General features: G+C 33.7%; 4 protein-coding genes and 1 long non-coding RNA gene across 9 annotated transcripts in view; 3 read left to right on the top strand and 2 right to left on the bottom strand.

The window, feature by feature from the left end:
* The window catches only part of LOC126692560 (uncharacterized), a 3,963-nt gene extending 1,039 nt beyond the window's left edge, over positions 1 to 2,924 (top strand). The window contains exons 2-5 of the long non-coding RNA XR_007645038.1: positions 267 to 544; positions 1,762 to 1,804; positions 1,923 to 2,004; positions 2,607 to 2,924. This is a non-coding gene — a long non-coding RNA (uncharacterized LOC126692560). The remainder of the gene's footprint in view (positions 1 to 266; positions 545 to 1,761; positions 1,805 to 1,922; positions 2,005 to 2,606) is intronic.
* A 24,122-nt stretch (positions 2,925 to 27,046) lies between these two features.
* LOC126692558 (vacuolar-sorting receptor 1-like) lies at positions 27,047 to 33,754 on the top strand. 3 transcript variants are annotated; one of them, XM_050388194.1, is made up of 12 exons: positions 27,047 to 27,779; positions 28,250 to 28,345; positions 29,789 to 29,877; positions 29,989 to 30,058; positions 30,149 to 30,232; positions 30,440 to 30,516; positions 30,635 to 30,716; positions 31,393 to 31,475; positions 31,573 to 31,636; positions 32,113 to 32,241; positions 32,634 to 32,740; positions 33,311 to 33,754. In XM_050388194.1, exons 1-12 carry the CDS (start codon positions 27,485 to 27,487, stop codon positions 33,407 to 33,409), a joined length of 1,275 nt encoding a protein of 424 aa, XP_050244151.1. In that variant the 5' UTR covers positions 27,047 to 27,484; the 3' UTR covers positions 33,410 to 33,754. The 3 variants fall into 3 exon arrangements, with proteins under 3 accessions (XP_050244151.1, XP_050244150.1, XP_050244152.1); XM_050388193.1 differs by lacking the exon at positions 28,250 to 28,345 and adding an exon at positions 28,381 to 29,073 and having other exon boundaries at positions 27,049 to 27,779; XM_050388195.1 differs by lacking the exon at positions 28,250 to 28,345 and having other exon boundaries at positions 27,049 to 27,779.
* Positions 33,755 to 35,170: 1,416 nt separating this feature from the next.
* On the bottom strand, positions 35,171 to 40,950 carry LOC126692559 (protein FATTY ACID EXPORT 3, chloroplastic). Of its 3 annotated transcripts, none has more exons than XM_050388198.1 (7): positions 40,552 to 40,950; positions 39,064 to 39,457; positions 38,589 to 38,756; positions 37,073 to 37,119; positions 36,951 to 36,988; positions 35,802 to 35,906; positions 35,171 to 35,644 (listed from the first exon to the last, which is right to left on the bottom strand). In XM_050388198.1, exons 1-6 carry the CDS (start codon positions 40,810 to 40,812, stop codon positions 35,816 to 35,818), a joined length of 999 nt encoding a protein of 332 aa, XP_050244155.1. In that variant the 5' UTR covers positions 40,813 to 40,950; the 3' UTR covers positions 35,171 to 35,644; positions 35,802 to 35,815. The 3 variants fall into 3 exon arrangements, with proteins under 3 accessions (XP_050244155.1, XP_050244154.1, XP_050244153.1); XM_050388197.1 differs by having other exon boundaries at positions 35,171 to 35,641; XM_050388196.1 differs by having other exon boundaries at positions 35,171 to 35,526; positions 40,552 to 40,948.
* An 8,840-nt stretch (positions 40,951 to 49,790) lies between these two features.
* Positions 49,791 to 54,577, top strand: LOC126692557 (leucine-rich repeat receptor-like protein kinase PXC2). The gene is made up of 2 exons (XM_050388192.1): positions 49,791 to 52,040; positions 52,880 to 54,577. Exons 1-2 carry the CDS (start codon positions 50,584 to 50,586, stop codon positions 54,321 to 54,323), a joined length of 2,901 nt encoding a protein of 966 aa, XP_050244149.1. The 5' UTR covers positions 49,791 to 50,583; the 3' UTR covers positions 54,324 to 54,577.
* Positions 54,578 to 58,408: 3,831 nt separating this feature from the next.
* LOC126692556 (uncharacterized) lies at positions 58,409 to 69,621 on the bottom strand. Its single transcript, XM_050388191.1, has 4 exons — positions 69,109 to 69,621; positions 68,714 to 69,005; positions 59,873 to 60,036; positions 58,409 to 59,336 (listed from the first exon to the last, which is right to left on the bottom strand). Exons 1-4 carry the CDS (start codon positions 69,235 to 69,237, stop codon positions 58,845 to 58,847), a joined length of 1,077 nt encoding a protein of 358 aa, XP_050244148.1. The 5' UTR covers positions 69,238 to 69,621; the 3' UTR covers positions 58,409 to 58,844.
* Positions 69,622 to 72,089: the final 2,468 nt, after the last annotated feature.

The following is a 72,089-nucleotide window of genomic DNA, read 5'->3' as shown; positions in this document are numbered from 1 at the left end:
TTATTTGTCTTATCTGATCTTTCAAGTTTTTGTCCATGATTGAAAAACCATGATTTTGGATATGTCTGCTTGAAGCAATGCCACAGAATGTCATCTAAGTTATTTAATTCTATAGGGTACTTGGAAACAGAATTGCTTTGTAATTCAGTCATTGGTTTTTGATTATATCATTTACTAGGTATTACCAGATGAGGGCAACCTTTCTTGTAGGCCTAAGGATTTTAAACTAATGTTTTTATGTACTTGTGATGTACTTTAACAGGTAGTGATCTCAAGAAAATAGAAAATTGTGTTGGAGACCTTAATACGGATATTGACAACCCAGTTCTTAAAGCCGAAGGGAATGCACAAATATATACTCCCAGAAGTCTAAACTGTTCATAGTGCTCTTATAGCCTCACCTGTCTCTTCAATTTCTAACTGATTCTGTACTAATGTTTTGCTCATCTTGCTCTTTTACAACTCTAATTTCAGCTTGACAGGGGCACCGGTGGAGATATTACTATATTGCCAACTCTTGTTATAGACGACAGACCGTATGAAGGTATGAGGAAGCTCTTACAGATCTTATTATCTATTTTAGTGCATGAATCTTCTTTAATCTTTGTTTGATTATGTTGGGAAACTTAGACTTGATATCAATTAACCAATTTTAAGCCAAGTTGATTAACTTAACCAATCATGCTTGCAGCAAGATCAGTTTGTGGTTAATCAAAACACACACCAATATCTCTAAATTAAACAAGTGCAGAAAATAAATAACTAAATAACTCAGGGATATGGTTACAAAGAAAATAAATAACTTAGTAATACAATATGGTTATGAAGAGAAAATCCTAGATGGGAAAAATTCTCATTGTTATTTACCACTAACCATCAATGAAGTAAATCTACTATATCGAATTGAAGTTTTATAGTATAATTAACCCTAATTCTACAGCTAAGCCAAGTATTATTTACTAATGTAACTACACCCAACTCCAAATATCCTCGGACTCTTCTATAGCGGATTATGTTCAACGCAAACACCAGTTTCGTGACTTCATGAACTTTCTTGAAGATTCTCATAGCAACAACTCTCTATGATTTGTGTGCAACAACTTCACCTTGATTACTGATCTTGAAATCTTCTTCCATTGATGATGAGTAAGAACTCAACTATAGAAATCCTAAGTGCACAATAAACAACTCTCAAAAACTCAGTATGGTCATCCTTATATACTTTAGCAATTAGATCACGAAATTCTAGATATTGGACAACTTAATGGGCCTTAATTGAATTCCGGATAAGCAATTCTCAATCAATCAACAAGTGTCTACATATGTATCAAACTTCTCTCAATTGATTGACATGTATCGAGATTCTAGAAACATGTTTCTTCTTGAATTGTTCTACGCATTAGTCTTGAACTTCAAAACATGCCTCAAAACACATTCTAGACTAAACTTTTATTCATAGTTTGCCAAGCTATAACTATGGGCCTAACTGATTATATGAATGGTTTCAAGTAAGTTGGACAAAGCATTAGTTCTCAAGGCCATCTGTGTAGGATTCCAAGAGACCATGAAGCCAGCCTTCTTGTGTTTTTTGTGTGTGTGTTACCCAATAACGAAAGAACAATTTGTTCTGGCATCACTTTACCCTAAGCAGGACATGTGAATTGTAAAGGGACTCTAGTCCATATGATCTTTATTTTATGATCTCAATTACACTTGTTTATCTGATTTGTATATTGTCCTCCTATGGATTATTCCTTGCAGATATAAAAACAAATGAGTGTTTGCACAACAATGGTAGCTGCTGGTATGTTCTTTGTCTTAACGTTTTGTGGGTGTGTTTTGTGAGAAATTTTTGAAAAACTTTTTATTTTATTTGTTTCAATTTTTCCTTGCTTCTTATGAGGCTTTCTGCTTTTTCATAGGATACTTTTCGGGGAAGAGTATGTAAATGCCCTGTTGTGCAAGGTGAAAAGTATGTTGGTGACGGTTATACTCATTGTGAAGGTAAATTTTTTCCCTTCTTAAGAGTGTTAGTTTAGTTTTGAGATAAAGCTGATTAAACAAAATCGCTTAATCTACATTGAAAGCTATTTGGTATAGTTAATTAATGTTTTTGAAAAAGATAATATTAATTGTTTATGCTTTATATTTAAATTTAACATTATTTCTCTTATTCATAACTTTTTGATCCTTTGTCTCCTTGGCTGTGTATTATATGAATTTGGATGGTTTATGATTGAGTAAAATTCCTCAAGTATAAAAAGATACAATTCTTTGGATGTTACAACTTAAGTTCTCCAATAAAATGCTTATACACATGGCTATTTTAAATTTAATTGTGTTTTAGGAAAGATAACATTGTTTATGTGAGAAACCTAAGATACATGCCTAAATTTTGATTTTGTCCATTCCTAAAAAGGCCAAAGAAGTTATTTGATGTTGTACGGAACTTAAAACCGCAATTTGTTTGTTATTGAGGATTTAGTTTTTGATGAATCTCTAAAAAGTACTCAGTATTTACATGTAGTTTAAAGCAAAAATATCTTCCAAATCAAAAGACTCTAAATTAACGTTATCAATGTATTTCCTGTGATGTACTTGGGAAGGTGTTCAACTCAAGAAGATAGAAAAATGTGTGGGAGACACTACTTCAGATTTTGACAACCCAAACATTCTTGAAGATGAACTCGTTGTACTGGATCAGGATGCACAGGTGCTACTACCAATTTTCCATGGAACTATTTTGGGCTTGTCTCTTAAATTTCTCATTGCCTCTGCACTGTATATATGTTTTTACTCATCTTGCTTAGACTTTCTGGTTTTAGATAGGCAACGACTCTTTTGGAATTATTTATGACTATATTACAAACTCTTGTAAGTTGTAATTTGTAGTAAATAACAAACAGTACACTGGTTTGGGAAGCTCTTTTACAACTATTTTTGCAAATAAAACCTTCTATCTTATTCTAAATGTTTCACTTTATTTTTTACTGATTGCAACATGTCACATGAATTTTTTTTCTTTAGTAAAGATTATCCAAGCTTAAAATAGCAATAATATGATACATTCCCAAACTTTTTAAAATCCCTCTCCCCATATTGGTATAATAGTTTTACACTTTTACATGTATGCCTTAACAAAAAATACTACTTGGCCCCCTTAATTATTATTTTTTTTTCAACTTTAAACTCTAGTGTAAGTTATCATTCGATCTCCCAAATATAAACAGTTTATAAAATTAGCATAAGTGTTGTTTTTGTTTGTATAAAATGTAATAATATCCCTCTAACTATGATCAATTTCTTAATAAGCCATTTAGTTTTTAATTGTTTTTTGACCATGTGTCTACAAGTTGTAGTAGATCTACTCACAATTTTGGTCCAATATATATTGTAAGCAAATTGTCATATAATATTCATGTGGTTTATAAATCACAAAGTGCAAAATCATGTGATTTGAGAATATATATGTGTGTATTATAATACATCTAAAAACTTTGTAATAAAAACATAAAATTGTAAAAATAAGTCTTCAAATTATTCTAATGATGTAAGTTTTTTTTCTTAAGATTGTAGTTATATATTTTTTAGAGTAGGAGTAATTACATACAATTTATAAGGGATACACACAAACACTTACCTATAAGATTAAGGTTAGTAACTTAGGGTGGCCACCAAAGAAATTTTTTTAGCTTTGCCACTGTTTACTATAATTAAAGAAGCATAAAGTGAAACATTAAAAAGTAAGAGAAATTGTACTCTTTGCTAACTATCTATTTGCGTGATTTATGGGTATAAAAAAACTTTCTCATATCAATGCACTTGCGTGTACATGTATGTGTTTTAATGGTTCAGGGTGACTTGGATTAAGAAGCAGTTCTTAAGGCCATTTGCACAGGTTTCCAAGGAACCAAAAAGAATCTGCTATTTGTTCAAGTCTTCAACTGAAGTTCTTAATTTCACTGCCTAGCTATTGTCTTCTCCTTCCAAAATATATGAGCGATTTCTGACATCATTACACCTACAAAACATATGAATTACTTTAGACATCAAAATCTGAAAACTCTCTTGGTTTAACTGATGTTTGCTATAATTATCCAAAATCTAAAGCAACTTAAAGTGGCATTTATGTGACTAGGAGAAAAAAAAAAAATAGCTAGCTAGATTTGTGGGCATTTTGGGTTCTTTGTAGATCTTCAACTTAATTAATATAAGATCTCAATTCTCCACAAATCCATTCAAAAAAGATGATCTTATCTCTATGGTATTTATCTAAGTTTTCTTTTGTTCTTTTGTAGATACATGAACAACAACTATCTATGCCCACGTATTCCTAAGGAGGATAATACTTATCTGTCCCATGTATATAATGCAAATAAAAGACCAGTAACTTTGGTTGTTTATCCAATTCTGTAAATTTTCAGAATAAAAGATCTTCTATAAGAGTAAAATCTATGTTGAAACTATAATAATAAAAATGAGAATTCTTTATCACATGACGTGTTTGCTTATTGAACACCTCACTGGACCACATTACTTCATTAAGAGGCCAACTCAATACAATTTGAGTCTTAAGGTGTGTTAGTTTTAGGTTGACAAATTCCATGATACTGTAATAAATATTGAGTTTGAAATGCATTTTCAAATATCCAAGTTCAAAAGGTCCAAAATGTAGCTCAAAGCGACCTTTATTCAAGATTTCAATTGTCATTCGATTGATAGAACATAATTAAGGTTTCAACAGCCTTTTGATCGATCAATTGAAATCATGAAAGTTCAATCTAACATGTTTTCTTACAATCGGCTAATGTTGTGCTTATAAGGTGCCTTTTATAGGTTTGAATGTAGGGCATGAAAATCTAGGCAGCAACCGATTGTAATTAAACATGTTATTCCAATATAAGGAAATTTTTTCTTCAATAATAACTACAAGCTATACATTAACGATCACCTACCTCTATCTTTATATTCCAAAATATATAATGAAAAAAAAAATCACATATTTTATCCTACCTATTCCAATTAATGTTGGTGACATCATTGGTATGTGTAAATTGTAATGTAGTCGTTCCAATCTCTAAGTTGTCAATGTTTTCTTTACACTCTCGGATATACTCGGCTTTGCCTCTATTTGTTTTGGCTTCCCTTTTCTAATTGGAATTACTAAACTTTACCGCCTTTCCCTCCTTAATAATTATAAAGTTGTGATTTCCAACTAACTTGTGTTGGCTCCAATTCCATGCCAAATTTTATTATAATTTCTTCACACTACAAAAAAGATTTCTATTTGTGACGAAACTTTTTCAATGATTACAAAAAGTCGTCGTAAAAACTAGCTTTTTCGACGGCAAGTCTCTTCTGTTGACAATGACTCGTCAAATATCAACACATTTGTGACGGCAAAATGAGTCTGTCAAAAATTTCTATTATTTTTGTTGAAAATGTGATTTTTTTTGGAAGGAAATGTTCCCGCCTTACTTTTTACGACGGCATAAAAATGTTTGTCGCTAGTAAAGTATTATTTATGACAATTGAAGAAAAACCGTCGGAACTATTAACACTTGTGATGGCTTTGGTACATCGAAAATACAAAATCTATATTTTTTATGGTGTTAGTATTTGCGACAAACAATCTTCCATCGTAAATATAAAAGAGGGTATTATTTATGACGACAAAAGAAACACTGTCGGCACTATTAACACTTGTGACGGCCTTTGTACATCAAAAATACAAAATCTATTTTTTTTTATGGTGTTATTATTTGTGACAAACATGATTCCATCATTTAAAAAAAAAATGGAGGGAAAATTCCCCCCTTACTTTTCACATTTGTGACAACATTTATCCATCACAATTTTTTTTTTTTTTTCTAATTGAGTTTGTATTTATGATGAACATGCTAACTATCGTAAATAGTTAATTTGCTTTAAAAGAAAGAATGTATACTTTAAAATTTGGCAGCTCAATTTTTTTTTTCTTTACCGCCACCCCCTCCCTCCTACCCCTATCCCTCTCAAAATTTAGAATTTGGCAGCAAAAAATTTAAAATTCAGATCATCCAAAAAAAAATTAATTTATACTTTAAAATTTTATAATTGACCCTTACAATTTGTCGAAAAAAATTCAAAAAATAAAATAAAATTGGTATAACAATGTGAACAAACCCATCTTCTCGAAAAAAAAAAAAAAAAAAAAAAAAAAAAAAAAAGGTTTAAAAACCCAAAAATATACGAAATTCCTTTCAGGTAAACATATCCCTAATTACATAACAAAACAAAAAAAAAAAGCCCAAATCTGTCTTCCTCAACAAATCCCTAATTCCCAGTATAAAAACAGAAAAATAAAAAACGCAACGCTATCTTACAGTTTCTTTCTTGCGTCGTCAGTATCTTTGCTTATCTCTACACCATCGTTCTCCTTATTTGCCAGAATCCAATTACCTTGTAGAGCCACTGGAATCACTTGCTCTCTCTCACTCTCTTTGTCTACACTTTATTTTTTGGTACAGTTTTAAGTTATACCACATGTTCTGGTTAAATGAATCCACTGAATAGAGATAAACTGATAGTGGATGGTTGGGTACTGTGCCAAAAGATAATGAATGAATGGCTAAATTTTTTTTTTTGATTAAAAAAATATATTTGAATGAATAGTTGGTGTTTGTGTATTTGTGTTGTGGATATATAATAATATAATATTGATTAGTGTACCGTTTGAATAAGTTTTTGTCTATGAAACTACAAGGAGAGACTAGAATAGTACTATTGACCACTTTTCAATAATATAAGTATTTGTTGAAGCTGTAATAATAGTATAATAATAGTATTTGTATTGTGGATATATAATAATATATGTGTATCAGTAAAAGTAATTTTAACAATTTTTCATTTTTGTGCTAAACTTTAGCAATTTGTTGAACCTAGGGGTGTGCATGGGTCGAGTTGGGTTGGGTTGAGGGGATATTTTTACCCAACCCATCATGGTGGGTCAAAAAAAATTCAAACCAACCCAACCCAACCCACATGGGTCGAGTTGGGTCGGGTTGAACCCATGGGTTGAACAATTTTTTTTTTTTATTACTATTATTATTAAATTGAGCAGAAAAAAATATATCACACTTGCCACCTGAGTTGATAAACAAAATATACATTAATATATAAACTAATATTCCAACTCAATTGTAAACAAAATATGTCTAAGTATCTAACTGAGTTGATAAACAAAATATAAATGTACTAGTATCCTAATTCAATCATAAACAAAATATACATGAGTTCCTAACTCAGTTTTAAACAAAATATATCTAACTGAGTTGATAAACAAAATATATATGAACTATTGAATTAGTGTCTTAAGTTCTTGACTCAATTATAAACAAAATATATGTAACTGAGTCGGTAAACAAAATATACAAAACTAGTATCCTAAATTTCTAACTCAGTTATAAACAAAATATATCAAACTGAGTTTATAAACAAAATATACAAAACTAGTTCTATGAGGGGATTTCAAAAGAGTTCTACACTAGTCTCACTATGAACCAAAATATCCAAGCTATCCAGCATTCCAATTTCCAACTAATCTTCCTTTTCCACTGTTATGGTGCTTTGAGATGCAAACTCTAAGACAAATCAAAATAAATAAATAAATAAATAAATAAATTATACAGTGGAATTTCAAAACCCAAAAGGCTTATATAACAATTAAAAAATTATTTTGTTGAAAAATTACCTGACTCAAGACCCTCATAGGATTCAATTTCTTCCATTGATTCTTGAAGATCAATTATATCAATAGCTCTTAACCAATTCTAAGCACAAATTAGTATTTCAACTATGTTAGGCAACAAAGAGCTTCGAAATGGATCCAACACACGACCCCCAGTACTAAATGCAGACTCAAAGGCAACTGTAGAGAGAGGAATGGTTAACACATCACGCGCTACTTTTGAGAGAAGCCAATATTTTTAGGAATTCACCTTCCACCAATTCAAAATACAAAAATTTGGAGAATCTTCTTCCACACAATCAACGAAATATCTTTCCACCTCTAATTTGCTTTCCAAACTATCCGCTGCCAAATGCATCTTATAAATAGATTTCACCAATGCATGGGGATCTTACACAGTCTAGTCTCAACAATGTTTGAAGAAGAGCCATCTTGACCTTGCCCATTTGAATACCCATCACAGTCACAATAGTGCTCATACATACGAACAAGAGCCTTTTTAACCTTTTTTGTCATGTTCTCTACCACTGCTCCTGGATGCCATTTGGTAAACCAAAAATTTACAAACCTCAACTTGTACCTCGGGTCTAGTACAATAGCAACAAACATCATCAAATTAAGCTTCTCAATGTCCCCCCAATACTTATCAAATTTCTCATGCATATCCCTTGCCATCATACTCAAAAGAGGATCTTCACTTTCACACAAGTTTATCAATTCAGTCTTCATCACACAAAGTTCATGAAAAAATACATTAGATGTGACATATGGAGAACTAGAAAATCGTAATGTAACTTCATAAAACAACTTCAAAAATTTCACAAACGCCTTCACATTATCCCAATCCTCAAAATCAGGTGGTCCTAATATTTTTTTCCCACTTCCATCATCCAAGAAGTAACAAATATATTGTGCATCATAAACACATAATCTTTCAAATGCCCTTTGAAATTTTTCTGCATTCTCTAACATCATGTAGGTCAAGTTCCATCTAGTTGGAACATCAAGACATACACAACCCTTGCTAGCAATCTTTACTTTTCCCACACATGCTTTAAACTTATCATACCTAGATGAAGAGGACCTCATATACCTTACTGCATTACGGACTTTGACAATTGACTCATGAAGGCTTTTCAAGCCTTCCATCACAATAAGGTTCACAATGTGTGCACAACATCTCATGTGCATAAACTCACCACCCAAAATAGAAGCACCCCACTCTTTAGTTATCCTATCCAAGTTGGAACATCAAGACATACACAACCCTTGCTAGCAATCTTTACTTTTTCCACACATGCTTTAAACTTATCATACCTAGATAGAGAGGACCTCACATACCTTACCGCATTACGGACTTTGACAATTGACTCATGATGGCTTTTTAAACCTTCCATCACAATAAGGTTCACAATGTGGGCACAACATCTCATGTGCATAAACTCACCACCCAAGATAGAAGCACCCCACTCTTTAGTTATCTTATCCAAGTAGGTTATGGTCCCACTGTTAGAGGCTGCATTGTTAACTGTAAGGGTGAAAATTTTATCAATGCCACAACTAAGCAACAATGACTCCACCACCTTTCCAATGGTTTCACCTTTATGATTAGGGACTTGACGAAAATTTAAAATCCTTTTGTGATATTGTCAATCATCATTTTGGATTGAAGTCCAAGTGTCAGTGGTGAGGGAAATCCTTTGAGTAGATTTTTCCAAAAATGTTTTCAATCTATCCCTCTCTATTGAATAAATTCTTATGCAATTTCTCGCAACAGTAATGCGAGTTGGGACAATGAACCTAGGCTACAACACATTACTATAGTGCCTAAACCCTTCATGCTCAACAAATTTAAATGGCAATTTATCCACAATAATCATCCTAGCGAGTGCTTCCCTACAGATGCTCTCATTGTAACTTACAGCAATAAGACTATTTCTATTAGTACCCTCCGCATCATAACTCTTTTTAGGTCTGAAGGCTAAAGTCATTTGACTCTTATCCTCCTTCTTATTCTTACCATAAGGATATTTTTTACACTGAACTTCCAAATGAGTTCTTAAGTTAGTAGTGCCATAAGTTTTTGACCCAGCAGCATAAGTTTTGCCACAACACTTACATCCAGTTCTCACACCTTCTAATAAGATGAAGTGACCCCATACATATGATGTTTGGTTAGGTTTTTTTAATACCTTCTGCTTCTATGGGAGGGAGATTTGAGGCAACAACACTGGTGTCCGTTGCCGCCATTTGAGGAGCCTCATTTGTGGGAGTGGGTGCCACAGGAACCTCATCTATGCCGCATTGAGTTTCAGATGCCATCTATAAATATAAATATATTTAAAAAAAAAAAAAAACCCAAAGATTAGTATAATGTAACTCCTTAAAGGCAAACAACACTAATGACTAAACAACAATAGTAAGAACAATAGGGAGAGGGCCAGACAGAGACAAACCTGCAAAGCAAGATAGAAAGAAAGGGACACAACAAGTCGACAAGAGAAAATATTGTAGAGTAAGAAATACACCTGTAGGTTGAGACAAAGCAAAAACATTTAAAAATCAGCCAAAAGAAAACTAAGAAATCAACAAAACAAAATCCAAACATTAATCCACCACAGCAAGAGAGATAAACAGATAGAGTGAGTGAGAGAGAGAAAACATTGAGAAACTTTACCTAACACTGGAAGAGATAGCTACCACTGGAAAGATAGAACCACGACCGAGGCAATGATAATAGCTGATGGATGACAGTGGCTTAGCAGAGGGAGAGAGTGTTAGAGTTCAAATGGGAGTGAAGTGTGACTGTGTGAGAAATTGAGAGGGGAGGGGAAGAGGGAGGCGGCACATTAGGTTTGTCATTTGTGTGATTGTGAACTAATAGGATGTTATATATGATAGGAGGAAACCAAGGAAATGCTGGACAGTTGGTTTTTAAATTTTTTTTTATTAATTATATAATATATTTAAATATATATTAAAAGAACTAATAGCCATATGATTTTATATTATACAATATATATGATAGTATTAGTAGAAGGAACCGAGGAAGTGCAAGTGCTCTCCAGCTGGTTTTTTTAGAAAATTATTAAATATATAATATATATTAAATATGGGTGGGTCGGGTCGGATTTGGTGGGTTTGTAATTTTATGACCCAAACCCAACCCGACCAGTTATAAAAAAAATTTTGTAACCCAACCCAACCCACCAAGCCCTAAAAACTGACCCAACCCAGCAAGTCAAGTCAAGTTTGGCGGGTTGGTGGGTTTTCTACACATCCCAAGTTGAACCTGTGCATGTTATTTATATATAATTATTTAATTAAATTAGTGGACCTCTAAAATTTAATTAAGTTTTTCATGTTAGTTTACAATATATTCAGAGGTGGTGTTGTTAATTTAGTGCTTTTGTTTTTAACTTTTATAATAAGTTTATCTATCACAATTTAGACAAGAATAATTGTTAATATTTATGTCATTTTTTAAGGGTGTAGATATAATGTCGGTTAATAAATCTTGGATCAGTATTTCTAGTGGGTCATGTGAGGAATATATAAATGGAGTAATAGAGTTTGTTGATTATGCATTTCAACATATCAAATATGAAAATAAAATGTCCTTGTAATGATTGTAACAATAGATATAGAAGAACACAAGTTGAGGTTACAAAAGACCTTTTATGGAAAGGGATGAGGCATGATTATACTGGATGGCATCTCCATGGAGAGGGAAATAGTGATAAGGATGAGGAAGGTAGTGATGAGGATAATAGTAGTGATGATGAACAAAATATTGATATCCATAATATGATACAAGATGCTTATCCTCATATGAGAGATGTTGAGGAAACAAGTGGGAGTGAATCGCAAGATCCAAATGAAGAAGCAAAGGAGTTTTATAGATTGGTTAAAGAGGCAGACCAACCACTTTATTTGGGATGTAAAAAGTATTTCAATTTGTCCTTTATTGTCAAATTAATGCACATAAAGTGCAAGAATTCATGGAGCAACAACTCATTCTTAATTTTGCTAGAGCTACTGAAGGATGCATTTCCAATGTGCGCAAAATTGCCCATATCCCACTATAGGGCAAAGAAGATTGTAAATGATCTTGGTCTAAACTATGAAAAGATCGATGCATGCAAAAATGATTGTATGCTATATTACAAGTAGCATTCAGAAGCAGATAAGTACTCAGTTTGTCAGATCTTAAGATGGAAGTTGAATAGCAATAGTGGTAAAAGGGTTGCTAAAAAAGTCCCATGGAAGGTATTGCGATATTTTCCTTTTAAGCCAAGGCTACAAAGATTATTTATGTCATCAAAAACAACTCCAGACATGAGATGGCATCATAAGAATCGTTCTAATGATGAAGTACTAAGGCATCCCACAGACGCTAAGGCTTGGAAATCATTTGATCGAACTCATGAGCACTTTTCCTCAGATCCTCGCAATGTAAGACTTGGGTTAGCTACAGATGGCTTTAATCCTTTTGGAAACATGAGTGTTAGCTATAGTTGTTAGCCTATTGTCGTATTCCCTTACAACATTCTTTTGTGGATGTGTATGAAAAATCGCTTCTGGCTTTAGGCCTTTTACTAGTTAGTCCAGGTAAAGCCCCTATACGTCGTATTTTTTTTCCTGTAACGCGACATAAAGACTCTTTATTTTATTGAAATTTCATAAACTTAAATTAAAACTAAACTAAATGATAAATGAAGCGACATCCCTTTACCTATTCATGTCTCTACTTATTCCAGGCTAAAAGGGTCCTGGCAATGATATCGAAGTATTTTTAAGGCCATTAATTGATGAGTTAAAAGAATTATGGGAAAATGGTGCTGAAACCTATGATGCTTCAATGCAAGAAAACTTTCAAGTGAAAGTTGCATTAATGTGGACTATCAATGACTTTCCTGCGTACGTTTATACCTCGGGTTGTACTACACAAGGGAATCTTGCATGCCCTTGTTGTGGTAGTGAGACTTCTCATTGTAGGTTTAAGCATGGTAGCAAAATGTGTTATATGGGTCATCATCGATTTCTTCCTCCTTACCATATATGGCAATCACATAAAGCACAATTTGATGGTAAGAAAGAGAGAAAAGGGGCACCAAAACGATTATCTAGTGATGATGTGCTGAATCAACTTGGTACTCTGCCACCGGTAACACTAGGCAAGGCTATTAAAAGGAAAAGGTTACCTGGGTGTGAAAAGAGCCACAATTGGAAGAAGCGTAGTATTTTCTTTGATTTGCTGTATTGGAGAACATTGTTGTTGCATCATAATTTAGATGTGATGCACATTGAGAAAAATATATGTGATAGTATAATAGGGACGGTATTAGATATTGATAAGAAAAGTAAAGATTCCTTAAATGCTAGGCTCGATCTAAAAATGATGGGTATACGGAAGGAACTTCATCCTGAAGATGGGAAGACTAATTTTCATTGTGCTTGTTATACACTCTCAAAAGATGAGAAAAAGGCTGTGTTTCAGTAGTTACAAAATGTAAAGGTTCTGAATAGTTACTCCACAAATTTGTCTCGGTGTGTGAATATAGGGGAACATAAGATTTTTGGTATGAAAACTCATGCCTGTCATGTCTTCTAGAAAAGATAATCCCTCTTGTAATGCGTGAATTATCACCTAAAAAGGTATCTAATGCTTTGATCAAGCTTAGCAATTTTTTAAAAGAATTATGCTCTAAAGTTTTACAGTTGAAGGACTTGGAGCATATTGAGCACGCAATTCCTATAATTCTTTGTAAGTTAGAAAGCATTTTTCCACTTGCTTTCTTTGATGTAATGGTACACTTGCCAATTCATCTACCTTGGTAAGCTAAAGTTGCCGATCCAATGCAATATCGATGGATGTATCTAATTGAAAGGTAAAATGAGTTTTTTTTTTTTTTTTTTTTTTTTTAAGTGAAAGGTAAAATGAGATATTATTTATAATATAGTTTTTTTTTTTTAATAACTCATATTAATTTGATGCATCAATAGGTATTTGTGTAAGCTTAAGGGTTATGTTCGTAACAAGGCACACCCAGAAGGGTCGATTGCAAAAGGGTATGTGGCGGATGAATGTCTAACATTTTGCTCACAGTATCTAATTGGGATTGAAACAATATTTAATTGAACTGAATGAAATGATGATCGATGTCCAGCAACATGTGATGATACCCCTCGATTACCCATATTCTCTAGCAACATAATTTTCTTTAGTACTTTTATGTATCTTGGTTCTTATAGCCGTTTCTTGATGCTTATAGTTATCTATTGCTACTTGTCTTAGTTTCTTTAATGCATCATGTGGTATGTTAGACATGCAATTGATTTTAGCATTGCTCTTAATTGCATTGCGTGTCCGGGTGATCATTTATTAGTTAAATGCTCATTATGGTCAATTCCTAATAACTGTTCATGTTTGATCAAGTTATGCTTTATATCTCTTTTGGTATCTTGATCGCATTTTACTTATTCTTTATACATGCCTTATGTTCTACATATCTAGTGCTTAATGAATTCTATTTGTTATGTGCAAGTGTTTCAGGATACAGGTGTATATGGTTCAAGTGCTTCACAGCTTTTAGATTTATGTGTGAGTGAGTTTTGCCTTTGTTCTCAAACTCACGTTTAAGTTTAGAGTCTGTTTAGGGGTTTTGTCAGGGAATAGCCAAAGGGGGAGATTGTAAAGTTGTGATTTCCAACTAGCTTGTGTTGGCTTCAATTCTATGCCAAATTTAATTGTAATTTCTTCAATCATTTTGCCTGTATGTATGTGGGTTTATTCGTAAGGGATGAGGTGAGAGATCGGTGAAGAATCAAGTTTCAAAAGATAAATCAATGCAATTCGAGACTAGCTCACGAGTAACTTGCGAGAAGCAACCCATGAAAAAACCACATGTGAAGTACATGACTAGAAGCTAAAGAGTCATGTCAGGTTGTCAAGTTTGCAAGTGTTTCACGAGAAGGGTCATCTTGTGAAGTACCCGAGAAACATTGTGTTTGATAAAAAGTTAAATTGCTTTACCAAATTCTTTACCCATACTATATATACCATCATTACTCACGAATTGTAAAGAGTTCTTTTCAGAGAGAAATTCGTAACAAATACACTTGAGAGTTAGAGATTGTCATACCCATAATCATCTACACATTTTTTGTGGTTTTCCTCAACTCCTACCTCTCCATCTCTAGATCCTTGAGAGGTTGTTAGCCCGAACACTTATTACATCCATTCTAAGTGTTAAGTGGGATTTTGGTGCTACTAGGAAGTATTGGAAAGAGGCATTTAGTGGCGGATGCAATCGGACTGAATTGCAGGATCCAGAAAGTTAGAGAAGACAAGGCTCCGAGAAGTCCGTTGGTAGCAGGAGTTTGGAGGGCTCAAGTACATAAGATAAACTAGGTTTGAAGGGTCTTTTATTATTCGTATTCTCCAACTTTATTCTCTGGTGAATCAATTTCGACTTGGAGGGTTGCAGAAAGGTTTTTTACCGAGTTCTTCGGTTTCCTCTTCGATAACACGTCTTGGTATTATCATGTATTCACATCTATCTTCCCTACTCTTTAAGCTTTCATTTTATTGTTGATTGTGGATGAATATGGCTTAGAGTAGTGTTATTGGTTCATTGCGCATATTTACTCTTGTTCCGCACTTTGTTTAAGTTAGAGTAAAAATAATCTAACCGTAATTTTTTAATTGAAAGTTTGAACAAACTCTTGTGTTTTAGCACAAATCTAAACTTTCAATAATTAAGTCGGTGCTGTATTAATATATAAGTTGACCCAAGTGTTAAGGATTTGTAAACATCAGACAAACTAAACAGAAAATAGAAAACAGAAACAATTGCAACATGGAGAAGAAACAGTTTTTCAATGGTGGTGGTAGTGGTAGTGGTTTCTCTAATTCTCAGCTGTAGTTTCAGGGAGGCTACGCCTATGCCTATAATCATGGGCTTCAAATCTCAGAAGCTGTCAATTACAGTGATAAACAGATGCCACAACTTGTAGAGATGATTGATTTGGAGGTATGTAGTGATAAACAGATGCCACAACTGGTAGAGATTATTGATTTGGAGGTATGTAATGTATCAACTATTTTAAATATGTCTTTCTAATATAACATAATACTCCTTGCATTCTTGATTTTTGATGTTTGTCATGGGGTTTAAGTATACAACTCATAGCCATAGGGTCTAATATTATTCATTCTTGGTTCTCCTTTTTCAGGTGTGATTGTAAAACATTGCTTCTCTCTCTCTCTCTGTATACTGTTTGATCATGTCATCCCTTTTTGTCTATATTATAGAGTGCTAGATGTCATTGAATGAATTTTAGTTTCATTTGTGTGTGTTATAACTTTTAAGAGTATAGTCAATTCATTGATTTAGCCTTTTGGTGTATTTGTTTGACTATGTACGTGTATGATCTTCTATGGTTTATGATGGTGCATGCATTGGTTTAATGTTGAATTGCTCTTCTATTTTTCATATTTATCTTAGATTTTGACTTTTTCTTTCTTCGTCAATCTCTTCATAATTTCTAGGATGACTCAGATAATAGAATTGTTATCAACGAGGGTCCTTTGGGTTTAAAGCTAACAAGGAGTGACTCTTTCGTAAACTTGATAGACAAGATTTTAAACACTGATGAAGAAAAGACTACATATGTTGATGAGACTAATAATCATTGTTTACATCATGGTCAGTTTCAAGCCAAAGATAGTGAACTTCAATGCCAACAAACTCAAAATTGGCACATGGAAGGTACGCAATACTCATAATTTATATAGACCATAATAAATATTGGAGATGAGAAAAAAAAATTCACAATAAATTTTAAAATGTGTAGGGAATAGCTAAATATTTGGTGGTAAAGTGTTATTTTGCAACCAAAAAGCTAGCATGGGAAATTCGTCAAGAGCAATCAGCTTTGAAGAAAAAGATGGAAATAAAGTGGTCTAGTATTTCAACAATTAAAGCTAGAGCTGGGAAAAATGCAGTTGGAATTCTTGAAATTGAGGTAATTAGTTTCTCAATCTTAATTTCATAATTTTTTTTAACGAAATTAAGAGTTAGTAAACTTTTTTGAGTCTCATTAATTTGAAGTGGTGAAACTTTTTTTCAGCTTAACAATCCACCTTCATTCTTTGAAGAAAGCAGTCCATAACCACAAAAGAAAACTATGTGAAATATCAGTTCAGACTTCACTGATAGTCAAGCACTAAAACATAGGTATTTTTTAAATTTAAAATTCCTCTATTGACATTAGATATCTCATATATTTGGTGCCCTTAACAAAATGTGGTAACTAATTCATTACTGCACTTGTTACTCTTGTCACATTTATTTACACATTATTGTCACAAATATTTTATTATGTTCTATTAATTATAGTGCGAGTAAAGAATCTTATTGCTAATTAAACTAATGAATTTTGTTGTTCATATACTATCTCAAGTTTCATTATCTTGAATTTAATCAAGGAGTCCTTGAAAAAAAAAAAAAACTACAAGAAGCTCCTAGAATCCGACACCTTGTGTGAGTTGAGAAAATTTCCCTAGTCTTAGTTCACAGTACAACTACAATTTCTCAGGTGCCACCACACCATTGGTTGATATTGAACAAGTTCAAGCATATCAACAAGCTAAGCGACCACACCTTGGTGTTAATGATTTGGCTTCACCAATATCAGATTGGCAACAAGTTCAAGCACGTCAACAAGCAAAACGACCATGCCTTGCTGTTGAGGATTCAAGTACTTCACCATCAGTTACCAATTTCTCTGTGCATTCAAATCATATCATCAACAACCAAGGATCTGAATATCCAATGATGGCAATACATAATCAAGAAATTGTCAATTATCCATATGCTCCAATGAGAAATCAAATTCAAGGGCCACATTCTATTCCTAAAACAACAACAACAGAAATGATCAATTATCCATATGCTCCAATGAGAGATCAAATTCAAGGGTCACATTCTATTAATACAATAACCCAAGTAGATCCAGACATGTTTAATCCAAACTATAATGTGTCAGCTCTCGGGAGTCCTCTTTCAGATTATGATCAAAGTTTGAATAACCTTCAGAGACAATTGCCTAGTGATGAAGAAGATCAAATCATTGATCAAAATGAGTATCTTACAAGGATAAAGTCACTCACTAACTTGTTGGATTTGGAAAAGGAACAGAACCCTGGAAACAACACTCAGACACAAGACAATATCACCGTAAACCAATTGTCAAGTGAACCACAACTTGCACATAAGCCTGTTATTGTATTAATTCTTAGACATGACAGCCATATTTTCAATAGAGAAAAGTTGCGTTGTCTCTTACTTATCATAATTCTTGGTTTTTTGACCAGTTATGTTACATTTAAAAGATTATTTAATTACTCACTGCTCTTTGCTTTTATTGAGGCAAGGATGATTGGTAAGATCATGGATCAACGTTCATATATGCTTTTAGAGGTCCGAAAATTACATAGCGTCATATAAATAGCGTTTATGGGAATCTTCTTAATTGTATGAAAAACAAACAACAATAACAACCAAATCTTAGTTCCATTTGTTATTTTTTCATTCTTTAAAAAAAAAAGTTTCAAATTTTTTTAAATCAACTACGGAATATATGTATCCTTAACAAATTAGTAAGAGTTTGTCACATGTATTTTTTTTCTTACTCTTTTACATTGTATAGAATAATATTATTCAATTTGGACATGAAATTATACTTGATCCTCATAAAAATTAGAGTATCATGTTTTCATAACTATTGCCATCAACTAAGAAGTATGGACACTTCAAAACCCCCAATGTTTTTGTGTCAAACATACCAAAAACAATGTACTTCCCCATTTGTGCCTCATTGTGTTTGGTGGGAAAGGTATTAAAAAATATTCTTATTTTTTTAGTTATGTTTGTGCCTCATTGTGTTTGGTGGGAAAGGTATTTAAAAATATTCTTATTTTAGTTATGTTTTTAAAGAATTTTGATTGTTGTTATTTTTTAAAAACCTTAAAATAAACATAAAAATATGTTTATTAATAAATAAAATATATCTAAATATATATATTAATTAATTAATTGTCGCATTCCCACTCCACCATGTCGGACTCTATGCATAGTTACTTTGATTTCAAGCCTATGCATAAATGCAAATCCCCTCTTTGGAGAGAAAATCTATTATATATTGGGGTGGGTTCCACAGATGTAGAGTCCACTGTATGTGAGACGGTGAATACATGTAGGACAAAATTTAGGTATAGTACTTATGTGTTGTTTCTTAGATTCTTTTTTTAAGATTTTGCCATATGGATTTTTCCTCATTAGATAGAAGTGTAGTTTTTAATTAAGTAGCCACATAACTAAATCTTAAAATGAAAACTTAAGGAACAATACCTAAAAAATACTGTATATAAGTTTTGTCCGTGCATGTAATGCCACCTCCTCTGTTGGACTCTGAACCTTTTATTATGCCATTGACTTCAGCTATTATGGGTCCAGGTTATGATTGCAAATATTGGCCCACAATTGGTTTATAAAGATCGCTAGGAGTCCATGAAAGCCCAAGTTCCCACCAGGAGAGACCAAGTAGCGTTTGGATGGTTTGGATGATTCTGTCGTAGAATCATGACCCTTACATCATTGAAAAAGTACGTTCATTTTGTAATTGAATAACACATTTTCTATGAATACTTATGTGGTCCTTTTTTTTTTTTTTTTTTTTTTAATAATAGTTACAATAGAGCTTGAAATCTTTGTCATTGGTTTCATTTAGTAATGATTGCCTTTTATTATCAGCTAAACAGTTTTTTTCAGCTTCCTACCATAAAATTAAGCTGATGACAAAAATGATTTGGAAGTTTAATGGCAACCATTGTGTAATATACATGAGTTCATTAGTGAACATTATTTTCATTAACATCAATCACAATATATTATCTAAGCAGCTGTAAAAAAGATTGTAAAAATTTTGTATTTATCAAATTATTGCAAAAAAAATTGATAGATATTTAGAAGTTTTGTTTGATAATAGAGGAGAAAACATCATTTACATGCAAGTTTCTTTTTTTTTTAGAGAATTTTAATTTATACTATCCGCTCTTAAAAATTATTATTTATTATCAAATCAAAATATTAATTAATTTTTTGAAATAAATAGAAATTGAATTCTAAATTTTTTATCCTGCGACAAAAATTCTACAAATGAAGCATTTGCTTGACAAATCAAGAGTTCTTGGTGGCAATTTCTTTCACCCAAGTTTGATATATGTCACAAGTTCACAACGCAAGGTCATTTATGGGTATGGCATGAATTGCTCTAAATTGCAAGAGGCCACAACCACGAGCTTGAATGTGCCTGTCCTTTTTGTCTCCAGTCGTGACCACAAGTATTGGGCAACGTGCCGCCGTCCACGTGATTCACGTTTTTTTAACCTACACATATAAATTAAAGTTGCCCTTATCAGGGGCTAGCACAAGTACCTTGATGTGATAATCTATTTAATTACATCTTCATCGAATCTAGTTGGTAACACAGTTCAGATTGGATTTATTAATGAGAAATATTAATAAGTGTCCTTAAAGTACTGGTTAAGAATTCAATTAAAAAAAAATTTATGGGAAAAAAAACAATTAATGTTTTGACAATTTTTTTCATTTCCCATAAAAGTGATGTTAAAATTTTCCTAAAATAAATTGTTATCAAGTGCCCTAAAAACACTCGTTAACATGACCTTTATTAATTACATCCTAAGTTTTGTTGGATATCAGATCGTACCACATGATTATAGATTAATTATTACTTACTATATATATTACACACTCTTTTATTTTTAAGGTAAAAGAATCAACTAGCTAGCTAGCTAAATTATCACTCTTTATATTTTTGAAAATAATAATTAGAAACTTAATATTGGATTTACACTTAATTTAAATTTCTCAAATTTGTTGATGGGCAACTGTCCTAGAAATGGTTAATTAATGTTACATGTTAAGAATATGGAAACATTACATAATTTACACTGACCTCGTTTCAAGCCCCATAAAATTTCATTACATATTTTTTATAGAACATAAATTTTCATTACAATACTCCTTGTTTGAAACAGATTTTAATTTTCTTTAAATTGGAAATAAACATCTTTAAAAAAAGAATTATAAAAAATGTTTATCGTACCTTGATTTATATCTTTTGAAATATTTTTGTCATAATACCTAAAATGATATTTTCCCTCACAAAAGAGTGAAATGATTTGGAAAGCTTGAGTTTTATTTTAACAAAAACAAAAACTCAAAACTTATTATATTGAGAGAAAACCGAAAGATTCCATATTGAGAGAGAGACTCCAACTACTTGAAAACAAGCACCTTTAAAATATTTTAACTTCCAAGGCTCCAACTATTTGTAAAATAATGCCCGATGCACGGATTAATAAAAATTTATATGTAAATTAAGAGATTTTTTTAATTATATAATTGAAATTAATTAATAAAAGAAATAGTAAGAATGAAAGAATAAAAACTCTATATGTAAGATTGATTTTTTTTTTTTTTTATCAAATCCAGAATTACAATTTAAGAGATGTTTATAAATATAAATTCAATAGTTAATGCTCTTTTAAAGGCAAAGCTCATATTTTACAATTTTGAATAAATTTCTAATGAATATTTTTAGAATAGTAGAATATTTTCTTAGTATGGATTTAGGATAACTTAACTTATTTGATAACATCACCCTCAAAAAAGAAAAAAGAAAACTTATTTGATAACAAAAACAAGGTAATTATAGAATACTTTTGAAGTACCATAAATGCATACTCTTCCTTCTCACATAATTGTGGGTCCCACTAATTAAATTCATGGTGGAACCTACAATTCATTATTCATGTGAGAGGGGAGAGTATGCATTTATGGTATTTCTGGAATATTCAATAATTTTCCCAAAAATAGACCTTTGGCTCATTTAATGGATATCATTACTTTGAGAGCAACTAGCATGTGTAATACTTATTTTCACAAATATTGCCTTGAGCTTTGTTAGAAATATGTGGTTAAATGATTAAATTTATCATATCTCAATAGTTTAAACTTTTGAGACAATTGGTAATTTAATAAACTTTGTTGTGAAAGTCTTAAACCTACAATTTTAAAAATTAACCCACTGGATAACAAGTTTATGAGGCATCAAAATTTCTTGTGGTATTCTCTATTTAGTTACATTGATGGTAATAGAAACCGTGTGTGCATCACATGATTAAATTCATTAAAATTTAAGTGTAAAATATTAATGTAATGTTTGATTTATTTTTAAATTTGATATTTAAGGGCTATTTGTTCGAACCAAAAGTTTAAAGATCAAATTAACACTGATGTAAGAAATATCACTACAATAGTAAAATTTAAGACAAAAATAATTTCATAAAACCTTAAACAATGTTAGGATAATTTTCTTGGAAGAAAAAAATTTAGGTAGAGTTTCCCGTAGTACCTTATATGAATTCCTTAATTCAATTTTTAGTCATATGCATGATTGCATATTTGCGTTAGCTAATTAGCAATTTAGACAAGATAATTAGTTGGATTTAGTTGTCCTTAGTGGAAGATAACACCTTTTTTAGTGTATAATTGAATTTAATTAGAGTATTTAAGATGAAAAATCTAGAGAATTGTACCTAGACTTTTCATTTCTTGAAATATTCATGGGTGTTGTAGAGTTGTGATCATAAAAGTTGATGATGGAGGGAAAATGCTCATTGTTTGCTTATATGTAGATGATCTAATCTATACTGGAAGTGATATAGCCATGTTTGAAAGCTTTAAGAAATCCATGATGGCTGAATTTGAAATGTCTGATCTTGGCATGATACATTACTTTCTTGGTATAGAAGTGTTGCAGTTCTCTGCTGGCATTCTTATTTCTCAAAAGAAGTATGTGGGAGAAATCTTGGACAAGTTTCAAATGAAGGATTTTAATCCTGTGAATACACCGTCTGAGTTTGGTTTGAAGCTAAACAAGGATAATGGAGGAAAGAAAGTTAATAATACTCTTTACAAGCAGATTGTGGGGAGCTTAATGTATTTGATTGCAACAATGCCTGATATAATGCATTCTATAAGTGTCATTAGTAGATACATGGAGTGTCCAACAGAGATTCATCTTTTGGCTACAAAAAGAATTCTTAGGTACTTGCAAGGTACTAAGGAGTTCGTGCTGTTCTTTAAAAAGGGAGAAAAACCAGATTTGTTTGGCTTTACAGATAGTGATTATGCAGGAGATTCTGATGAACAAAAAAGCACATCTAGGTATGTTTTCCTCTTGAGAACAGGAGCTATTTCTTGGTCATCAAAGAAGTAACCAATCGTCACATTGTCAACCAAGCTGAATTTGTTGCAGCAAGAGCTTGTGCTTGTCAAGCTATTTGGCTGAAGAAGATTTTTGAAGAGCTACAATTCAAAGAAAATGAGCCTACTCTGGTGCACGCAAAACTTTCAATTAATTATTGGTCTGGCTAAGGAGCTTTACATAAACGATTATCATGCATTGCGTGTAATTATCCGACAATTAAGAATATTTCGTCTTTATATTTATGACCAACATTATGCATGAATAAAAGATTACCAAAAAACTTATTCAAATGGCATGGGACATGGGGTTTACATTTATATCACTCTTGAAACTGATTTTACTTTGGTTAATAATTTACTTATAACAACTCAATATATTCCTCTGTTGGTATATATGTATGTGCTTGTTGTCTTTGATTACAGGAGGCTCATGTAGAAACAATGGGAGATTTAGGTCTAACACATATACCGTACGTGAAGCAAACAAATATGCATATCTTTTGGCTAAGAGAGAAAAGGAGACCAAGTAAATCGAATAAAAGAATATACTCAATGTCCCCCCTTTTTTTTTTCAACGAACTAGGAGATCTGTCTCATCAACTTTCTCTCAGTTTACAGCCACTAGCCACTCGTACCATTAGATAGGTTGAGCTGGGGCGGAGATAGAGATTGCTCATCCTTGTGTAATTATCATGGCATGTAATATGACTACGGAGTGTAAGTCTAGCGGTTGAGTGTCTCACCCGCCTTGCCTTAGTGTTTGGATTCGACTCGTGCAAGACGCATTAGTACTGAAATTGACAAAGACATCTTTAGTAAAAGGCAAAAGAATAGTTCGCTCTGTGCTCACCGCACAGCTCCATGAATTGGCAAAGACATCTAGTGCAAGGTTTAACTTGTCACAGTAAAAAATAATTTGTGCAGGAAATTTTGAAGGGTATGAATGGTAAGCTTTACCCAAATTTGTGCAGGAAATATTCATAAAAAATAAATAAATAAAAAATTGTGCGGGAAATTAATGGTCACAGAAAACTTTGTGCAAATAGTTGACCTGGTGGAAACGTGGAACAGATGGATGTAAGAAGCAGAACAAGTTAAAAGCAAGAAAGGACACTTGTTGGGTTGCATGCATGCAATTGCAAGCACATATCGATGTTCTCTCAAACGTGGGCCCCGCCAAATATATTCTCCAATCACATCATCATCGTTTAGTAACACGTATTTTCCGCATTATATAATACATATATGCACTTTTTTTTTTTAATAAATGATAACTTCGTATAAAAATTAAACATCATGGTAATACATGTTTATGAACTACTTTCTCAAAAAAAAAAATGTTTATGAACTATGATGTATATATTTTTTTTAAATAAAAAAAAAATATATATATATATATATTAATGATTTATTGCTTGCACACATAAATTTATTGTGATTGTATATACTTGTTTTTGGATATATATGTGTGTAGGTTTGACTTTATTTTTTGCAAAATGTATAAAAATAGATAATGGTAACCTTGCGTTGGCACATGGCCCAAACTATGGTATAATCCGTGGGCACGCAACCAGGACCATAGCATAACACATGTACAATTATTTAATAAAATAATAAATACATCTTAAATATTGTTGTTAAGGCATTTGTCAACAAAATTCAAAAATTAATATTTCATTTGTAATAAATTTTTTAGTTCTCTAATTTATTTTGGATGTCCCAAAAATTTTCTTTGAAAAGTTAATATATATAAAATTGATAAATATCCTAACTTAATCTTTTACTTTATTCAAAGTCAATACATCTTTTTTATTAGATTTCAAATTAATGAGATTAGTTTTGAATTTTTATATATTTTTTATTTGAAAATAAATGTATTAAATGATATTCCCTAAAAAAAAAAAAAGTTGAATTTTCAAAACACTACCAAAATTTTGGTATGAGGGAGTAATAATTTATCACTTTCATTAGTTTTAAAGTCCACCTACAAACATAACTAATCACATACTCAATTTCACTATTTGCTAACTTGTGCAATTATGAGTAATTGACATTTTTGTCTTTTGTGAGCTATAGTTTTACGTTGGTTACTCAAAATTGCACATATCAACAAGTTATAAAATTGGGTGCATAATTGATTGTTTCTAAAATTACTTTTAATTTTAAAATAATTATACCCATAACATTATTATTAGTTATACCCATAGAATTATTATTGTTATTATTGTGAGGGGTCCGAGGCCCGAGGAGGATGGGATTAGGGATTAGATTGCCTAACCCACACCCGAGGAGATAAACGCGCTCCAAAGATTTCACCCACCCGAGGATGGAAACGTAATCAAAGTAATGGGCATCTTGTGATGTTCTAGGGTAAGGAGAAGGGGTAGTGGTGAAAGCGGGTAAGAAAGGAGGAAGTTTTCAAGAAGGAACAATTTTCTCCTCTGCATTGAATGTCCTGCACCAACCTTATTAGTTGCATTAATGAGGAAATGATCCCTAAACAGTAATTTCATAGCTAGCAACCATTTCCACTACCTTCGGCAAAGTGTTGATGGGACAAGTATCCTTAGAAACACCTAGAGGCATACAGATGGAGAGTTAGGATACAAAGAAGAGGGATATTAAAGGAGGGTAGTCTCCCAGAAAAAGGGGGACGAACATTCTTGTTTTGAAAATAGAAAAAGAAGAGTGAATAGTGCTTTATTTGGTGTAGAACTCAAACCTTATATATAAGAAACTAATTCTCGGACCTGCTCAAGGAGAGCTATTTTTCTTGTTGTCTACTTGTGTTATCCCTTTCTATTATCCTATGCTCTTCGGTCTTTGACTTGAATTGTTTGCCCACTCTCTAAAGAAATTCTATTGTTGGGCTTGAATTTGAAGGACAAGGCATCACTGTTCTAAGTGGGCTTGGGCCTTTATTTTTAGAGTACTTACAATTATTATTATTATTATTATTATTATTATTATTATTTATTGAGATAAAAGGTACGGTTAGTGTAACATCATATATACATATTTTTTTTCAAACACCAATAGAATTGTCAAAAACAAATAAAATAATTTGTGTTACTTTTCACAATTCATTGAACACCATTAATTTTATATTATGCAACATCTACAACGAATGACGACAATAATAATTTAAAAAAAAAAAAAAAAAAAAAACTAGAGTTAGTAATTTTCGTAGTATTAGACTATTAGTATTAACAAAAATAAAAGAGACAAAATTATAAAAGTATCTTAGGGTAGTCACACTAGCCTCTTTTGAGATTTGGCAAAATAACACTTCACCCAAAACTTGAAGGGAAAAAAAATTGTCCCCCTTAATATCTAATTGACCAAAATTTGTTAAATTAATATTAAAAATGTTGTGTATTAACTTACCATTTACTTAAGGGTAGCTTTCCAAAATTATCTTATTTCATAATTAATATTTATTGTTTTGAATTTTAATTAAAGTGTATTTTAAAATATTAAGTGTGAATTTTATTTTTTATTATTTTTTTTAACTAGTTATAAAGAGATTTACCGTTGCAAGTGTTTTGGCATTTTGATTATTTTACATTTTTATTTTAAATTTATTTTTTTACTGATTATAGTTAAATTTTGTAAAGAGATTCTTATAAAAATTTAGAATAATTCATTACAAATATTTTTTTTTTAAAAAAAGATGTTAATTTTTTTCAAATTTTAAAGGAAACAAATATTTTTAACCTTTCAAAAATTTGGAGTGAGATATCATTCTAAGTTTCAAGAAATGTGAATGTAGTTACGAAAAGTAGCTTTAAAAAGCCAACATAAATCCTACCTAACTATCCAATATCTTCTAAAAACAATTAAAATATCTTTAAGAAAGGCGGTCTAATGCACTTTCTGAAGACGGTTCATTTATGACTTCTCTTCCTATAAATCAATACGTGGAATTTGAATTTGATTTTCCGGTAAATTACTTACTTGGGAAGGAATAGAATTACAGTTAAGAGCGTAACTAACACGTCTCTCTTTCCAACTCTTCCAATCTTCTTTTTGATTTATACCTATTTGGATACTTTTCTTTTTCTCTATAGCAAGCACCAAATAAGTTCCAAACAGTCCCTTCTCTTGCTTCGCCTCAGTTTCAGCTTATTAGACCCAGATAACTTTTTACAGTGCAAAACAAAAACAAAAACATTAAAAAGTTTAATTCCGATCTGGGTTCTCAAAAAAATCGAAAATTTACATAAAAATAAGAGCTTTAGTTATCAAAATTGAGGGGTTTTTTTTTAAAAAAAAAAAAAAAAAAAAACTGTATTTATTGCAATCTGAATTATAGATTTGTAGGGTTTTTGAGGAAAAACGCAATAAATAGTTTTTCTTGATCTGGGTTGTTCTTATTTTGAGTTTTTGGATGAGGGAGATGGGGAAAAAGCTTGGGCTTTTGGCGTGGGTTTGGTTTATGCTATGTGGGTTTTGTGTGGGAAGGTTTGTGGTAGAGAAGAACAGCTTGAAAGTGAGTTCACCAAGCTCTCTGAACGGTGTCTATGAATGTGCAATTGGGAATTTTGGGGTTCCTCAGTATGGAGGAACCATGGTTGGCACTGTGGTTTACCCTAAAGCCAATCATAAGGCATGCAACGACTTCGATATCTCCTTCAAGTCCAAGCCTGGAGGCCTACCCACCTTTCTCCTAGCCGATCGAGGAGGTCAGTTTTTTTTATAAAAAAAAAAAAAAAAAATTAAAAAAGTGTCTTTTAATTGATCATGTACTTTAAAGTTTCAATTTTTATTTTCAGTTTAATTCTTGGTTACCCTTTTTTTTTTTATAAGCTCTGAAGAATTTCTGTTTTTAGTGATAGTTTATGGTTGTGATTATGTTATTTATGGCATGATGACAAAGGAGATTGTGTCTATCTATCGTGTATGTATGTATTGAATAATTTTTGTCACTATCACGATTATAATGTAAATATGTTTTAGTTGCCTATCAGGGCTTATTCTTTCTTCATCAATATTTTATTGTCCTTTGACTGGATTCTATTTAAGGAAGTTTCTAATAGATTGTAGGAGTTCTCTTTTATTTGAATTGAAGTACTGGGTACCAAGTTTTGAATTTTTGCTATTGAGTTTTGCTTCATTGTGTATCCATGCAAATAGATACTTATTCCTCCTTCAGTGAATTGTGATGACATGAACTCTCTCCAAGGGCTGTGGCTAAATCGAATGGCAACTTACATAATTTTTGTATTTTGTTTCCTGTCTTCTTTTGAATGTAAGTTTTCATCTATGACTTTGATGTGCTGCCAGATTGTTACTTCACCTTGAAGGCATGGAATGCACAGAAAGCTGGAGCAGCAGCTATTCTTGTTGCGGATGACAAGGTGGAGCCTTTAATTACCATGGACACTCCTGAAGAAGAAAATGCTAAAGCTGAGTATCTACAGAACATTACCATTCCTTCAGCCCTTATAAGCAAATCCTTGGGGGATAGCATTAGAAAAGCTCTATCAAGTGGAGAGATGGTTAACATAAATCTTGATTGGACTGAGGCTCTTCCACATCCCGATGAGCGGGTTGAGTATGAGTTTTGGACAAACAGCAATGATGAATGTGGACCAAAGTGTGAAAGCCAGATTGACTTTGTCAAAAATTTTAAAGGAGCAGCTCAGATACTGGAGAAGAAAGGGTACAGTCAGTTCACCCCACATTATATAACTTGGTATTGCCCAGAAGCTTTTATTTTTAGCAAACAGTGCAAGTCTCAGTGCATCAATCATGGGAGGTACTGTGCTCCAGATCCCGAGCAAGATTTTAATAGAGGATATGATGGGAAGGATGTTGTGGTTCAAAATCTACGCCAAGCGTGCTTTTTTAAGGTGGCCAATGAAAGTGGAAAGCCATGGCTTTGGTGGGATTATGTGACAGATTTTGCAATCCGTTGCCCAATGAAAGAGAAGAAGTATAATGAAGAATGCTCAAATCAAGTTATTAAATCCCTTGGTAGGTTGAAGACTCCATGTGAATGTTTGCATTTTGACATACTATGCATATTTCCTTTGTATTCTTTGCATAAAAGATTGTGACAAAATTTTTCAGATATTTAATGAGATCCTTAGATGTGCCCCTTTGCATTGTATATTGTCACGTCACCTTAAACGCACTTTTTAAAAGTTCTGATTTGTCTCTGGAATTTTTGTAATTTTACCAAAATTTTATTCAGGGTTTATTGCCTCTATGCTTCAATACTAATTGGGCTGGAACGCTTTCCAGTGACATATTTTGAATGGATGATTTATATGATATTCTGTGAATTTGGTGTCATCCACAATGTTGCAATCATTCTAGTGCCAATTCTTACTATTTTATTTCTTTTATTCTATTTAATTTTTAAATCAGTCAATAACTTATTGATATCAACCTGTTGGTCTTTGTTTTAGCTACAACGTTATTTTCTTATACCATCTTTTAAGCTTTTGTACATGACTGGAAACACCATGATTTTGGATATTTCTGCTTGAATGAAATGCCTCAGAATGTCATTTAAGTTATTTAATTCTGTAGGGTGCCTGGAAACACAATTACTTAGTTATTGAGTCATTGGTTTTTTATGCTTTTTCTAATTTACTAGGTAGTAGCAGATGAGAGCAACCTTATCTTATAGACCGAAGGATAGTAAACTGAGGTTCTTTATGTTTCTTGCTATGTACTTTGACAGATGTTGACCTCAAGAAAATAGAAAATTGTGTTGGAGACCCTTCGGCAGATGTGGACAACCCAGTTCTTAAAGCTGAACAGGATGCACAGGTAAACTCCTAGAAGACTAACTGTTCATGGTGCTTATACAGCCTGTCTCTTCAATTTCTCATTGTGTGTTATGTTTTTTCTCATCTTGCTCTTGTAAAATTCTAATTTCAGATTGGCAAAGGCACCCGTGGAGATGTTACTATATTGCCAACTCTTGTAATAAATAACAGACAGTATAGAGGTTTGAGGAAGCTCATTACAGATCTTATTATCTGTTCAAGTGCATGAATCTGCTCTGTAACCTTTATTTTTATTATAATAATGGTTTCAGGTAAGCTGGACAAGGTAGCAGTTCTCAAGGCCATCTGTGCAGGATTTGAGGAGACCACAGAGCCTGCCATTTGTTTGAGCGAAGGTCTTTAACTATCCTTGTTATGTTTGTTTGTGTGCATGTGTGTGTGGCCTTTTAAAGAAAGAGCAATTGCTGTGGCATCACTTTATACTACAAAAATCAAGACAAGTGAATTCTAAGGAACCCTTGCCCATGTGATATTTATTCTATGATCTCAATTACTCTTGTCCATCTGATATTTATTGTCCTCCTATGGTTTGTTCCTTGCAGATATAGAAACAAATGAGTGTTTGCACAACAATGGTGGCTGCTGGCAAGACAAGGCTGCTAACGTAACTGCATGCAAGGTATGTCCATTGGCTTAACATTTTGTTTGTACGTTATTATGAGAAAAAAATGAAAAACCTTTTACTTCATTTGTTTCACTGTTTCCTTGCTTCTTATGTGAGGCTTGCTATTTTGTAGGATACTTTCCGGGGAAGAGTATGTGAATGCCCTGTTGTGCAAGGTGTAAAGTTTGTTGGTGACGGTTATACTCATTGTGAAGGTAAAAATTCTCTTCATAGGGTGCTAGTTTAGTTTCGAGATAAAGCTGATAAAACAAAATTATATAACCCACATTGAAAGCTATTCGGTAGTTAATGAGTAGGTTCCAGTAACTATAATTCTGTCACTATGGAAAGGGACCAACGAACTAGGAGTTTCTCATAGGTGGGCCTACTAACTTGCTTGATACCAGTGTCTTCCTTAAGTGATACTGTGAATGCAAATATGACCCTTTCTATGTGGTACGTGTACTCAAGGATTAAACTCAAAGCACACACATCGGGTACCTTAAGCAAACTTGTCTGTGAACATCTCTAACATGATACTTCTGAAAAACAACTTTTTTGTTGCCATGATCTTGGATGGTTTTAATTTTTAGAGTAACTTTTTTGTTGCATGGCCGATGAAAATGTTTTGGACTGTGCTGATAATAATAGAGCCCTTAACAAGACGCAATTACCTACTTGGAAAATGGGGCATTATGGTATTTCAATCTTTTCATGGCCAGAGTGGGGCCAGGAGGGTTGTAAATCTTATTTAGATTCCTACTACATATAGGAAGTAGAAGTACATAGAGATCAATATGGCAATGTTCATTAATGAAAAAACCTGCTATTTAATATTTTTACTTACCTGTTTCAGTTTTATTTATGCCATGATTCTGCTTTGTTTAACAGCTACAGGGGCTTTACATTGTGAAATCAATAATGGAGGTTGTTGGAAGAAAACTCATGATGGCGTGACTTACTCAGCTTGTGCTGTATGTTGTTGAACTTTAAATCAGTTAGTGATTCATATTTTTTATCTTGCTTTATCTTATTGTTTGTGATCAAACTGGATTTCTGATAATTGAGCAGGATGACTCAAAAGATTGCAAGTGTCCGCAAGGATTCAAGGGTGACGGAATCAACACCTGTGACGGTATTGTTACCCTTGATCTCTTCAATTAATAGAATCAGACATCATATCCATTATAAAGTGGATGAAGTGGGCTTATTAAAATGTCACATTATTTAGAGGCTCCTCCAGCCCGTTATCATAAAATTTCCATCTGAACCTTAAGGGCCAGACCACATCATACATAGTTACAAAACTAAACATTTATTGCAGAATATACTACTTTATAGAGCATATTAATGATAGACCTTACATAGAAAGACAATTTATGTCAATTTTGGTTCTTATCTCCTGATATTTAGTATTTCATCTCCTGATATTTTTGTACTTTATATATGGGTTCTAAGCCCACAGCCAAAGGCCTTTTGTAGGCCAGGAGGAATGGGGTAGTAGCTACAACTAAGTCATAGGCTTACACGTGCTTTCATTTTATTTCATGTACCAACGAGGACTTTATGTTGATTCACCATACATGTTTCTTTGCTGTGTCATTGCTCCAGATGTTGATGAATGCAAAGAGAAAATAGCCTGCCAGTGCCCAGAATGCAAATGCAAGGATACATGGGGCAGTTATGAGTGCAGTTGTAGTGGTGGTTTATTGTACATGCAAGAACATGACACATGTATAAGTAAGTAACCTGAAAGTGCTTGTTTTGGTTATATTTTGATGCGATACACATAGGGGGCAAGTTCTTTATATTTTCACTATCCACTAATGCAAATCTATTTTTTTGCTGTATTACCAAATAACAAAATTTGCATCTAGACACCAATTATGAATTTACAAGTACGAACTTGTAGAAAATGCTAGGTAAACATCCTTTTTAAAATAATCATTTATTTGATTTGGTTGTCATACCTCCATGGCTGTTGGGATTTGAGATTGATTCTGTTATTTCTTTGCCAGTCTGAGTTTGATCATCCTATGTTATAGAACACTTGATTACTAATTTCTATTTAATGCAATTTGCCATTTGTTTTCAATTTTTCATCTGCTAAGTTTTCTGTTGGAAAATTTTAGGTAAAGATGGCAAGACAGAGGTGAGTTGGAGCTTTATTTGGATTATTATTCTCGGCTTGGCTGCTGCTGGGGTTGGGGGATATGCAATTTACAAGTACAGAATCCGGGTATGTTTGCTGTTGCATAAAATTGTAGATACATTATTAAGTTCATTGGAATAGGCCTTGATTCAGAATGGATTAAGATATATATATATATATATATATATAATAAACTCAAATCTATTAGCATATTTTCTCATGTCTGCATGTGAAGAAGAACCTGAAGTTGTATGATCTAATAAGAAAATAGTAAAAAGAGATTACTGTAAGATGCTAGGAGTGATTTGGGCCACTGTTAGGTCAGTCAACGTCCTTGAAACCAACAAGAGTGACCAGAAGGAACATAGCAAAAGAGAAAAAGAAGAAATTAGAAGGGAAATCAAGAGAGAGAGATTTGAAAGGGGAACTTAATGTAGACTCTAGTTTACAATTGTTGTAATTTTGGGCTATACGGATTAGTGAGTTGAAAAATTCAAAGAAAAACTTAGCAAAGTGTAAATATGCAAAACCTTGAAGTGTGTGAATGTAAATTTGTCAGCATCAGTCCTGATAGATCTAATTTGCATCATAAGATTTAACTTATTGATGGACTTGTTTACTAATACAAATTCTGTTTTTGTAAATTACTTTATACAGAGATACATGGATTCTGAGATACGGGCAATCATGGCGCAGTACATGCCATTGGATAATCAAGGAGAGATACCTAATCACGTTTCCCATGGGAATGTATGAAAGGTGGAGAGATGTTGATATGTGCAACTCGGATGATTAGAGGATTACAAATCACCAAATTCTAAGTTGCATTTGCACACCAACCACATTTTATTGATTAGTAGGGGATTGTACTGTTTTTAACCTGTGGCTAGCAACAGCTTTTTTCTTCTATTTTATAAATCTAGCAACAGCTTTGATAGTCAGAATTTCTGTGTTTATTTTGAGAGTTGGAAGTTTGTCCTTTCATTCTGTTCTTATCAATGTAAATCGGTAGCCTAATTGATGCATGTATTTCCTAACTTATCAAGGGTGCAATTTTGCTCAGGATGGAAGCAAGTATAACAGTTTAAAGTATTTGTTGTAGTTCTATTCTCACTGTAGGTTCAAACTTCAATGTACTGGTTCCCACCTGGGTTGATGACTTCCCTTTATTTTTTTGCTTGATATCCGATATCGCAAGAACAGTAACTCGTAAGAGCATCCACAGCAGTGGAACTAAAAATTTAGTTTTTTAGGTCCACCAAAAGTTACTTTATCTATTTTACTTACACACATATTGCAGCAGTGGATTTATTTTAGCTTTCAACACAATAAAATAATATATTCTATTACCCAAAAAACATCTACAACACCAACCACAACCACCTCTATCATCAGCCATAACCACACCCACAACCACAACCACCGGCCACAACCACCACTCTACTTTGGCAACCACAACACAACATAGAAAAAACAAAAAGAAAAACAAAAACAAAATCACAACCACAATCACAACCCCATCACCACTAGTCACCACAAACCACCAGTCATGACAACCACAACCCACTGCCACAACCACAACCATAAACCACAAAACTCATAGCCAACATACACAAAACTCACTGTCAAAGCTAAAATCATCCACCACCACTACTATAGCCAAAATCAACCACCACCACAGCAAAGAGAATAGAGAGATGGGCGGTAGCGGTGGCTTGCGGCTTGGGGAGGACAGTGTTGGTGTGGGTCTGATCGACGGAAGAGAAGTGGGTTTGAGGTGAATGGGTCTGATCGGCGTCGGGTGAGCATTGGGATGAAGGACTGGACGGAGGTGTGGATCGACAGCTTGGGGCTTGGTCGGCGATGTTGAGGCTAGCGGAGGCGTGGGTCAAAGACATTAAGAGAGAGAGAGGTGAGAGTGACTGAGAGAGAGAGGCACGGACTAAGAGTGAATAGGAGAGAATGAGAGAGACCGGGGTGATAAAAGAATGAATAGAAAAAGAAGTCTAGAATAAAATAAAATAAATTACTTTTTTTTTTAGCTCTAAGCTACAGTGCACATCTATCTATAGATAGATGTGCACTATAACAATTCAGCTAAAAAATTTAGCTATTGCTCTACTGTTGCATGGGGTTTTTTTGTGTTTTGGCACATCTAAAATAACTATATAGTTATTTAGCTCCACTGTTGCAAGTACTCTTAGAGAAGTAAACAGAAATCTTGTTGTAGGTGGAGGAGGTCCGGAGATTTATAGGGCCTCCAGTGTCATTTAACTAGATGTTATTCAAATAACGTGGCATTACTTACACTGTTAGATAAAATATTGTATCACCCTGTGTCGAAAAAAAGCATGAATTGGAGATTTTCAAAATGATGAATACGCATCCATGTGGTGCAGGCATTAGGCAATCCTATTAGTCTTATTTTGTTTTCATGGAATAATTGATGATGTAATAAAGTGTAAAGAACTAAGAAGTAGAACTATGCGTTAATTTATAGAAACAAATACACTTAAATGTGTAAATTATCATGGAATAAAAAAAGGGATCAACAATCTGATAAGGACCACCAACAAAGAATTCTGCATGACCATAATGAACATATTTTGCCAAAAAGATAAGGTAAAAGATGAAGAAAATCAAATCACTTTGTAGCATCTCCCAAACTGAACAGAGCACGTACACCACATTATAGTAACATCTATATTATTTCCTAATAAATAGATAAAATACAAAACTAAAACTGAATCCAACGAGAGCCCAGATTCTCTTTTGCCTCAGGCAAGCATTCTTCAACCTCAATGAACAATAACGCCTCAGATCTTAATTGGTGTGTCCTCCTGAAGCTGTCATAGTTCAGTAAAACTTGTATCCTGTAGCATATGGAAATGTTAATTTGCTTTTTACTTCAAACAGGAGCCATATGTCTGGGTAAAAAGGCTTAAAGTCAGAATTTAAACTGTAAATCTTGATCCAGCTTGGAAATTCCTGCTAGTATTAGTGGCAAATAAAAAATTGATTAAAAAAGGTAGTTATTTATTTGAATGAGACCAAACACACAGTTTATGCTCCTCTAGGGCGAAAAAAATCCATCACTCACTAAGCATAGATGAAACAGAAAGACTAAACATTGAACAAATCAACCAACCTTACACAAATGAACTAATTTTCTGTCTGGTTTTCCAAATTTGAGCCTCTCTGCTTTTTACGATCCAGTATGATCCTATAGATAAAGAATGCTACCACTGCACCGCTGCATGAGAAAACGAAGGTTGCGCATAAGTGAAAACCATGCAAGAGTTTCTAAAATTTATCTCGGGATGCATAATTCCTTTAAGCTCTCTCACATAAAAAAGGTGCATCTGCTGGTACAAGTTTTCCTCTTTGTGTGTGTGTATGTGTCTGTGCAAGCCAGAGAGAGAGAGAGACTAAAAGGAAGCAGGAGGCAGAAGAAAGTAGACAATATAAAGCTCCTCTAGTGGGAGCTCAAGTGACCAGATTACAGCCATCAACCAACACACAGCAGCTTGAGGAGGAAGATTAGGAGTTCTCAGAAAGGAACTTGGATTAATTAAATAAGTAAACCAATAGAACGACCAAATGAAGCACTGTATAGTTGAACAAGATCTTTTCTTTTGATAAGTGCACTGTATAGTTGAAACAAGATAGTTGAAGCATAATCTGCAGCTCTACAGAGGGACCTCAACTAGCCCAATAGGAACCATAGGAAACCATACATTGCCAAAAGCATCCACCTCGTATGATTTATCAACTCAATTAAACTAATCAAAAGCTTTTTAGTTTTTACTTGGGGTTAGCCACACAACTCATCTCCACCATTCTCATCTTATCTTGCACCATTATTCCTACTAAAAGACAGAACATCTTGGGCCATACTATAATCCAAGACTCTTCTCTTCAGGCTTGCCTAACCATGAGTTGTAATGCAAAGATTAGTTGGAAATGGTTGGCAAGCAAGCCAAGCTATATATAGTTTTTGGCTGACTGGTGACATGTTTTAGACAGACAAGGATTCCCATTGTGTCATTCAACTACATCACTATTATGCAGAATAACGAGTCAAACAGCGTCAATAAAGTCCAGTTCCAGCACTGAAGAAACTGACAATAAACTATTGGTAAAACAGAATAAGAAACTTCTCTTCTTCTTTTTTTCCCAAGTAATTAAGAAACTGATGAAGATCAAGATATAACACCATCCACCGAAGACCAGGGTGCTTTTTCATCCAAAGAAAGAAGGAAACGAAAAACATAAAAGTCATAAGAATAATAAGAACCTGATGACTGTTGAAACGAAGCTCAGAAATGATGGAGCCTGCAAGCAGAAAAACCAGGAACAATAGTAATCAGAGGCTCAAAAAATTAATTGAAAATAATAGCTAAATGAAGAATCTATTACCTGAGACAGCTGGCTTAACTCCCGCAAAAATATTATACTTGCAATTGCTGCAGGCCCAACATTCCATTTAGAAATAATTTCATAAGAGGCATAGTATATAAAGTTCAAACTAAAACAATAAACAATAAACAATAAATAAGACGAAATTCCAGCTTCAAATGCCAGTTCAAACTTCAAAACAAAACGGACGCATAGAACATCTGAAATCAAACTACAAATAGACTTTAACATCTGAAATCAAAATGAATAACATACTGCATCTATATATAACGGTAACAACAGACCTTTTATCCTTTTTTAGTTCTTTTGGTCATTATAATAATCTAAAGTAAAAAACCCTCTATTGATCTTCAAATTTGGCCAATAAAACACTTATTTATTAGCTATCCAAAAAAAAAAAACTTATTTATTAACAAGAACCAGAACATAACAGACCGAACCAGATCACCAGATTTACACCCAAAAGGCCAAAACCTATATGTAATTAAATCATTAAGGTCAGGGATTATGCATGGGAGATGGGCTTATCTTGACCGTTAAATCAGGCTATGAGTCCATTTTAGAACTCCACCCATTCTACAAATCTATCACAAAAAAGAAATTCACTGTAAAACTTGAAATTTTAAGCAGATTTATCCTTTAGCTCTGCCTTCTCCTTGCAACATAATACCAATCAACTCTTAAGATTGGAATGCAACTCCAACAATATTTATTGATTTTTTGTTGCATATGTTCACTTAGTGACGCAGGACAACCAGAATAAAATTGAAAGAACGGAAAAATAAAAGATATGACCTAGGAGTCAGCACCTAGGCCTTGCTTGGAGTCAGCACCAAGCGGGGAAACCACTAGGAGTCAGCACCTAGGGTAGACCTGGAGTTAGCACCAGACCAAAGAAAGACCAAACGGCCATTGTTTTCATTCATCAAAATATCAACTGTCCCCTCAAGGAGTACAATAAGTTGCTTATAAAGGATTACTAAACCCTAGTTCTAATTGGCTAGGAAACCCTAATTGCCTTATTACAAAAATACCCTTGCTTCTAAATTAAAATACTAATAACCCAATAAACTAATAAGACCTAAAACATAAAAATACAATTGACTAGCAAACATAAATAATACTAAATAATAATTTTCTTGCGTCTCCCGCATCACTTAGTCAAATGGAGGTGGGATGACTTGGGTAATGGCATATACAACTTGTAAAGGTCCAAACTCCCAAGCCCAACAACAGAGAATAAAGCCACCAAGGCAGGTTACCCTAAAAAAAATCATTGCCCCCCAAATTTTCCTGGCCATGCTTTTCACATTGATTAAATGAAAAGAAAGGAAAGCATTATTTATCACATAACATATAACAGGCATATACCAGACATAAACAGTTAAGAGCCAAGTGAACAAGGTATTCCAAAACATGTGGGATATATTCTGATCACTAAAACAAGCAAGATGATCATAAAGCCAATTATGACATAAGAGCAAGCGGTGCAGACGCTAAATTTAAATAAACTAACCTGCCTGTCCTTTCAAGGCTAGAGGAAATGATTCTCCTCTTTTATATGATTTTAAACTTGAAACGCTCAAAGCCAAAAGAGTGCCACCAAGGATAACACCAAATCTAATGGCAGCAATGTTTCCCGTTAGCATGAAGGAAAGAAAGCCACCAACAGAAAGGAGCAGACCTGCAAAGCATTAGCAGCATCATGACAAGATTGAACTGAAGCATAATAAAAGCACTTGATATCATTTGACATCATCGTCTGCTTAATTCTTATACAAGCCTAAAAGTATATTAAAACATAGCATAGTTCCAATAAAGCCATATAGCAACATAAAAATTTGCATCAGAGTATGCACGTTTAGTGCCATTTCTCCTCACACTACTGCATCTATACCCAAACTGACGCAACCGAGTCCCCAAATGAAGTGCAACAATAAAGCATCAAATAGCAAGTTTTTGCAAACAACACTCTCATACATTACACGTACCATAGGGAATTCCAACGCGGAAGTCATGAACTCTAGAAATTTCTTTCAGATCTTCAGTTGGCATATTAAATGTCTCCACTATATCCTTGACTGGTTCTGGGGAGTTCTCAGCAGCTGTGGAGATATACACTTTGCCTTCTTCACTAATTTCGTTTGCTATCTCAATCAAATCATCTCTTGCCTTGTCTGCCTGTATTTTCAACTGTTCAGAAGTTTCTTTTAGGATGACTACTGCTTTCTTAGAGTATAACTCGTATGCTTCTTGTGAAACGCTTTGCATCTTCAAGGCTTGTTCTTTGAAAGATTCTAGAAGCTCTTTCCAAACTTCTTGTGAATCTTCAGCTCCCAAATTATGATCATCTTTTCCCTTCTCCACTTCAATTTCTTGACTCTTCTATAGAAATTATTTTTCAAAGAAAAAAAAATTAAGATACTCTTAAAATAGATCAAGCAAGAAGAAAATTTTGAATATACTCACTAAAGAGCATGCATGTGACAACAAAAAAAATAATAATACATAAGCCCTAATTGATGCCACACCTTACATAAGCCATAAGATATTGCCTTTCTTCACAACATCATACTTTTTTTTTTCCTTTTAATCAAAGATGGATGAGGTTATTAATAATACTATGTTTCGGCAACAAATAAAAATTCCGTTACTATGTAACAATGAAGCTTTCTTACAAGCTCAACAAGCAAAACTGAGATGACACATCCCATTGTCGAATTCGTCACAATCATTTGTATATCACCAATAGCAATAATAGAATCCTTTTTTTTTTCAGGGGCTCGGATGAACCTAAACACCAACACCTCTAATTAAATTACAAACTATAAAACATAGCTTCAACATAAGAACCAACAGGTACATCAGGCCTTAATCAAACATAATTCCTGTAACAAAGCCAAAGAAAAAGCACCCCACTAAGTATTTTCACCAAAGAAGTAACACAAAAAAACAAAAACCAAAAAAAAAAAAACTCTAGCTTTGCCATGTTCAATAATAGGCATCCCCATTTGATTTCTATGAATAAAACAAAAAATTTTAGCATGAACTGAATAACAAAGCTCTTTCAATCAACCATTTCAAAACCCAACACCAAAATCACAAGAAAACAAAACTGAACTAAAACTAACATAATTCCCATAACAAAGCCAAAGAACAAGCCCCCCATTAAGTATTTTCACCTAAGAAGTAACACACCAAAAAAAAAAAAAAAAAAAAAAACTCTAGCTTTGCCATGTTCAATAATAGATAGCATCCCCATTTGATTTCTCTGAATAAAACAAAAAACTTTAGCATGAACTGAATAACAACGCCCGAATTCAATCACCCAATTCAAAACACAACACCAAAATCAAAAGCAAAAAAAAAAAAAAAAAAAAACTAAAATTAACATATTTTCTATACCCAAAAGAAATTTAAACAAAACAAAAAGAAACACACTTAAAAAAAAAAAAAAAAAATGAAAATTTTGGCTCTACCGAATCCTCGTGTGAAGCAGAGGAAGCTACAATGAATCTGCGAGGTGGGTTCCGAGAAAGAAAACGAGAGGAAACCCCATTGGAAGAAACGGAAACAGGTTTGGGCAAAAGAGAGAGCTTGTAATTGTAATTGTAATTGTAGGTGCGAGTGCGATGCCTGAGGAGTGAATCGAAGCGTGAAGACTGTGCCAACGAAGACTTCTTCGACCTGTAGCTAGGGTTAGGGTTTAAGAACGAAATCGACTCCATTGTACCACTCATTTTTCCTTTCTCTTCTCTTCTATTCTCGGACCAATACACAAACACAGAGTTTAGAGAGAGAGAGAGTTTTTGAAAGAGAGGCGAAGCTAACAAGGGGTTTAGTTTAGTTTAGTACCAGAGAGAGTTAGCTGAGGGAAATTTTTTGCTTTTTTTTTCTTTTTTTTCTTCATTTTATATTTGTTTATGAATTTCGATTTCAACTAGAGTAGAAATTTTTTTTTTATAAATTTATCGATTTTAGGTGTTGGTGGGATTGAAATTCTAGATATTTTATTAGATGAAAAAAAAAATTATCATTAAGTTGAAATATATTTTTGTCCCCTTAAGGTTATATAAGGTCATAAATTATTTTTTACTCATGATCTTATACTAAAAAAAATACATTACGTGTTGTTGTTTATTTGTACATTTACATTTTAAATTTTTTATTTTGACTTTTTATATTTGATTACATTTTTATTTTGGTTATGGCATTCATTTTTATTAGTAATCTAATCTGATCTTTAAGTGTTATTTATGGTTAACTATTTCATGAAAATATATCTTTAAAAATATTGAAATTTTTCATCATTGTAAAAAAAAAATATATATTATGAATGAAATGAATGGCAATGTTATTATGAAAATGAAATAAAAAAAAAATTGCCAAAAATGAAACATTTTGAAATGTACATGACTAAAATAAAAACAATCCCAAATTAGTATACTTTAGTCAACTTTATAAGACATAAAACAAACTTCTTCTTCTTTTTTGTTTAATATGTGTGTTTACTTCTTTTTAAAATGGAGATGTGTGTAATTTATTTTTAATTTTTATTCAATATAAAATGCAATTATTATTATGGATTAAAATTGTACGTTTTGTTTTGTTTTTTTTTTTTTTTGAAACAAACACACACAGAGGAAACAGGGAAAGAGCAAAAGCACACAACAACTCCACTTAAAAGCTATAATAACTTTTTAAGGGAGAGTGAGACAAGTTATACTACACACAATACAACTCAAAATTATAAGTTGTTGATATGACAAAAATTGTTTGCATATCATGTGATTAAGTGCTTTAGATCATATGATTAAATTTGCTGAATAAAATTAAAAATAAGGTTTGATTTGTCACATTGATTGATCATTCAAATGAAAGGTTCAAAAACCAAAATGACACTTTAATTGTCGATATTTTCAAAAATAATTTTTTAAAACTTATGGTAATTGCATATTTTTCCTCTAAATTATGATGCAATTGCAATGTCTCTTGAACTTCAAAATTGTTCAACATTTCCTCTCAATTATTGATAACAACTATTTTAGCTATTGTCATACACTCAATTGAAATTATGAATTTTGAAATGCCTAGGAATAGGATGGGAGAACCGTATCATGCTTTGGTGACACGTAATCAAATATAAAATTTTATTTTGCGTGAGCCCCACTGAATCTTGTAAAGTGGTGGGTCTGATACGGTCCATTGCTTCTCTGTGGGCCAGTCTTGTTTGGGCCTTTGGCCTTTAGATCCTGTCATGGGGAAGGAATATGCTTTTGGTTTTGGGTGAGAGTGAGAGTGAGAGTGAGAGCTCTTCAAAACAAGTAGAAATAAACTGAAACCTTTGCAATTCGCTTCAACATAAGATGATAAATAGTGGCACATGGTGGTGACTGTTATATTAAATTTTATATGTTATACGAAAAACATACATATACAAATAACATGTATCTTTGTAGTGCTATAAATGATTAAAATAATTATTAATATTTGAAGATCCACACCAAAGCCCAAACTATCAACCTTTCTTCGTCCTAGTTTTCAACATTTTGGTAGGAAATGGTTCCTTTTCTTATATTTTATTTCTCACTTCAATGCCCACAGCTCCTAAATTAGAATACTACAATTTCTGAGATGCTATACATTTGGTTTTTCAATTAAATTTAATCATACAGTTGTATTGACTAATGAATCACATAGTTGAATTTAATTATTCTTAGAAGAAGATGACATATTTTATTTTGTACTCATTGGTTAATGTAGTCACATGATTGGATTTAATTGGGAAATCCAAGATATAACACCTAAAGTCTAAAAGTGTATACTTGAACTATTCTACCATTTTCATTATATTGTTGACACTTGACTAGACCCTTTAATAACCCTTTTACATTCCCTTAGTTGAAGGAAGAAGACCCTTTCTATTTCAAGTCTGATCCATTTCGTCTATTTCATGATTCACATTAAATTTTTACAAATCTAAAAGTGTACAAACTATTATGTTATTTAAAATTTTAAATGACATGACATTTTATACATTATTAGATCAAAAAATCTAAACCGTAATATAAATTGGACTTGAAATGGAGAAGACTTGTATGAATAAAATTATAGGTCAGTTTGTATTTCCAGAATGAACCAAGTCAGGTCCTAGTGCATGTGAGCCAATTTGAGATGTGTCGGTTTAAATTTTCAAAACATTCGATTCTCTTTCATGGGGTTACTAGGTTTAGCAAAAGAGGCAAGAAAGGGATAGATGCAACAATAATCTGAATTGAGTAACAAGCAGCAGTGCTTTCACGTTTCAATTCCTGAATCAATAGCCAAGCAAGGCACCTAAGCAGCTTTTCTCTCACACACAAGAAGCATACCAATCACGTTGGTTTGCCTAATCTGTTGTATTTGCTCAGATTAAACGTATTAGTAGTGCCACCCAACTCTTAAAGCTGTTGTATATATTCATATAAAGGAATTGTTTATTCCGTATAATTATGCATCAGCATCTTATTGTGAGGAAATAGGAAACTTAAACCAGATTTACGGAATGTTTGATTGCAAACAATTAAAAAAAAAAAAAAGGAAAAAGAAGAAGAAGATCAATGACTCAAGATGAATCATGAACATTGTTATAACAACTACAATAAGAGTTATAGAGATCATTAACATTGTTTGAGTACAAACCAATTTTTATATTAACTTTAATTCCTAAATTATGTTTTCAAGTGACTCAAGATGAATCTCAAAATTTTATTACTAATTCGAATTGAATATTGGACTTACGAAATTTAGAGTTTGGAGTTCAGAAACACCCAATTTAATAGGACTTTTGAGAAATGCGTAAGTTAACAAGTTAACAAGGAGAATGAGAAATCTCAAGTAACTAATTTCCTAATTTGACTAAGTTTATTTGCCCAAATTACTAAGCCTATTTAAAGCGAACTAGATCGAAGTGCATGATCTCAAAGAAAAATAGTGCAAAGTAGATCAAGTCTGAGCACCATGTAAAAGCCCAAATTGCAAGAGAAGCCCAACTCTCTCGTTATTTCCACATAAAAAGCCCAAATATTGGGCACCACCGGTCCAATTCCAACCTATAGGAGCAAACAAAATTTTCTAGGTTCAGGGACTTAAAATTCAGGCTCCTTGTTCACGTGCTTAAATTCTTCCAGAAATCCATGGCATCCCTTTTTGTTTATCATAAAAATTAGGCTGAAGAATTCCCACAATTCTTGTGCTAGATTCGTTGAGTGTTGATGAAACACCATTTACGCCTCTCTCATTTTTTTCACTAATAAGCCTGTCTGTGTATGAAAACCCCAAGAAACACATTCAAGATCAAAAAATAAATAAAATCTAGTAGCATTTGGTTTTCTTTCTTTGTGTTTTGGATTTAAACTTTAAAGTAGCATTTTGGCTTTAGGCTTTACTTTATTTCATTTCAAACCAAAAGAATATCTCTACAATATTTTAAAAAGATTTCTACATTAAAGCTTAGGTGAGAATAGTTAGATAAAAAGTTATGCCATTAGTGGGTCAAAATAAGAACTAGTAACATCTTATCATTAAAACTTTGTTAAAAAATTATTATACCTGTAGGCCGTAGCATTTTTTATTTTTTAGATTTTAGTTATTAATTAATTAAACTTTTAGATTTTAGTGTTTCTAATGAGGGCATCTCAAATTCAAATTCCTCTCCTCCATTGTTGTAATTTATTAACAAAAAAAGGAAGGAAAAAAAAACACTAGATTGTTAGTGTAAGGACACGCTTTGAAACCCAAGCCCAAAATGTAAATGGATCTAGGCCTAGCAAGCTCAATACAATGAATTTGTAGAGAGTGGGTTGGAAAACTAGACTATAACAAGTTGGATAGCAATTAGAATGGATTTAAAAGACAATCAAGCAAAAGTAGGAAGGATCTATTTAAGTAAATTCGTCCTCGGCACAGTCCGAGGAGGTTAGTTCTTCTATAAATCAACTGAAAAAGGTTATAGATGCAATTTTGATTACTACAGTGCTTTCTCTCCTTCTTTTTTTCTCCCTCTCACTTAGGGTCTTCACTCTAATTTATACCATCTCTTCTTTCTCATCTTTACCTTACGTGTGGACAGTAGATTGCTTATGTTGATCCTTATTCCATCAGCACCCTCTTGAAATTTTTGGGGGTAGCTGTAAGGCTGAAAAACATTATTCAGAGATCACTTCCTCATTAATGCGGCTAGAGAGTTGGCTACAGAGCATTTAATGTGGTGATAGCAACTTTTCTATTAGATATTTCTGAGTTCTCATCCCTCTTGTACGTTTACAAAGCAAGTCCTTATCAGTGAAACTTCCTGAAAGGTCACCTTAAATGGTGGGATACACATTTGATTTATGCTTTGTTTATCCGAGGAGACATTCCTCCTCTGCCTGCCTTCCCCAACCTTTCTATTCGCAATCCACTCATGAGACTTTGAGCTTAACACCCTCACTACTATTTATTCGTCCTTGGACCAACCAACGTTCTCGGTCAAAACCCGAGACTCAATATAAAATTTTGGGCATTTATTCCTACAGTTAGCAACTAGGAAACTTATACTAGATTTATGGAATATTATAATGTAAACAATAAGAAAGATCAACACACATAAATGTGTAAATTTATGCGATTCATTAAAAATCAAAGTTTTTTTTTTTTGGTAACACAAAAAAAAAAAAATCAGAGTTATGTTCACAAGATTGCCGCAAACATAGATTTTTTTTTTTTTTTTTTTTTTCAACTATTGATGCGACTTAAGAAAGATAATTACCCCATAAACTATCAGGTGAAACATGATATTCAATGTAATCTTCTCAATTTCATTTGGATTATACACATGTAGAAAATTATAACAAAGGGTCTAGCTAAGGTATCTAACAGAACAAGCTGTATACTAGTATATACATCCTATTTTCCATATTTCCTTTCTCTCATCTTTTTCCGTCAAACCAAACAAAGGATTATATAAAGTCCTTTGACCCCTTTTTCTTCCCTTTCTCTCTCTTTCCTTTTAACCAAACATAGGCTTATTGTTTGTCGTGCTTCATTATGAGAGTTGCGTAGTGAAAAGTGAATGACTTTAATGTGCCTCTACCCCAAAGAATTGATGGTTGTATCCTAAAAAATTCTATAAAAGCGGTTACTTTATTAAAAACTCAATCCCATCCTTCCTGGACTTCCCAAGCTATAGCTGCGATTAAATGCTTCCAAAGTTGGCCAGTAGTAAAATTTAAAAGAGGCAGTTGATCTATATTACAAATATGTCAGTAATTAGCATCTTCTCGGTTAGTACTTAGAAGGGGGCACCAAATCTGTTTTAACTTTGGGCCCTTGTTCGATCTTCGCCCATTTTTTCAATTCCTTCCTTGTGCTGTAGGAGTCAAAATGAAACCAAGGTTGCTGTGAAATCATTACTAGTCTTGATTCATAATGAAAGCCAAGGACATTGGTTAGGATTAATGGGCCAAGTATTAAAGTGTAACTTTAGCTCGGTGACTTCATCCCAGTAGGCACAAATGCCACTTCATTTACAAGGTACAACCTTGGATTAATTAGGTTGGTGAACACCAAATTAAGTGGGCACAACTTGATCTGAATTTAATACCGAAAAAAGAAGAAGATCATAATTAAAGAATTAAACTCCATATTCAACCTCAACCCATAAACATTTGAGAAATTAAACCAAGAGTCAAGACCTATCATCTCAAAACCATTGATGCCAACCCATAACAAATTCCGAGGGAGATATTGTTGCGAGTGTGTCAACAATAATTATTTTATGAGTCCTCTTAACGGGTACCCTTAGGACAATTATTAATAAAGCATTTAAAGAAAATTTTCATACTGCTTTATAGGAAATATAAAAAACTGTTAAAACAATTACAAATTGCTTTTTTTTTTTTTTTTTTTTTTTTTTATCAAAATTTTCTTAAAAATAGTTCATAAACTAATATCCTTAGATTATCCATTAACATTTCCCTTATTTTATACATATCTTGTCATAATTTTTTTTTTTTTTTATAGAGAGTTTTAACTTATGTTGTTCGCTCTTGATAATAGTTCTTTATCATCAGAGTAAGATACTAATTAATTTTTAGTGTAAGCTCAAAGATTTTGTTATAAAATGTGAATCTACTGTATGAGTGGATCTACATAATGAAATAGGCATTGACTAATGGCTAGTTGGGATGCCATTCCAGCATCAATTATGAGCACCAAGTAAAAGCCCAAATTGAAAGAGAAGCCCAATTCTCTCCATTGTTTATCTAGGTTGAGGTGCTTGAGAATGAGGCTCCTTGATCACGTGCTTATATTCTTCCAAAAATCCATGGCAGATTTGCATCCCTTTATTGTTTATCATATAAATTGGACCAAGGAATTCCCACAAGTCTTAAGCTAGATTTGTTGAGTGTTTGATGAAGCGCCATTTACGCCACTCATAATAAGTCTGTCTGTGTAATGACAACCCCAAGAAACAAAATTAAAGATAGAGACATTAATTTATACTTAAATAGTAACATCGATAAGATCGCTAAGGCTTAGGTGTGTACGCTGGAAAGTGTAAGAATTCGATTTTGTTTGTTCACTGGGAAAGTCAATTAATTAGACACCACAACACAGAGGATCTCAAAGTCAAACAAAGTGAAACTAACAGAGCTACAGCCAAAACAGATTGGTTGTAGAGTCCATATTCTGTCAATTTATTAAAGCCCACAACAACAAAAAATTCTAAACCCATTATGACTGATACACTGAGATATCGTAATAAGAAAGTAGTTGAAAATTATAACAACAAAGTAAGTAATAAAATACTATAAAGTCTATAATAGCATTTTGGCTTTAAGACTTTACTTTCATTTCATTTCAGACCAAAAGAATATCTCTAGATTGGTGATGAAATTCCATTGATCCTAAGGTGCTTATGTTCTCGAACAACGTTACAATTTGGAGTGAAAAGGACGCAGTGGCCTTGTCTTTTTACTGTTTTTTGGGTATTCACCGTAAGTTTAACGTTCTAGTTTTCACCTGGGGCCATGTGAAAATCACATACTTTTAATGGAGTTTATTTTTCTACGTTTGCGGAATTGACCGATTAATCTTTCACAAAATTCATACTACAAAACAGTTATGTGAGTTTATATGTCAATAGAAAATCTTTTTTTTTGGGGTCAAATATCATTGTCTTAAATTTTATTCAAAATAAATTTATTATATTTTATGTTCCCTTATTCCCATGCCATAGTACAAAAGATCTTGCTTAATTTGTGGAAATGATTGCAGTATTTGCATGCCTTACAAGGTAAATTATTAAATTTTCACTATGTTACTTTATTAAAATATGCATACGCAAAGTATGCCCCACTTATTTGGTCCTTATAGGTCCTCATAATCCTAAGAATACGACTTTCTTAACATTGAAAAAAAAAAAAAAAAAAAAAAAAAAAAAAAAAAAAAAAAAAACTTTGTTCATAGGATTACTTTCAATTTATAATCTTGAACTATTCCACAAAATTCGGAAAGAAAAAGAATATATGACAAAGAAGAGCTTGGATGATATCAATTGTAAAATGAAAATTTCATATGTTACTAACAATTATGTTCAAAATTCACGAATAGAACAAGTTTAATAAATAAGGTGAGAGAACAAAATTCCATAACATTTTTCATAATTTGCTAAATTAACAAGTTAAAATTAAAAGTTCAAACATCCATTTTATATGAATAATACTATTTTTATTACATATTAATCAAGATAAACTATGTTAATTGGGAAAAATTGAATCAATAATTTTTGAGCCACAAAAATGTTCACAGTTATCAAGTTGGCAAGTTGTTAATAATAGATAATAAAATGATTAAGTAACAGGCCCAAATAAAAAACAATAAAATATTGTCAATTCAATTGTTGTGGTTTCTTTAGGTAAATTAGAGTGGTAGATTTGAAGACCATACCATAGACCCATAAGTCACAAGTTTCATTCATCACACTATTAATTCATGGAATTTTCAGGGTGTCTTATGACTCATAAATAGAGAGTAGAATAGTCTAGCCAAATGTTAATATATTATTATTTTATATATAAAATAAAAAAAGAATATATGAAAGATGTAAAAATTGTTGTTTATAGCATTACTCAAATACCAAGAGTCTTATAACCAAAGTTTTAAAAAACGGACTGAACCAGCCGGTCTGACTGGTTGAACCAGAAACTAAAGACTAGTCCAGTCCTAAAAAATGCCTAAAAGCAATGAAAAATTAAAAAAAAAAGGTCAAAATTGGGAATCAGAGGCAAATTTGATTTTACCCTCGATTTAATTTTTAAAACTATTCTTATAACTCAATTGGCATCTCCTAACGTTTCAAAAGATAACATGCATTTATCTCTTCTTCTTTTCTTTTTCTTTTTTGTTTTGAATGAAACATGCATTTATCTCCATTGTTGTAAACTTGTGATTTCAAATTTGCAAGTTTGGAATTTTCTTAATTAAAAAAAAAGAAACAAAGCACGTGAGATGGTGAAGTAATGGAAAAAAAAAACCAGCATGGATGACACGTCGGATACTGGTTTGACCAAGAAAAAGAGTCCCAGGAGGGACTAGGAAGGCCACCTAAAAAAGACAATCTAAAAAGACTGTTACACCCTTCTCTCTCTCTCTAGCTCTCTCTGTGTTTTCGGCGTTAAAACCAGCTTTAAATGCTCCTGCTTTGCTCTCCGAAGAACAAGACTTTTATTACTCTCTCACTCTCACACTAGGGTTCCCAAAATCCTATCTCTCTCTCTCTGTCTCACTCTCTGAAAGCGCTTTTACGGCGAACTTTTCGGGTCCATTCGCTGACACGTGTCAGCTTCCGGCACCATTTCCGGCGCAACCTCTGTAACTCCAAACACAAACCTTTTCAGTCCTCAAATCTTCGATTCTTAATCAAAGTTCTATTTTTTATTTGTTGGGTTTGTCTTTTTATAATTGATTTGAGCTTTTGTTATGGTTGTATAATATTATTAATATACAGTGTGAATTACTTGTATTATACACTGTTAGTATAGTATATCTGCTTTTTTTTTTTTTTTACTTTGCTTTATAAAAAGAAGAAAAGAAAAGCAAGTGAATTTTGAACTATACGAAGTGAAAGAGGAAAGTGGGTCTTGTTGTTGTTGTTTGTTGAGGATTCCTTTGCTTTGTTTTTTAGTACAAAATTGCCTTAATGCAATTTGCAAAGTGCTTGCTTTCTCTGTTTTGTTCTTTTTTGAGCTTCTAATAAGATTTGGAGATTCATAGATGATCTGTAACTCTTTCACACTCTGTTTGTTTGTCCATATTGAGCTTCATTTTGTGTCTTAGGAACTTTCCTCTCTCTCTCTCTCTCTCTCTGTGCGATACAAAAAATTTCACTCTTTTTTGCATTTTGAAGCTTCGTTTTTGAGCTTGCCCAAAATGACATTTCTTGTTAGTTTTATTTGAATTCTTCTGTGTCAGCCTTTTGGTATTTGAAAATGCTATACAAGCTAGTAGTCCTTTTTGTTGTTTTAGCTCCAGCTATAGTTCATTGTTTAGACCCAGTTTTCAACGATGACATTCTGGGCTTGATTATGTTCAAGGCTGGAATTCAAGACCCAAAGGACAAACTAACATCATGGAACGAAGATGCTAGTAGTCCTTGCAATTGGGTCGGAGTCAAATGTGATCCTAAGACTAACCGGGTCACTGAACTCGTACTCGACGGGTTTTCGCTATCCGGGCACATTGGCCGTGGCCTCCTGAGGCTGCAATTCCTTCAAATTCTGTCACTTTCCAATAACAACTTCACAGGGACTATAAGCCCTGATCTTGCTCACCTTGGAAGCTTACAAGTTGTTAATTTCAGTGGGAATAAGCTTTCTGGGGATATCCCAGATGGCTTTTTTCAACAATGCGGATCATTGAAAGTGGTTTCATTTGCTAGGAACAATCTCACAGGAAATATTCCTGATTCTTTGAGTTTATGCTCCACATTGGTTTCGGTTAACTTTTCATCTAATAGGATTTTGGGGAAATTGCCCTCTGGATTATGGTATTTGAGGGGGCTTCAGGCTCTTGATTTGTCAGATAATTTGTTAGAGGGAGTAGTTCCTGAAGGAATTGAAGGCTTGTATGATTTGAGAGCTATAAATTTGAGCTCAAACCGGTTCTCTGGCAAGCTTCCCTGGGATATTGGGGGTTGTTTTCTTCTGAAATTGGTTGATTTTAGTGACAATTTCCTTTCTGAGAGTCTTCCAGAGTCAATGCAGAGACTTAGTTCATGTACTTCTCTGAGTTTGCGTGGAAATTCATTCACAGGAGAAATTCCGAACTGGATTGGAGAATTGAGAGACCTTGAGATTTTGGATCTTTCAGCGAATAACTTTTCGGGTCAGATTCCAAATTCAATAGGAAATCTTCCATTATTAAAGAATCTAAATTTATCTATGAACCAGTTTACAGGGAACTTGCCAGAGTCAATGAAAAATTGTGTTAACCTCTTGGCTGTTGATGTTAGCCATAATCAGGTGAATGGCAGTATTCCTTCATGGTTCTTTAAGCCGAGTGTACAAAGTGTTTCACTTTCTGGAAAGGGAGTTGGTGAAAGTCCGGAATATTCTTCACTCACATCAATAGCAGCATCTTATCAAGGTCTTCAGGTCTTGGATATATCTTCAAACGCATTCTCTGGTGAAATTCCAGCTAACATTGGTGTACTTAGTACCTTGCAGTTCTTGAATATGTCCAGGAATCGTCTTTTTGGTTCTATTCCTGCCGGCATAGGTGAATTGAAGTCTACATATGTTCTTGATTTGAGCGACAATCGGCTTAATGGAAGCATTCCTTCTGCAATTGGAGGGGCAGTTTCACTCAAGGAACTGAGGCTGCAGAAGAACCTTTTAACAGGGAAAGTTCCTACCGAAATTGAGAATTGCTCATCTCTAACATCTTTGTAAGCTCTCTTTCTGCCTCTTTGTTTTTGGTTTGCTTTGCTGTTTCTTTAATTTATTGAGAATCTTTGGAGCTATGTGAATAATGTATAATTTAAGGTTATGGAGTACTTCAGCTTTGATTCCCTCAATATCCTTGATAACAAGCCAATACACTACTAATTTGTGGTCAAAAACAGTTTAACCTGTCCTTAATTTCCTCTTAAGCATTAATTGGCTGGCATATCTGACTGGAGGAAAGATTAAAAATAATTGGATAAGCATTTTTCTGTCTTCCATCTGATGCTTTTTAAGGCTCTCCAGTGGATTTTCTGACTTGATGAGGTAGTAAAACTGAGAATGGTTTTTGAATGTCATTTTTTTGTTTTTGCTTTCTTGGCTTTCTCTCTCTTTTGGATGCCTTTGTCTAAGTTAGTGTGAATTGGCGTTCTACACTTCTACTTATGCACTGTGGACAAAGTTTAATTATTTTTAGTAGTCCTAATTAGATCTCTCAGTAAGTAGTAACTATTAAGCATAAAGTCTGAGCAGTAGTACTTGATAGAGAACATGTTTTTTGACTCATGGAATTTTGTTTTAATTATTTAAATAGGGTTCTTTACTTTTACACTACAATCTTACCATATAAAGAAAAAATAATAATAATCTCTCTGTATCGTTTTAACCATAAATGAAAATATGGTCTTTGTGTTCTTGAGCTTAATTGTCTTTGGTCTAGTATTCTAATGTTTACCTTTTTGCTGTGGTCACATTAAGATCATTCTGTACTTTCAAAATAAGCTAAAGAAACTACATTGTTCTAATAGCTTTCCCTTTTGTTCTAATTGGTCAACTTATGCAGGATCCTATTTCAGAACAACCTCACTGGCCCAATCCCTTCAGCCATTGCAAACCTCACCAATCTTGAATATGTAGATTTATCTTTGAATCAACTCTCTGGAAGCTTACCGAAAGAGCTGACAAATCTTACCCAACTGGTCTCTTTTAATGTTTCCCACAACCACCTTCAAGGTGAGCTACCAGTGGGGGGCTTCTTCAACACTATCTCTCCCTCATCTGTTTTTGGTAATCCATCCCTATGTGGTTCTGTTGTTAATCGCTCCTGCCCTTCTGTCCATCCTAAACCTCTTGTCCTTAACCCTAATTCTTCCGATTCCTCTCCTGGCGGTTCTTCCTCTCAGAATCATCACAAAATATTACTCAGTATCTCTGCTCTCATTGCCATTGGTGCAGCTGTATTCATAGCCCTCGGTGTAGTAGCTGTTACTGTTCTCAATATCCGTGTGAGGTCTTCAATGTCACATTCTGCTGCTCCACTTGCATTATCTGGAGGGGAAGATTACAGTTGTTCCCCCATTAATGATCCAAACTATGGCAAGCTTGTCATGTTTTCGGGTGACGCTGACTTTGTCTCTGGGGCTCATGCACTGCTCAACAAGGACTGTGAACTTGGTCGTGGTGGATTTGGAGTTGTTTACAGAACAGTCCTTCGTGATGGGCGTTCAGTTGCAATCAAGAAACTAACCATCTCAGGTTTAATTAAGTCCCAAGAGGAATTTGATAGGGAAGTGAAGACACTTGGGAAGATCAGGCACCATAATCTTGTGGCCCTTGAAGGGTATTACTGGACTCCATCATTGCAACTACTTATTTATGAATACATCTCCAGTGGGAGTTTGTATAAGCATCTCCACGATGGGCACAACGGAAACTGCCTCTCTTGGCGACAGAGATTCCACACTGTTCTTGGGATGGCAAAAGGGTTGGCCCATTTGCACCAAATGAATATTATTCATTACAATCTAAAATCAACAAATGTTCTGATAGACAGCTCTGGTGAGCCAAAAGTAGGAGATTTTGGCCTTGCAAGGCTATTGCCAATGTTAGACCGTTGTGTTTTGAGCAGCAAAATCCAGAGTGCTCTTGGGTACATGGCTCCTGAGTTTGCTTGTCGAACTGTGAAAATTACTGAGAAATGTGATGTGTATGGGTTTGGGGTATTGGTTTTGGAGGTGGTGACAGGGAAAAGACCTGTGGAGTATATGGAGGATGATGTGGTGGTGCTTTGTGACATGGTGAGAGAGGCATTGGAGGAAGGGAAGGTGGAGGATTGTGTTGATGGGAGGCTCCGGCATAATTTTCCTGCAGAGGAGGCAATTCCAGTGATAAAGCTTGGTTTAATTTGTGCTTCTCAGGTTCCATCAAACAGACCGGACATGAGTGAGGTGGTTAATATTCTGGAGCTCATCCAGTGCCCTTCAGAAGGCCAGGAAGAATTAGAGTGAATCTAAGTTATAGAGATTGAGAAAAAGCAACATATAATGTATTTTCCGGTGAAAATAAATCCGGTATGTTTGTTTGTTTGTTTTAAGCAATAGAAAAAAAAAAGAGAAAAAGATTGTTGAAGGTCCTGTTCTTCACAATCTTGTTTGTTATTGTAATTTTGTTTGTGTTCTTTTATTAATTTTATTCAGTTGTAATGTCGGATTCCTTTTCACCGGTTTGATATGGAAATGAGGCACCATTATATATTTGTTAAGATGATCTTGAGTATAGTCTATAGATCACATGGACTGAATCTGTCCTTTGTTATCTCATGTTTGTTATATGCAGTTGGAGGAACTTCACATCTTCTTTAATCCAAGTCCAAATAACCCTTGTTGCTAATTACCCACACCTGGCCTCTGTTGGGGAGCAATATTGATTTCATGCATTGGATGTTTGCATTTTCCTTTTCACATTGTGTCTCAGTCATAGAAGGAGGAGGCATATATACATTGTATGAGATACATTCTTATTGTTGAGGGGTATGTTTGAAGGATCCAGTATCTAAGTTTAGATATATGCATATGATTTGAAAATTTGAAGTTAAATTAATGAGTATAGAATTTAATACTATAATTACTTATATCAAAAATGAAAATAAGGAAAAAGGGAAAAAATGTCTTCTGCCATCCAATGTAGAACCATTTTTTATTTGGGGGGAGTATGCAAAAAGCAATTTTGATTCTTAAAATAATCAAAAGAGATAGGTGTTTTTTTTTTTGGTAATTTATAATCAAAAGAGATGATAACATAATGGAGTGAATGGCTCAAGAGTGAGGGTAAAAAGATAAAGCAAGGACAAGAATTAAAAAAGAGTATGATGCAAACATATGCATGCTGTTGAAACAAAAGCAGTGTCTTGCTTTTTTATCTGCACTTTAATTGTGAACCCCCATTTTCCCTTTGCTTTATACGTATGTCCTGCACCCTCTGGCCAAACATGGTGGATGATTTCTTGCAATTCAAAATGATATCTATCATGCGCATGTTGTACAAGCCCACTGATGCTAATTATATGTAAGCCAAAGCACTCCCTCAAAGTTGGATCATACGGTGTTGTCTTTTTGTAATCATAAATCTTAAATACTCAGTTATGTTTAATAATTAAGGCTTACATTTGAAGTATGCTAGTTTATATAAACTGTGTTGGAAGTTGGAACCCAAGGGAACCTAATGAAAATGGCTTTCAACATCATGAAAGCACATCACATGGGGGTCCTCAAAAGCACTACTTATAAACTTTTTGAATGCTAATTTATCTAGTGCTCGACAAATCAATCATACCATGTCCAACAATAGCTAGGTTTCTTTTCATGCTATTGATTGCTCATGAGTTATGTCTGGTGGAGAATGAAAAAACAAAAAAAAAACAGTAACTCAGAATTAGTGTTTGGTGGTAGTTGATTCATAATCACGTCGTATAAAATTCTGAACTGAAGGATTTATTAGTATCAAGAAAGTGGAAAGTTCTTTAAGACTACTTTTGTTAAAAGTATTTTTAAAGCATAATTTTTTTTTTTTTTTTTTTTGAGAAGAATTTTTAAAGCATAATTCATGCTTAAGATTACAGAGAGCCATGTCTAAGCAATGTGAGATGTAACAGACAAGTATAATTACTCCAAAAAAACATATAATTCATTTGATATCTACCATGGTTAAAATAACAGCAAATAATAATAATTTTGTTTTTGAGAAGAAGCAAAAAATAATATGAAGGCTGTTGTTTTGACGAAAAAGAAAAGCAAAAGAAAAGGTTAAATTACAGATTAAACCTTTTAATTTTAACATGTTTTCAATTTAATCCATTAAGCTTCTTTTTTTCTTTTTTCTTTCAATCCTTTACTTCCATTCCTTTCCAAGGTAGTCCTTCCGTCTTCTTCCATCCAATTTGCAATGTAGTCATTTTGTTCTCCTTTGTCCAATCCATACTATTAAGTCTAAAAAAAAGATGCCATTTGAGAAAGTGAATAATTAATGACAGGATTGGACGGAATTGTTAAATTAAAAACATATCAAAGTTGAAGAACTGAAATGAAAAAAATAAATAAATAAATAAATCAAGGTTAACTGATGTAATTGTAATTTAACCCAAAGAAAACAACATATAAGATTTGCCGTTCTAAGGAAGAATGACAATTAAATAGTTGCCAATTATAGGGAGAGAACAAAAAAAGAAGCAAAAATAAAAATGACATCTAATAATTTGCAGTTTAGAGGAGTAAATCATCTCATGGGCAACTATTTTTCTGTTTTTGCCGCTGGATGGCCTACCAATTGGATATACAAAATAATCCAGAACAGTGATATTCATGATATGCTATTATGCTGATTCTGAAACCTTTCTTTTTCTATCAATCAAAATCGGTTTATCTTTCCTATCAATCAAAATCGTGTTATCTAATGGCTTTGAATTTTCAGAAGATTTTCTTCTCTTACAATTTCACATCCTAATTTAGGTGAACAAAAAAAGTAATGTCAGTAGTAGGCCTTAATAGTTTGTCACCTAAATTTTGTTGTAAAATTGTTGAACTCATAGCACTATTCCTTCTCTTTTTTAAGAAAGGTAATTTTGGTTTTGGACTGAAGTGGACCAAATAGACCGCAGTGTAGCAGTATCAAAGGTGTTGACCGAAGTAGACCGAAATACAAAATGGACCGATGTAGACCAAAACAAAACGAATGGATTGAATTAAACTGAAATGCTACGCTGATGTGGCTCAACAAAAACGTAGAAAAAATAAATGTTAGATTTTTGCTTTTACCTTTTAGATATTAAATATAGATACATTGTTATTGTTGTTGTTGTTGTTGTTGTTACGGTCATGCTAACGGGTGTCCTTAGAACAATGGTTAACAATCCATTTTAGACCGAAACGAAACGAATGGATTGAATCAGACTGAAATGCTACGCTAATGTGGCTCAACAAGAGCGTAGAAAAAATAAATGTTAGGTTTTAGCTTTTACCTTTTAGATATTAAATATAGATAATTGTTATTGTTGTTGTTGTTATTACGGTCATGCTAACAGGTACCTTTAGAGTAATGGTTAACAATCTATTTTAGGAAAGTTTTAATACTACTTTTATGAGAAATAGAAAAAGTTGTCAAAACATTAATTTTTTTTTCCTATAAAAACCTTCTTTAAATGAATTATTAATTATTACCCTAAGAGCATTCGTTAGTATTTCTCTTTGTAAAATTCAACTCCCTACCCTAATTGCAAAATTATTGCAAAATTTCTCTACCAAAACCAAATCTCGTTAAGTAATTGGATTTTATTTTTCACAAAAATAAAAGGATAATATGTTATTCTCCAGGTTTTTTTTTTTTTTTTTTTCTCATGTTGGTTACTCAAACAAACGATGTTAGATAGTGTTCAAGAGTTGCTGGTATATGGTATAATATATTTTTGGTTTCAAGAGTTATATATTTTTTTCAATTTTACGGAATGTTTATGTTTAAAAGTTTGGCTTGGAATCAGTACAACTGGATACTGAACCTAAGTTGTACTATTTGTTTAAAGTGAAACAAAGGGTAGGGTAAACAAGTATTATTTCCTCAAACCTAAAGAAAAATCATTATAATTTTGAGAGGGGGAAGAAAAGCAAAGTTAACTTCTCATCAGAAAAACTTCACGGATCTTCCTCGTCATAGCATGAGTCGCACGACCATATAGACCTTTTGTTCAGGTTCTTCAATCCTAGGGTATTGGACAATAATCCTATGCACCCATTGCCTGAATAGTCGCATACTTGTACCTTTTTTTTTTCTGTAAAATATATTAGTAAATAGTCACACCAAGGTGAAGAGTCTTCAACTCTTTATACAAATCAGACTGGATGTATATTTATATCATAGGTGAATTCGTCCAATGTGATCGAAATCTTTAAACCAATCGGTGCACTACATGTAAGAATTAGTTATTAAAGCTTTATTATGCAGCACCAAATAATAGAAGCTGCCAAATGCCAATAAAAACGTAAAATATAAGAGAATTCTTCATGTATTGGTAAATGCATGCTCAGATTTTACAAGAATGAGCATAGGAAGCACAATAAAAGGCAAAGTATCATTACTACAGAATTGCAGAGCCTAAAAACCATCTTGGCATTTTGTAGGCATTTATGTCCATTAAATTCTACACCCCCAAAACAATAAAGACAAAAAGTACAGCTTTAAGTGCAAAAAAGGGTAAGAAATATGTAAATCCTGTGCTTCAATAAAAAAATAAAATAAAAACAAATTTTACAGACCTCATTTTGGGATCTAACTATCACGTGACAGTAGACAACTATCAACAAAAGCAAGCTTTTTGATCCAGAAAAAAACAAGTGAGAAAATTTTATATTCAATTTCTCAGTTATCCTATTTGTCGTACATTGAGTTTGTGTTTTTGTTTTAATCTTTTGGTCCACCCTCTGCTACCTCACCTACCTTTGAGCAAAAATTCTATTCTCTGACCCTTTTTGGCTGTCAAATAACTAAGCATTCCAGTCATTTTCCCACCCATCTTTGTTTGAAGATCTGGAAGTAAGGCCATTTGCAGAAATGCTTCCTACATGCCGGCCTCCTGGTGACTTCACTGCATTATCTCCATCCCAATCGTCATCCCAACCCTCATCCCAACCTTCTGCCGTTTCCACATTGATAGCTGAGACAGATTCTTCTGGCAAACCCATTTCAAGTTCTTGATATGGGACTCCGCCATGGGAACTCTTCTTCCGAAACTTGCAGCAAGCCCATGTCCCTCCAAAGACTAGCACTGTAAGAATCAAGAAGTAGGCACCATTGACTGGGGTCAACAGCTTGTCATAAGAAGGGAGAATAAAAATAGAGTTCCCTTCTCCAGGAGGGGTCACAGGAAGCATAACAGAGTTCCCTTCTCCAGGAGGGGGCACAGGAAGCACACATTCACCAGTTCCAGTACGTAATATGATTTTGTAGCTTCTGTCATAAGTTAGCGAGACATTTATCTGAAAAACAAGCACAACAAACAAGGCAACTCTGTTTACAAAAGTCCAGTGTAGTTTTAAATAAATTGAATTAATTAGAAACAATTAGCATATGGAGGGAAGATCTAGGTCCAACAACAAGACTAAATTGAGGTTTTTAACATTATTTAACTCAGCTGGCCAAACAAGCAGGATACATACTTGCAGATCTCAGCTAAAAAGTGCCAGAAAAGAACTATTTATCTATTAATCCTAATTTTTCCACCTCCATCCTGCATATCTTAGCAATAAGTTAAGGTAAAAGAATCAAAAGATAGGCAGTATTTCTGGTAATTGCGCTTTTCCAGAGTCATTATTACTCAAATAAGTATGTCATGAAGCAAATCTTTATTTCAAATTGTTCAAGAAAAAGAAAGAGAAGAAGATATTCCTGATGGCTACAGCTTACACCCCAATATAACCTTTCAATTGAAATCTCATTCACAAATATACAAGTGTCATTACATTAGCAAGATCATAGAAAATAACAGCGTAAATAAGAGAAATAAGAGCCATACCATTTCACTTTGGTTTTTGGGTATTTCCACACTTTGGTTTTTGGGTATTTCCACACTTGGGATTTTGGGTTTTTGCAGCTCCTTAATAGCACTTTCCACGGTAAAGTTCACTTTCAAAATGTTCCCTCCACCATTTTGGACTATAACAACCAGTTCTTTGGACCCTGCTATGTGATGGAGAAATTAAATGAAGAACTTTTCATCTCTTCAAGAATATAAGGGATAGAAATGTATCAATAAAATCAAGCTCTAAATCCAGCATCGATAAACAGCATATAAAACTGAGCAGTAAACTCTTTTAGCCTTTCTTAGATAAGTAAAACCTTGTTTTTTCTTAGCTTAACCTTTAATGCTTTTGAGCTATAACTGAATAAATACTTTTTTTTAATGGTAAGTTACATGGCATCCCATGGACTTGAACTCAAGACCTTACCCTTCACCTTGCTCTTACAAGGGAAGGAGATGCCATTTAAGTTAGAGCTCATTGACACTGTAACTGAATAAATATATAAAAAGAAACAGTAGATGAAGTTACTTTTAAAACTTGCTTAGCCTTTTTTTTTCATTTCCCTCCTAAGATTTATTTGTTGTTAGGTGCAAGCCATGCAAGTAAATGACCATTTTTTTTTATATAAATTATAAAATTTATTAAAACAAGAAAGTCTCAGTACACGAGATATACCGAGAGAACAAAATTCACAGAAAAGATGCAAGTCAATATATTTGAAAAAAAGTCTCTTACAAAAGATGACGTATATTATGTCCTATGTAAAACTGCAGGGAATATATGTATCAGATTTTTCTTTTTGAAAATCTATCAGATTATATGGCTTTATAGAAGATATGTAATAATGACACTTTTTTTTTTTTGGAAAGAATAAATTACACATCTTAAGCACTCCAAATGAACCCATCAATTAAATAAGTAAATAAATAAGGGGAAAAAAACTTCAAATAAGCCATCAACACTGTCATCAATTAAACCTATAGATATGCAGAATTTTAAAATAACTTCATGTATGACCACTCATTCTTGTGCATGTTAAAAACAGACAGGAAGAGCACTAAGGCACCGTTTGGTTGGGGTGATTTTTAAAGGGATGAAAAAGGGGAAAAGGAAAATAGGAGAGAAAAGCCCACCAAAATCCTATCTCTCCAATTTGGAGACATCTGAGGTACGAAAATAGGGGAGGTGAGGGGTTTTTGAGAAAACATCGAAACTAACCCTCTCACCTACTGTGCGCTAACGCTGCTGTTTTTTTTTGCCAACAAAAATCCTCTCTCTCCAATTTGGAGAGAATTGAGGAGTGAAAATAGGGGAGAGGGGTTTTTGAGAAACATCAAAACTAACCCTCCCACCTACTGTGCATAAATGCTGCCGCTTTTTTTGTTATTTATTATTTTGGGTTGAATCAAGCAGTGGTTTTTATTTTTGTCTGTCAATGTGTTTCTTAAATCAAACATGCAGTGGTTTTTTTAAATCTGTCAACATGTTTTTCATTTCAGTTCTCTAACTTTCAATTTTGTTATTTCAGTCCTCTAACTTTCAATTGCTGTCAATTCAGTACTCCGTTAGACCTCAGTTTTCTGCTGTTGTTAATTGAGCTAAAACGATGTCGTTTTGGCTCCTTTTTTTTTTTATTTTTTTTTATTTATAATAAATTTCGAAGTATCGAATTGACAATAATTGAAAGTTAGAGGACTGAAATGACAAAACTGAAAGTTAGAGGGTCAGTTTTGAATTTTTTCCTAAATTAAATGGTGGCTTTCACCTCGAATACAAAATATATATAATATAATATAATGGAAAAAAAAAATTATATATATATATATATATTTTTTAGTGATTACAAAAAATTATTTCTTATATTATGTGATAAGGGCATGGGAGTAAATTTATACAAACAACATTTTCTATCGTCCAACTTTTCTTCTAAACCAAACAAATGAGTTTTCCATCTCTCCACTTTTTCATGCTTCCAACCAAACACCATGAGAGAAAACTAAAATCTCTTCTATTCTCTCACTTTTCTATCATTTCTCCATTTTCTATCCTCTTACCATCCCCAACCAAACGGATCCTAAAGCAAAAGTTCAGTATAAGAGGATGGTTTATGAAGTTTTGAAAGGTTGAAGAATAAAATAGGGTTTCTCACAGGCTCAATTTTACAGCATTTTAGCTGCAATAACTCATGACCTCAAAGATGAAGGCTGAAGGGATTGAAAAATATAGCAAATGGTTTCATGGGAAGCTAACAAAAGTAGAGTTAAAGGTTTTGATTCATTGACTGCTAAAAGGTTTGAAAAGATATGTGTGCCATGGTTTATGGGTATTCCACATATATAAAATTAAAATAGCTACTTATGATACAAACACACACAAAAGAAAAAAAAGGAGTAAGCTCTTCACAACCACTGTATCCTATGAATGATTCAAAAATCAGGCCAAAATAAAAATTAAACCCTGTTTAAAAACATATTCGGCAGTTAAACTTGCTTTTCATGAGCCTTTTGTAGTCTACATCAGCTTGTGTGTTTATTTAAAAGAACCATATAAACAAATACAAAAGAAGCACAACTATAAAATAGGCTTTCGCCTCATGTGGTTCAGATTAGGACATTGCTCAGTTGAGTTGTACAATTTAAAACAATTTCTCTTTCAGTTTGTGATATATTTCTTTAGAAGTGGAAGTATATTAGAAGAAGGTGGGATGGTTTTGCACGGTTCATCCAATATGATGTTGGTGATGGTACTAGAGTCCAATTTTGGCATGACTTGTTGCAGGGTGAGGCTAAACATAAGGAAAGATATCCCGATTTATTTCTCAAAGTGTGGAGTGGTGAAGCCATGGTGGCCAATTATGTAGAGTTCTGAACTAACTGTTTTTTTTTGGGAATCCATTGTTCATCTGTGCTGCACATGATTGACAAGTGGAATCTATTGCCCAATTATTGGAGCATTTGTATGCCTTTGTTTCGGCTGAAAAAGGATTCAGGAAAATAATTTACACCCTACGTTGTGTTTGGTTGCGCGTGAAAAATTTGGTCAAACAGAAAATCATTTCCGTTGACTGTAAAATACCCACCCCACAGGTGTAAATTATTTTACACTTTCATTTTACCTTCAAACCATTTCCATCCTCAGAAAATTTCTCTCCTCACTCACGCCAAGCCCAAGCCGAAGGACGGAGAGAGCTATCGCCGGTGAAGCCCAGATCCAGGCCTCGACCCACGGCCCCACCGGTCTGATCACACCGCTCAAACCTATCGCCGATCTGATCGCGCCGCCTCAGCTTCTCCGTTGTGCTCAAACCCATCTCCAATGATACCAGCTAAACCCACCCCGATTTCACCACATCCCAGTCCCCGACCCATGGCCTCACCGTCGTGCCTGCAAGCCCCTCTGCCGGTGAAGGTAGTTTCTCATCTACTTCACCTTCGTCCTCTCTCTCACTCATCAGACCCATCCTTCTTCCACCCATGCCGTCACTGCCTTAATTTTTTTTATTTTATTGTAAAATAACATTTTTGCTTGGGTTTTGGAGGATTGGTGGTTGGGGTGATTCATGGGTTTCAGTGGTGGTGGGTTGGGGGTGAGTTTAAGCGTTGATGGTGTCGATTGGGGGTGGTGGAATGTTGGCTATGGTGGTTTGTGGGTTTCAATGGTTTTGATATTGATTTCTTTTTGATTTTGATTATGTGGTGGATGATGGCCGACTAGGTTTGGGAGCTGAGAAAATGTGAAAAATTTGTAGGAAAATAGCATTTTCAGAATGTTACCAAATACCGAAAATCATTTTCTGGACTATTTTCCATTACATAATCAAACACCTGGATTTCATTTTCCTTACAGGAAAAGAATTTCCCCTGAAATCATTTTACGCTCGGAATTGACTTTCCGTTGAACCAAACGCACCCAAAGTTACACTGATCCCTTTGCAGATGTCAGAACCAAGGCTATCAACAGAAGAGTTATTATAACAACGTGTTTGGGGGTTTTTTGGGGGGGGGGGGGGGGGGCATGTGTCGCCAAAGGTGGCTTTCTTTTCGTGACGTGCAGCACTAGGACAAAATTTTTTTTTTTTTTTTTTTAATAGTTAACGAAACAATTTTATTAAATAGAAAAAAGTAGCCAACCCGAGTACATTGGGGATGTACTATGGGGGCAAAAAACAAGAACCAAAATTACAATGATCAAGTAAAGCAAGAAGGGAAAAACAAGAAAAACGCGACGAAACCACACTCTAAACAAGGAGAGTATGCAAGAAAAAAGACTTGATCTCTAGCAAAGACCTCTCACATCCCTCAAAGCATCTAGCATTCATTTCCCTCCGATTATGGGGCAATGAAGCAAAAGATAATCCACCGACTCCCCACACCTCTTACACATATAGCACCAATCAAGGACAATAATACTCCTTTTGCGCAGGTTATCAGTAGTAAGAATCTTACCTAGAGCGGCTGACCATGAAAAGAAAGCCACCCTTGGAGGGACCTTCAATTGCCACACCAACCTCCAAGGGAAGGAAATAGTAGAAGTGTAGAAAGAAAGATAGAAACCTCTAACTGTGGGCTTCCAACAAACCTTGTTAGGGTCAACCCCCCGCACTTTCGAAGAGTAAACAATTGCTAGAAACCGATCAAAAGAGTCTTCCTCCCAATCCTGTGGTGAACGACGAAATTGAAAGTTCCAATGAACCCTCCCACTAGTCCAAAACATAACCTCCGCCACAAAAGAATCCCTTGCCCTGCTAAGGCAGTAAAGATCTGGAAAAGCCTCTTTAAGGGTACAATCACCACACCACACATGGTTCCAAAACTTCACTCTACTACAGTATAATGTAGGCGATTCTAAGCATGGTATAATTATGTTGGAGTGATGTTTTGTGAGTAAAATTCATGGAGAGAGTGTGAATCATTAATTTCTAACATGTTGTGGCTAGCGAGTTGTGGTCTATGATCTTTTGCTCATTTGGTGTATCCTAGGTCATGCCTCACTCTATGCCGGAGCTGTTGTCTTCTTGGATGGGGAGGTTTGATGGGAGAAGTAATGGGGGACTTGAGAATTCATCCCCTTGTGTCTCATGTGGTGTTTATGGAGAAAAAGGAATGCTTGTTGATTTGAACAGCAGGAGTTGAACTTGGCAAAGTTGGAATATTTAATGTTCAAGTTTTTTATACGAATGAACTTCATTGTCTCTCATGTCCTCTATAGCAAGGTTCCTGGAGTATCTGGATTCTATGAGTCTTCACCAAATCCTCTATAGTATTTTTTGTTTCTTTTTTTAATTTTTTTGTTTGCAACTCTACACTATGTACACTTTTTTTTTTGTGCTAGCTCAGCGCTAGCTTCGTTTTCTAATTTTATTAATGAAATATATACTTATATATATATATATATATATATTGATAGGTAATCAGAGAACTATTATTAATGAGAAAAAATGAAAAGTACAAGTTGTTCATGATGATGAACAACAAGAAACAGAAAAAACAAACAGCAAAACAAAAGAGTGGGAAATCAGAAAGATAATCTAAGGGAAAACATAAACTCTGAAAGAGACGAAGAATCAGTAAAGCCTTAACAACGATACCACTCAAAAAGACTGCGCTGGCATAAAACCTTTAACTTATCCAACGTCTTCTCCATGTTCTCAAAGGAGCGACAAGTTCGTTCCAACCAAACAATCCACATTAAGCACCCTCAAATCAAATTCCAAATATTCGAGTTATGCTTCCCAAGCCACTAATGCCAAGAAGATAACAATCCCGCCACCGATCCTGGCATAACCCAATGAATACCAAAAGCATGAAGCATGAAGGTCCTTAAGGTATGTGAAACAGGACAATGAAGCTGAAGATGGTCTACCGACTCCCCATCACAACAACACATACAACACCGATTTACCAAAGGACAACCCCTAAGCATGAGATTATCTAGCGTGAGAATCCGATCGTGAGCAACTGTCTACAACATATATATATATATAATATTTAGGTTTTGGCTTAAAATCTTTTGGTTTTAGTTTGTACAACTTTTAAAGTCTCACCTTTTCGAGGTACAGTTGTGCTTTTACAGAATTTTTAAATACAAAATAAGGCAATAAAAATATGGAACCTCCAACTCCCCCCCGCCCCCCCCCCCCCCCCCCCCCAACAAAAACATATGTGGGTGAGTCTAGGTTTGAGTCCATGTGGGCGCTAGTCTCCCCTTTACACCAACAAAAAGTTTTTGTCCCAAAATTTTGGGGTATACTATGGGTCCTCAATGGATTAGTTAGGGTCAGCCACATGTATTCTTTTCCTCAATTTTATTCTATTTAAGTCATAGTCTATGTTACTTCCTTAATTCTTTTTTGATAGGTAATAAAAGTTTCATTGACAAGAAAAGCACAATGTGTTTACAATAGTAAAGCCACTGCACTTGAAGCAAATACAAACAAATCAAAAGGAATGTTACTTCCTTAATTGAAGTGTCCTTTTTAAAAAAAAAATTGATAAGTCCTTTTTTTATCACTTCTATTAATATTATCTTTGGTCTTCCTCTACCTTCTTTGGTTCCCTCCATTTGGATCAACTCACTCTTTCTTACCAATGCATTAATCACTCTTCTCTGAACTTGACCAAACCATCTCAAGCGACTCTCCCTCATTTTTTCATCAATTGGGACTACCCCTATTGATGACTACCTCTACAATATCAAAAATAATGTATGACTAACTTTTATTTTTCCTAATCAGTAAAAAACGTCATTCTAATGTATGACTAATGTTAACCTCAAGAAAGGTTTCTTGACCATAAAAACATTCATAATCAAATCCTAGTTTAATATCTTATACAACTGCATGATTTGACCAACAAGTAACATTTGAATAAGGCCGAGAAATGATGTGGTTCGGTTGTTGGAGGAATTGTACGGCATAAAATTTAGGCCAGGAGAGGAAGACACTATAGTGTGGATTCCTTTGCCTAGACTGGGTTTCCAAGTGAAGAGCTACTACAACACTCTTAGAGGAGGTGGAGCAGATTTCCATGAAAAGAAAATATGGAAATCTTGTGTCCCTTCTAGAGTAGCCTTCTTCTCTTGGTGTGCGGCATTAGGGAGGATTTTGACTGCTGAAACCTACAGAGGAAGGGGTCATTTATTGCTGAGTGGTGCTACATGTGTAAACATAGTGGGAAGGATAATAACCACTTGTTTCTTCATTGTGTCATGGCTAGATTATTGGCATTATTGTGTGATGCCTTCTTCAGTGATGGAGTTGTTAGAGTGTTGGTGATTTGGTGGGGGGGGGGGGGCAGAAGGGAGGTGTGGCAGGCTGTTCCTTTATGCCTTTTATGGTGTATTTGGAGAGAACGTAACGCTCGCTGCTTTGAGGGTCAATGGGAGGAGAGGGGTTGGGGGGGGGGGGGGGGGGGGGGGTATTTGTACCTGGATGTCAATATATGAGCAGATTTCACCACTTGTTTCTTTTTCCATGCAAGGATTATTAGACTTCATGGAATCCTTGCACGTTACTTAGCTGTTTTTCTGTATTTTCTTTCTGTATCTTCTTTCCCTTTGCTTTTCTATCGCTTTCTTCTATACACAACTAGTGTATTGGGATTGCTTTCTTCTTTTAATAAAGTTATTTATTGATAAAATAAATAAATAATTTTTGAATAAGGCACTCTCCTATGAACAAAACACTTGCCTATAATCTCAATAACACTTATCATCCAAAAATAAACCCTACACCATAACCTTGCATAACGGGATGGCTACCAATGCCTATAATCCCAATAACACGTAACATTCAAATCTGACACTCTCCTACAAATAAAACATTTTCCTATAATCTCAATTACATAAAATCAATAAGCAAATCCTATCTTCTTCTTCTTTTTGACATGTAATTGTTTTTTTTTTTTAAAGATTAGATTATTTCATGCTTATGATGATGGGTGCATTGTAACATAAAAGAATTACAAAATAATTATAAACAAAAGTTGAGTGATTCTGTGAAATCTAGAAGGGAATTGCTATTCCTAAGATCTCATTCTTGAGACCAGTGAAATAGAATTCGAATCAATAATGGTTCCAACTGAGCCTTTGATCTTTCTTTATCTTCAAAAATACAATCATTTGGGTCTTTCCACAATAGCCACATCAAACATAGTCAAACAAAAGTTCCAAAACTCTGAAGAGTGCTTCCCGAACCAATTTTGAAACCCAAACAAGAGACTCGCCACCCACTGAATCCTAAAAGCTCCAAATACTAGACACCATAAAACATATACTATACCTTTATCACAATAGTTCAAAAAATGATTTACAGTCTCTCCACTACACCAGCCCATGCAACACCATCCAACTAAAGAATGAGACCCTCTTCTACTATATTAGTATATTGTGCAACAACATGAAACACCCAATGCCAATAATCCCAACAACGCATAACATTCAAATAAATCACTCCCCCATACTATACTAGTATCTTCTGCAATGGTACGACACAACCACAACAACAACAAACCTTAATCCCAAGTTTTTAGGTTCAACTATGGATCCTTAACAGATTAGTAAGCATTGCCCACATTTATTCTTTTCCTACATTCTATTCTTAATAAGTTCTACTAATGTTATTTTGGTTCTTCCTCTACCGTTTTTTTAATTCCCTCGACTTGAATAAACGCCGAAAATAACACAACATTCTAGTACAAAATTATAAGATTGCAAGATATAAATTTGTTCCACAATCATACTAAGCAGTAAAAAAACATACGAATTATATTTTTTGAATAAAGACACCATACGAATTATGATACACAGCAATAGTGTGGGAAAAAAAAATACCATACCAGGTTGAAAATCTTTGATGCAAGCAGTCATGTTCGGTTTGGCCCTGCATGTCCTATCCAACGCACTACATTTCACTTGCAAATCCTTCTTCTCCTTATGACCCGTTTCAACATTTGGGTCGGAGGGAGGACCCGTATCGCTATCTTTCTTACCCGAACCCTTATTCGGATCCACCAAAGGCGCTGGCACCACGGGTGGCGGAGGCTCCGACTTCTTGTTATGGGATCCACCAGCAGCTGGATTCCGATCCACTTTCCTGTCCACAGGAACCGGACTCGGCGACGGCGAAATCTATATTTCAAAAAAAACAAAAAACACTTTTTCTTCAACTATTCTCTGATTTGTAAACCAAAAAAACAAAAATCAAAGAGAGAGAGAGAGAGAGAGAGATTACAGGAGTGGAATTGCTAGGAGCAGAACCGATTAGCTTTCGAAACTTGAAGAGCAAGGAAGCATCGGAAACATCGGCAACAATCAGAAACAACAACAATAAAAACGTTGCCAGTAACGGATTTTTACCCATCACAGATTCACAAACTGTCCTTGTTTGGAAACAAAGGACACGGAATTATTCTAGGGTTTTGTTTCCATGAGAATCATAATAGAATAAAGAAAAGGGCGAAATGAAATGATTTTTTGTTGTTGGTGGATTTTGAAAATTGATAAGATATAATAATACACACGAATCTAAAAAGCTTAGAAATCAAGCAATAGAGTAAACGAGAATTTGACAATAGAAGTGAAAAACAAAAGGGTTTGGGAGATTTGGAGTTTTGGTGTTTACGAGAGTTGAGAATTTTAGCAGAGAGAGATTTGGATTGTCAAAGTCTTTGCTTCAGCCAGAGACAGAGAGAGAGTCGGAGTCTCCCGAGTCTTTTATTTTTGTTTTTTTTGGTGTGTGATTTATGTAATTTGTGTGTCATGTCGGAGAAAACACGTTTATTGGTGAACATGGGCCGGGCTGATGTTTGATATTGGGTTGTTATTTTTGGTGGCAATTGATTTGATTTGAGCGGGAGGACCTGGAAATTGGGTCCTTATTTTGAAGGCATTATTATTGGCTGGTTACTTAACAAAAATGAGGCCCACTATGGGTCCATGCAGTGACCTCTTGCCATCTTTTGGGTACTCCAACTTAGGGATGAAGTAAGGAGTTCGAGTTAGGGGAGGTTAATGATTTGTAGACTATAGTTGTTTGGATTGATTTGTAAGAAGGCAAAGATTTTGGAGGGAATAAGGGGGTTAAGTTTTATTTTCCTTGAATCCAATCTGAATTCAGCTCTAACATATTTAGAAAAATAATAATAATAAGTTTTTTCTGCAAGACGGGTTAGAGCCCCTTAGGGCCTAATGTAGGTCAATTCCCACTTCAACTCTATCTCAATATTTAGAGTAAGGAAAAATAAGTAGTATTGTTTATTTGAACTCTATAGATGGAAATAATATATACGGAAGGATTTGAACCCTATAGAGTTTGCTTGTTATATATCATCAAGTCAAAGTGCCAATGGGTTTATGTTTTGATGTATGCAAGATTCGAACTTAAGTCGAATATGTAGGTATGATTTAATATAAGTCTCTTGTTTGATGATAGAATTTTCACCGATTAAACTAATTGGAACTCTCATGTTGAAGATATCTTGTGCGAGATATATATATTACATTTATATGTATGTGAAGTCTCCGTGTGTGAGTTTTATATAGATGTGAAAAAGGATATTACATATACATTATATTTTTTTTTATCCTTTATAATGTGTGACATAATTTTATTTATGATTTGGTAAAACATGATACAATTATTATTTATGGCTGAATTAAAGACAATATTGTATGGCACATTAAAATTTGTTTGCATGTATGTGTGTGTTTGAGAAGGGAAAACTACTTAGGATTTTCTACATTCAATTTAGAGAAGCAAGCTTATAGTAGCACATGTAACAAGCATGGAATAGAATATCCAAACAAAAGTTTATAGGACTATTTCTTTTGCAACTTTTGTCCAAAATAAGCCTGATCCTAAAAGATCTCAAGTGCAACAACACTAAGGAGTATAACATAATTTTTTTCGTGCAATAGAGAATAAAGTGCAATAGCTTCTAGCCTTTAGCAGTTCTTTCTTGTCTCCGGCTGTGAATTCATGTGGAGCATTAGGTAGATCATATTAAAATTTGCTACTTCTGATGTTCAATTTGATATTTCGAAGAATAACATGAATTGATTCATTTTTTTTTTTTTTATGGGGATTGCTTCTTATTATTATTTTTACTCTGCAAATACAAAATGGACCCAACATATCCATAAACCATATCAACTCACTAGTAAAGGTTGAGAAAGATATTCCCTTCCCGCTGGCACTCTGCCATGATATAGCTTTTTTTTTTTCATGTGTAATTATAATATATACTTGTTCAAAAGTTTTTTTTTTTTTTTTTTGAGAAGTGTTCAAAAGTTTATGTAACTGTCAATTTAGTTTTTGAACTTCTAATTTAAATTATTTAATCCCTTGGATTTTAAGTTTGAGACAAGTATTTTCCGTTTTTTAATTAATTTGGTCATGTGATGTACACAAAGTAATAATGACATTTTGAATTTTTTTTTATGATGCCATAGAAACATGTTATGAGATTAAATCCGTTAATTTTCAATAAAAATACTAACGGAGCATTTAATTTATTGCAAGCTTTCAAATCAAACGTTTAAAAAAAACAAATTCTCACAGTCATACAAAGAACAAAAAAATGACACTTGCAAAAAGCCCATAGTTTTAACAAAAATGATTCAAGTGTAACAATGTGCTAGTAATTGAATATAGTGAGTGCAATTCAGCAAAAAAAAAAATATATATATATATATATATTTATATAGTGAGTGCAAGATTACTAAGAACGATAGGCTATTTCCCGAGAACAATGGTCCATCACTCCATTTCGTGAAACCTGTTTCCTTATTTATTAGTAGTGCAGAGTACAAAGTACCAACAATTCGTTTGGGGCAATTGGGTATTGGTTTTGACAGTCTTTTCAGCTTCCATGCAGGTTGGGCTGACCTCACTGACCCTACGATACTTTGCTTGAAGCCTTGAATGAATTGAGGACTCACTTTATGTCATTGCTTAATTATCAGCTTGGTTTTTCTAGACTCTTACTTAAAACATCTTTTCCAACCCATAACTAAAAAACGCTAATAGTGCAACCCTTTTTAGGCTTTAGCTTCCTAATCATATATTCTCATGTATAAAGCAATGGAAAAAAACACATTGCCTGAGCAAGTGGGTGCAATGGATGAAATAGAAGTAGTTCTTAGGAAGTTTGGAGATGAGCAAAGCACATTGTTGGACAGGTTTGAGAGGCTGTCCTTTGAGGTGCAACTCAA

The sequence above is a fragment of the Quercus robur genome, chromosome 7 (assembly GCF_932294415.1).
Source record: "Quercus robur chromosome 7, dhQueRobu3.1, whole genome shotgun sequence".
Classification (NCBI taxonomy): Eukaryota; Viridiplantae; Streptophyta; class Magnoliopsida; order Fagales; family Fagaceae; genus Quercus; species Quercus robur.
The sequence above is the reverse complement of the archived record's forward strand: the minus strand, read 5'-3'. Positions and strand labels throughout refer to the sequence as shown.

Coding starts and splice junctions, on each gene's coding strand:
- LOC126692558 (XM_050388193.1), top strand. CDS start 27,485: ATGAGGGAGATGGGGAAAAAGCTTGGGCTTTTGGCGTGGGTTTGGTTT. Junction 29,878..29,988: donor AAGCTGAACAGGATGCACAG/GTAAACTCCTAG, acceptor TTCTAATTTCAG/ATTGGCAAAGGCACCCGTGG. Junction 30,059..30,148: donor AAATAACAGACAGTATAGAG/GTTTGAGGAAGC, acceptor TAATGGTTTCAG/GTAAGCTGGACAAGGTAGCA.
- LOC126692557 (XM_050388192.1), top strand. CDS start 50,584: ATGCTATACAAGCTAGTAGTCCTTTTTGTTGTTTTAGCTCCAGCTATA. Junction 52,041..52,879: donor TGCTCATCTCTAACATCTTT/GTAAGCTCTCTT, acceptor CAACTTATGCAG/GATCCTATTTCAGAACAACC.
- LOC126692556 (XM_050388191.1), bottom strand. CDS start 69,237: ATGGGTAAAAATCCGTTACTGGCAACGTTTTTATTGTTGTTGTTTCTG. Junction 69,006..69,108: donor CTCCTAGCAATTCCACTCCT/GTAATCTCTCTC, acceptor TTTGAAATATAG/ATTTCGCCGTCGCCGAGTCC. Junction 60,037..68,713: donor CATCAAAGATTTTCAACCTG/GTATGGTATTTT, acceptor ATCACATAGCAG/GGTCCAAAGAACTGGTTGTT.
- LOC126692559 (XM_050388198.1), bottom strand. CDS start 40,812: ATGAGTGGTACAATGGAGTCGATTTCGTTCTTAAACCCTAACCCTAGC. Junction 37,120..38,588: donor AGCCTTGAAAGGACAGGCAG/GTTAGTTTATTT, acceptor TTGGGCCTGCAG/CAATTGCAAGTATAATATTT. Junction 36,989..37,072: donor AGTTAAGCCAGCTGTCTCAG/GTAATAGATTCT, acceptor TTCTGCTTGCAG/GCTCCATCATTTCTGAGCTT.